This window comes from Lepisma saccharinum, chromosome 3, assembly GCF_977018435.1.
Source record: "Lepisma saccharinum chromosome 3, izLepSacc3.1, whole genome shotgun sequence".
In the NCBI taxonomy this organism is placed as follows: Eukaryota; Metazoa; Arthropoda; class Insecta; order Zygentoma; family Lepismatidae; genus Lepisma; species Lepisma saccharinum.
The window spans coordinates 43,221,109-43,293,197 of NC_139231.1; the positions used below are offsets into that span (position 1 = coordinate 43,221,109).

The following is a 72,089-nucleotide window of genomic DNA, read 5'->3' on the forward strand; positions in this document are numbered from 1 at the left end:
GCGTGTTTGCCCTGGGAACCATGGGAATATATGCTGAACGTAGTGCGGTTAGCAAAAGCATACTGGACCTCATGCTGCTTGTTGTGTTCGCTGTTCGGTGACGAGCATCCTTAATTTGATGCTACAGGAGAGTAATGAAATCTTGACGAGCAAGGGCCACCGTGTGGCCCTTTGTCAAATTCTAGGCCCATGCAACCCTTTCGCTTTGAGCCTACGTACGCAAGGCACAGCGTCATCGTTCAGTCTCGTCTCGATTTTAAAGGGCAGGTCTTGGTGTCGAAGTGTAAAGTGTACACACGGACAAATTAGCAAACGTCACATACCTATTATTCCTTCTACCCTGCTTTTCTGACTCTTGGGTTAACCGCGACGATGAGGACGAATTATGAACTGATGAAATAGATGTTGAGATAAATACAAGGATGCTCTAATGCCTTATCCAGGATCCCTGGCTTCGTATCGTGTCACACTAAACACTCCGCCACGAACGGCGGTGGCTTATTATCAAGGAATACAGTGTTATATTTTGAGCACTTGTTACTGTTGGATAGAAAAAATGGTAATAGGACGGGACAACACTGCAAGGCGTCCCTTTTCCCTACTCTCAAGCTAAATCCTTGCACAAGATGGCGCAGTTAATACTAGCACCTGCACAGTTGTATGCACACGTGTTGCTTTACAATTTGTCCATAATTATTTTAATTAATTTTCCTCTTGTGGTTTTAAGAAATAGATTTTTAAAGTATGCTGGTGCAGAGACTGTCTGCATCCTGTTTGGTGTTTTGTTTCAATTGATGGACAGTTTGCTTGATAATACGTATGGATCCCACTGTACGTGCTACATACTTCACTTCTCCAAGTTTTATCTGTGTATCTGTAGCAGTTTGCGAGCAGTCAACAGATATAGAATATTTCTGGAAGACCACACGTACATATCATACTAACGTTAATCTATTTTAGATGTGGGTTCTACAAAAGAGACAGTTTGTATTTTCTGGAGAACGAGAAAGTCACTAATATAAGTGTTGCAAAATGCGATAACAATTCGCGAAAATAAAAATTCATTGCAGCAGGGACCAAAACAGTAAATATTCTGGATAAATACTTGTGTGAGAAAATGAACGGGTGGTTTATAATATTATTTTTCAGGAAGAATACATGTGTGTGCAACGTTTTAAACACAGTGACACAGCAACGTAGTATGTTAACTTGCCACAACCTCATTAACCTTATTGAAAAGTTTTCCCGTGGTGCGAGCTCCTCTGTCGGAAGCATTGAAACTTCAGAAAAATCTCAAAGCTTGATGGGTATAAACTTTATTCGGCCAATAGCAATTTTTTATGTGCTCTTTAAAATAAGCACACCTGGTACCTATTAGTTCATTGTTTCTCGACACCGCAGACGAGTTGGCTGTTCATAGCCTGGTTTCGGAAGAGGTTCCTGGGAAAGTAAGCGACTTAAGGGCATCAATTTTTTGCAGGAGTCCACACAAGTGAGAAAATAGGAAGTTTGAGGTGCACTCAAGCTGAGAACGAATATCGGACAGGTGTCCGAAGGAACCAACCCCCGGAGGTGGTCTGTACGGGCAGGTTGAAGGAAAGGTATCTGCCTGCTCCCCCCATGGACTGGAACTTTTTCTTTCTTCTTTCTTCTAGCCTTGTCTACAGAGGTTTTTGCCCGTTACTGGACGCCGGCCGAAAACTGAGGCAGAATGGATAATAAACTTTTCCGGCTCCCACAAAAATAGGCAATAGTTAGGTTGGAGAGTTCGATGAACAAACCGATCTCTAACTACGCACTGGTAATGATCAGTTCTGAGAACTGAGGCAGAATACCTGCCTGCACTCGCGTTTATATAGACTCGGTGTGGCGCTAGCGAACGGCGCTAAGCGGAACTACTTGTAGTTGTTCAAGAAAGATGCGCATGGGCTTGGAGCTTAACAGCGCGCCCACAGTTGGGCCACAATAGCTAGTATTTGACATCACATTATGCACATTAAACGTGTACCAGCATAATCTTGCGCTAACCGGACACGACAAAAAAAAATTACAATAACAAACCCAGCAGGAATTGAATAAAAGCACAATTTTTTACGTGTTTGAAAGTTAACAATGAAGCAAAAATAAGAAGATAAAGCGTTATGTTTGTCATCAACAGTGGATTGTGTGCAAGGCTTGTAAGGCTTGCTAGTGCGTTACATGAGTAACGTTATGAACATGTAGCATTCTTTTTTACTGTTTAAAGTTTTTCATGATTATTATTAATAACGGCTGCCCTCTGACATCCCCAAAGCAAAAGTTTAATTCACACATTCCTTGGGGGTAACATTCTTCCATGCCAAGGAATACATTTTGAAATGTAGACCGCGAGTTAGCACTTCCTGTGACGGAAGAGAAGCGAATATTGCCCTTTAAACAGCCAGTTCAACCCTTTTAAAACTAAATAATAACAAGATCCTCTGTCAAATGGGCAACAGTTTCCGGTAATAGGGTCATCGGACTGTTCCCAGCGTTTGAATGATGGTCATTGCGGACTTAAGAGGGGAGTTTATAATTGAGGTTTATGCCTTCCGGAGCCCTGTTAACTCTACCGTTACACTTACGCTTGATGGCAATTGTTACGGCCGTGAAGATGGCTTCAGTGCACACATCTTCGTTCGACGAAGTGTCCATTGTGTTGAGTCGGTAAGTGCCGCGTAATAAGCAATAACGAAGCTTCGGCTTCCGGTTCTCATCCAATCTCCTCAACCCCTATCATTGTAACTTAGCTATAATGGTATGATCCCTTGACTAGGGTGCTTTGTGGTCAACAATATATGGGAGTATCGTTCCTGGCTGTTGGTCAATTTAATCGCCTGTGTTAGTTTTATTTGTTTTGTGGAAGTCGTCAGAAATTTTTGTAGGGGACAGACTGTTTATATAAAATTAAATAGCAACTATCCCATAATTGGTATTATAAAACTCTAATAACAGGGTTGCCAGGTAAGATTTTCTCTATAAAAGCATTTGTTTTAAAAATATGGAAAACCTTGAAAATTCTGGGAATTTTTATAATACATTCAAAAACCTGGGAAAATCAGGGAATGTTTATAATACCTTCAAAAAGCTGAAGAAATATTGGATATTGAAGTGCTTTTGTTTTTGCTAAAATTTGGGAATGAAAGTATATTTCACTTTTATTGATTGCTGATATTTGCAATTATACATTATACGCGAACGATGAGCAGACTTATGTACATTTTAAAAGTTGAATTTGAAGTCCATAACGCTCAAGTGGGGTTCTCTAAGTGCAAGTTTCGTTGCAAGAATTAGAACATAGCTTATACTTCGCAAGACATTATTTCTCTTTAAATAATCTGTTACAAGTGAAATTCGCATTTAAACACAAGACGTTACATTAAATCCATCTCACTAGTCAACAAAAACAAATGGAAATCGACAACTTTTAAAAATTTGACATTTATACAACGGTCTTGAACTCATCAAGTTCCTGTTTGGGTACTTGCGGATTCAGTGGAATAGAAAAATATGCTTTTTATATCTGAGTGTAGAAAACAGTCACCTATTCTACATAAAACTATTTTGTATAGTTTACTTGTTTCACTTATTTGGAACATTGCTGAATAACATTGAATAGCAAGTGCAGTTTTATCACTTAAATTTTGGTTAATAACATGTTGGACAACCAATGAATGGTCTGGAAGTTTATTTTAAAAATTGCCTGGAAAAGTCAGGGAATTCGTTTTGGTAAAATAAGTGGTAGTCTTGAATAATAATGAATCATTACTTTATTACCAAATTATTATTATTGTTATTCATCAATGGTGAGAGACTTCCACTCGATACTCGAGACGAGAGAAAATCCAAAATATTCCACACAGTTAAAATACTGGAATATATAGTTATTATACTTTGTTATGTATTTCTACACACTTTCTTCAAGAAGAATCTTTGGAAATCATGGGGAGATTTTTGTCATGAAGTTTATATCGTGTGGCCTTTCACATAAAATATAATTTTTAGATTTTTGAAAACTCACGGAACTATTTTTTCAATGGAATATAAAAACACAAAGTTCTGACTTGTTTCCTGCATTTTACACTAAATTTTTCGAGCTATTTTTCCTTTAGTTGTTCCACTGAAATTTTAATTAACTGAACTTAGTTTCTGTTATGGATTGTCTAGGTAATAGGCTTTTGCTTTGACCTTATTTGACGTGAACGATGAAAGATTTCAAAAACTGGAGAATACAAGTAGTCAAACTTTTATAGGATGGATAGTGTGTATGATAATATTTTATATATATATATATATATATATAGACTGTAATTTTTCATTAGCCAAAACACAAACGTGTAATTGAATCGAATCTGAACATCAATATTCTCTTCACAAGGATTATTCTCCGAAGATTGTAAACTATATCCATAATACTTACTTTTTTCATACTTTTTTTTTTAACATAAACTTTCTTCGCGCTGACCACGCGTCACCCAATGAGAAGGCGCTTGACAGGCCCTGGACCTCATGGGACTGCTGTGCTATAGTTTTTAGTTTTTTATATTATAATGTACTATTTAGCGTATTATTGAACCTATGTACTTTGTGTATAATATATTCATGACTCTGTATGGAGAGTATATATATATATTCTCTGTTGAATCCAAATCAATAAATAAATGTTAATCTTCATAAGGTCAACTGAAACCATGTTAATTCACAGCTTGCATATCTTACACATAAGTAACAATATTTAACCAAAACTCCTGAAAACAAATTTTTAGAAGTTTCTTCTTTTAACTTGGGAATTGTGTGAATTTCCTTAAATTTCATTTGTCGTCCCAAGATTTTTTGTTTCATTGATGTTATTATTGTTGCCATACCGATGCCTCATCTACAATGGTGAAAAAAATGGGGGGGGGAGCATTTTGTAACGCAAATGATTTATTGTCGTCAGGCTGACTATGACCTTATACCACTCTTGCTTTTGTTTCTCTGAAGTAGAACCGAAACAACAGCTGCGATCAATCTGCCAAGAGCTGAGATGTGACCCGTCGTTCGCGGAAAAAAACCAGATGAAAAGCATAGCGACAGTTGAATAGGCTGACTGAACATTTTTTTTAGGAGTAATTAATTTCGTACCGATTCGCGTTATACCGCTACATCCTTTATCTCCCGGTGTTCGTTGCACTAATGGAATTTTTTTCGCCAATGATATATGCATCTGAGTTCCCCGATAAGGGGTTCATTTGCAAGTTAAAAAAGAAAAACAGCCCTTATGGACCAATCAGTATTCGTGACACTTTTTTTTAATGTTGCTACCCTATCTTCGTTTGGTGTGTCTCCACTCGTTCGTCTGTCATTTTCATTCCCTTTGGAGCTTCATAGGGGATGCGGCCCCTTCCTCTAACCCCTTGGCACTCTACTCCTGGCCAATGTCCACCATCTCTTCATTTTTGGTTATTAATTTTCTTGGTGCGATTGTCATTCACTGTTACGGGTTATTTCATTATCAGAAGTGGAAGTGCTGTTGGGAGGGAAAAAGTTCCTCCACACGATAATGCAATATTGGTCGACAGGCGAATGTGGTGGCTCTCCATCGTGCAGTAGACAGGCGGCGCAGGAACTGCAAACTGGATGAAATTTAATTACGCTTATTTTTTTGCATTTGTGCAGTGAACAGTCAAACTGGGAGCACTGTCATAGATACCAATTTCGTAATTTTGTATATTTTTCTTAATTAGTGCATTCTCTTGCGTCGGTGGAATGATTGCAACAATTAAGGTGAATGAAGATTAGATGAAATTAATGGAGCGATATTCACAAAAGAACACCCAGACCGGGACTTGAACCTGAAATATTTGCTTACAAGACGACGAGTCGACCTTTGAACACCCTCGAGGCAACTCCACTATAAATGCGTATCAATCTCTTCTAAATTGAGATTTATAGCTAGCCTGAATTCATAACCCCTGTCGCCAGCCGATGCTCTCTCAGGCATTCAAAGAATGTCACATCAGTAATTTACAAATCCTTCCTGGTCTATTGGAGTTAAGGTGCTGATCAGCTGGTATTTCAGGGCAACGACCAGGGAAGGAGGAAAGAGAACAAAACAGAGAGCAACGTGTGGGGTGGGGTCTTTTGCCTGGAATCGCCGAACAAGAAGGAACTGAGGAGATTGAGCGATCGAACACGTTTCGATATGAACAGCTATCAGCGGGGAATTGTATCATCAGAGACAGACAGGTATTGTTACTTCCAACCATGTTGATCTAGACTTGAAGGTATAAATCCGAAAGCTTGTGTTTTGCCATTTCCAAGTGTGTAGTTAGTACCTCTCGCCCATTACCATTAGGCTTACCTTGAAGGGCGAGTGTTCAAATGAGGAGGATGAATGATTAAGCGAGCTACATCACCCCCCTCAATGGTGAAGGTTCTTGGTTCGATCCCACGTACTCAGAGTACGTTACGTGGTGGAGGTGCGGGGCACGGCTCCCTTGACCCTTAATATATCTAACGTTCCTGTGCATTTTGCTCAGATTGTGATTAGGCTTATCCTTAACATTTTAATTAATTAACAACGTGGATTAAAAGTGGATTTTTAAAGTTATTTATGAATGAGGAAAATAAATTAGTGCCACCGAGTCAGAGACAATTGGCACTATGTGCATTTTAACGAGTCATAGCAGAGAGTATGCTTTTCTGAGTCAATTTTTTTTGTTTTTGTTATTATTATTAATTGAAATTCCTTAAAAGTTTAATTTAAATTTGGTTTAAAACTGGCCGTAACTTGTAAATGATTTAGAATGCTTGAACTATAACTGCTAAGATTATTGCAAAGAGGATATTACATTTTTATATATATATAGTTTTGGGAACGTATAATGCCCCGAGGACCACTCATTTATATTCTTAATGACTGAAGTCTCCTAGCACCTCATGAAGGGAGCTTAGATTAAGGAGATAGTCAAGTTTATACGAGATAGTCACTTGCCTTACGTTACCTTAACTTACTAATACATTGCCTGAAAATTTTAATCCATGTTAATATGTAAAGAAATGAAACGCCAATTATATTCCTCGACACGCTGTACAATGTTCGTACCGTGATTTAGGATATAAACCGCCCGATTAATTAAAAGTTCTAGTTGAGAAGTAATAGATGTATAATTAGGCTGCAGTGACGAGAGATGTCCGTTCACAGGTAAGCAGTAGTGACGAGAATGAATCCGTACACAGATATACATATACTTATATGCTTTAAGCAAAGTTAGGCACAGCCAACTTATTTTGAATAACTAGAAGAGAATTAGGAGAGCATCACACGGCGTGGACGTTTCTCACATATTAACGAGATTTTTTTTGTTAGTATATATTTATATTTTTTTTTCCTGTCCGAAACATTTTGTTTGACAGTTGAATATTTATCCTTAGCACGTTGTAGCTTCGAATGTTAAAAATTGTAAAAGGTAGATTGTTTTAAAATCTTAAATATAAATATTGCAAGTTTGCTCCAAGTTACGGCATTTATTAAAGTGAAACAGGTTTAATATATTAAATCCACTCGCGTGACATAATAATAAGTTATAATAAAATAGCACTAATAATATTAAAGATTAAAAGCAGACTTATTATTTAATAATGTGCGTTAGGCACAAAAGTTTTTTTTGCAGTATGTAATAATACTAGCTCAGCGAATACATCACTAGAATTTTATAGTTACTCTTCAGAAGAAGGTATATGATTATATTAGCAAAGTTTATTTTAAGCGCCAGTTATGAGAATATTTATATTATATGAATATGTAGACGTCGACGTCAAGATTTTTTTTGCGCTCCAATAACAAGTATTTTCCTGCGGATATTGGATTGCAACCGATAATCCTGGAAATCCATTCTGCCATCGCAGAATGATTATGATTAAACCACAACGGTTTTAGTTTTAACTTTGCCACAATAATATGCTAAGCATATTTTAGAATGAGTAGAGGGAATTATAGATTCTTCATTTTTAGTGATGTTAGCATAATATAAAGTTAATTATCGCATGTTTAGAGAGTACTTTATCTTATTTTTTATGGTCGATTTCAAAATAAACGATTGTTAGCAGACGAAAAGTAAACTAACGAGACTAAAATAATAATTATCTTTTAAATAGTAAAGTTTGAACAAATTTAAACCAGAAAAGCCCCCATCAAGAAAAGTAAAACTTCAGGTAGGAAATAACGTTAGTTGTAAGAAAGAGTAACTGCGGTTGAGACTAAATATGCACAGGAACTTGTACAGTCAAGAGCAGAAGCATTACATAAATCCTGTCATCTTAACAAGAAACCAAAGTAATTTATTAATCATGTTCTTCAGAATAAGAATTTTCTTATTAAAACACCCTCGATTGTACTAAACTGCTTGCCTGGTAATTTGAAATAATATTGGGACATGGTTCGAGTCGCGTCAGCGCGATCGCCAGCAGCAACGTCGCTGGAATCAAAGTTTAAACCTCACAAGCTGAAAAACGGGAGCAGCGTCAAAAGTGTTAACAACGCTGCGGGCGAATCCTCCGCGATAATCAAGCAACCAATCACCGCGAGTCCAGCCCGACGTTATAAACATTAGAGAGAGTAAACAGTACAGTTTTAAACACGTTCATTTTTGTATGGGAGCGACCAAAGTCCAGCTCGGCAGCGGAGAAGCAAACCCCTCTCACTCCTCAAACCCCTTGCCATCCCGCAATCCTCCGTCGGTCATCTTTGGACCCAGTCGGCTTGTCACGACACATTTTTTTTTTCTCCAAACGTTGAATTTAGTCTCCAGTCTTGAAGCCGTCGGAATGAAGAATTTGCAACGTAAGAAAATCCCCCCCCCCTTTCCCTCTTGTATCGAGTTACGCAGCAAGAAGCAGCCACTTCGGCCGCGAAAGACATGTATTCCTTTAACAGGACAACCACGGGAAGGAAAACTTCAATGATAGCAAATTCTTTGTTTGATACAATGTTGCCACATCTCAAATATGTTGCCCCTCCGGCGTTATAATTCCCAGAAACGCTTTTACGAACAGAATTTGCTTCAAGCGAAGCAAACTATTAGAATAAATTTAAGCGATTATATATCTTAACGTTTTATTTCCCAGTAAAAGTATGTATATTTTAAACCTCTCTCACCACAATGAGCCAGTACACGTTCAATTTTTAACGATAACAGGACTTGGTCGACTGTCTAGAATGTTCGTTAACAATAGTATAATAATAGGCAAAGTAGAGTTTTCAATGTTTATAGCAAGCAATTTTCCATTCAAAAGAGTAGTAGTAATTTAAGTTGAATCAAACGGAAACAGGACATTTCTCATAGCACAAGGGAAATTAAAGAAATAATTTCGATAATTTTAACAAATATTTCATTGGTTTCGTTATGAATTCTCACATAAATATAACTAACCTTATTTAGTACCAATCTAATTACATACCTTATTATTTTATGGTTATTAGCTTTCTTTATATTGTATTATCGTGGTAACTTATAAATGTTCATACGAGGAATGGCAAAGCAGTTGAATTTCTGTATTTGTGTTAATAAGTCTAGATCAACACCCCTTTCCTCATTTCCCGTTTACGAAATTATACTTTATCCTTTACCTAAGTCTGTCTATTCATCACACCAGTCAAGAGCTATCAACAGGAGAAGGATTTTCCCAGCGTATCTATTGGGAATCAACATGCAGCAGTTTGGCCAATCACCAGCGAGGAGAACGGGATTCGAACCCGAATCTGCACGCATCCCGACGGTTTAGCTTCCCAGGACAACAGCATGCAACAGCCATGTGAGCCAGCCAGCCTGCCAGTATTTTAGTACATGGAACAAACACTTTCCACCCTTATAAGAAGAAACTCCCAAACCGGACAAAATTCTTCAGTCCCTTTCCCCATCAATGCTCCCACAAAAGAAGAACAGAAGAGATGCAGAAAAGAAGAACAGAAGACATGAAGAGGGAGCAGGGAAGAGAGCAGAATACCAGAGAGAAGAATGAACACCGTAGTTTTGTCCCCACAAACTACACACAATATGCTCCTGTTCCGAAAGTGCATCGCTTTCCACAAATATCACGGTACTTCAATCAAAAGTGCAGCTTACATAATCCAAGTCATCACTGTGTGTAAACGTTCCCCAAAATCTGCCAGTTTTTATAAATTTCACCCAATGAAGAAGCAGAAATTCATCAAGGACATATCCTAGTGTTTACAATTCTCACCTCTGTACACTTGCATTACAGAATGTACATGACCCCTCCTAAAAAGTCATTCCGCAGTGTTTACGAAAGTGCATTTTTATGTGACATGTAATGCGTCACATTCAACTCTACAACTTTCATGTAAAGCAGTTTTACACCCACAAAGAAGAACCTTCCAGTGTGTGCAACCTGTCTTTTAACGTCATGCACAGGAGTGTAATCAGTGAGTTTCAACGTCCCATGTCTCATTCACTTTTCCATAAATGCACAAACTATGCTTATCAACGGTGCAATTTTACATGGTTTAAGTGAATATGCTGCATGACAAAATCGTGTTTCGCCAGTGTCTACAATTTTGTCGACCGTTTCTCACTTAGTTCCTTGAAAGAAACGTTGAAATGAAAATCTGTGTGCAACCAGTTGTGCAACTTTTGCACGGGAGTGTACCATGTGAAAATATTTAAAAGTCGTTTATTCATCATTAAGTACACCGAACAATACTAATCAACAGTGCTGCTTTTAACACATGCCCTTGCCGATCGTTTTCTTACCAGCTTTAAAGAAAACATCGAAGCAAAATTGCTAAGTGCATCAACCTACAAAGGGAAGTCTCACAGTAACTCGACGGCATGTTTACCCACAAGTGTACATGTGTGCTTCATGGATTCCAAATATTAATTCATACTTACATCCGTAATTCCAGTAGTGCCGAGAGTCATAACAATCCACTGAACTATCGTGACAACTCCAAACACTTCCAGTGAATGCGTGTGCATCGCAATATAAAACAAGAAGAACCCAAGTGGAAATATATTTATTATACACACATACAAACATTACGTAGTGTATCCGCGAATTTACGGTACTTTTTAACTCAAGTGAAAATATGTGTCGTGTGAGTCCACTTGTGTTGACTACTAACGCACACGTGTGTTCACGCCCCCTTTTGGCGACCTCAGGTCATAAGCAGTCATCATTGTTGCTTGGCCACACCTTTAACATGTTACGTCAGTTATGTCAGTGATCATCACATGTCAATCTTCCGCAGCTATTACAAAATTGACGGTACGCTCATTCCATGCATGATTATGTGAGCGAGTATCAAAGTGCAAGTTAAGCACTGTGCTATTTTTTTTTTACTAAGCAAAGATGCGAGCTTGTTATTTGTTTTTCTTACGGCCAGTTACACCAGACAGTACATTTATGCCTATGGCCAGTTCTCGCGTCTGAAGTATCGCCAAGTATTTACTCAATTACTATTCTGTTATCATTATTTTTTTTCTTTTCGGTTTTGGCGGAAACTATGGTTTTATTTTATTTTTATTTTTTCTATGTTTTTAATAAAAACTTCGATTTATAAGGATAGATCAACATGGATACCTTAAATATAAATTTCAATTCTGGAAATTTTTTCCAGAGGGGGTAATCGTATCAATCTCTTCTAAATTGAGATTTATAGCTAGCCTGAATTCATAACCCCTGTCGCCAGCCGATGCTCTCTCAGGCATTCAAAGAATGTCACATCAGTAATTTACAAATCCTTCCTGGTCTATTGGAGTTAAGGTGCTGATCAGCTGGTATTTCAGGGCAACGACCAGGGAAGGAGGAAAGAGAACAAAACAGAGAGCAACGTGTGGGGTGGGGTCTTTTGCCTGGAATCGCCGAACAAGAAGGAACTGAGGAGATTGAGCGATCGAACACGTTTCGATATGAACAGCTATCAGCGGGGAATTGTATCATCAGAGACAGACAGGTATTGTTACTTCCAACCATGTTGATCTAGACTTGAAGGTATAAATCCGAAAGCTTGTGTTTTGCCATTTCCAAGTGTGTAGTTAGTACCTCTCGCCCATTACCATTAGGCTTACCTTGAAGGGCGAGTGCTCAAATGAGGAGGATGAATGATTAAGCGAGCTACATCACCCCCCTCAATGGTGAAGGTTCTTGGTTCGATCCCACGTACTCAGAGTACGTTACGAATGATGGAAAGTAGTGATTGTTAATAAAGTGAGCATACGCGTAACTGTTGAGTTATTGGTGGGGGCCAGAGTGTGTAACACATTAATATCATACACATAGTCTATACAATGCAATTATTGGGAAAGATTTAGCTCTTTGTCAACCTCCTTGTGACATCAGTGAAAAACTGTATTTCGTTAGCAGCGTGGCATTTGACAAATTCCCAGTGGGGTGGCGGGCCTCCGCGATGTCGCAGTGGTAGCGTCGTCGCCTTGTAATAAAGTGGCCACGGGTTCGATACCCAGTGGAGACACATAGTGGTTCGGATCCCACTTTAAACTGTAGGTCCAGTCCCGATTAGCCTCACTGCGCATAAAGTGGACTTAAAACATCAAATCAATCAATCAACCAGTAGGCTGGAAATTGCAGTAGCAACTCTTGAAGCATCGGGATATTATGTAAATTGCATATGGATGTAGTATTGGCTTCGTCAAAAATCTTGCATAATTGTGTACTTATAATTGTGACTAGGCCCATAATAAAGACACGTGGTCGTGCCGGTTGAGCTTGAATGGTCACTGTCAAGGACTCCGGGTTCGAGTCACTTCGTTCTGGAGTTGCAGAAGGGGGTGTTTTCTGAACAGTAGGCAGTTACAGTCTCAAACACCGTAAAAATGAACATTTGTGCTCAGAATTTTCAGTTTTTCTTGTGCGCTAGGCTGTTGTATGGACAAGGAATAGTCGAACGGGGGGGGGGCTTCATCACTGGCTACTCTGGCTTTTCAGTCCACTACGCTTTGTCTTTGTATCTCTAGTCCGTTCTGACTGAAGAAATAACACGACCACCGCTACTTCTTACCCAAAATTTCAACGATGTTATGACGAGTCACTCCACTGCCTAGCGCGAGGCAGAGAAAAGACCAATATTGTCTATTTGCCCGGGACAATGGAATTCGCAGAGGGGAGTACGGATATTGGAGTTCTCTTGTCTTTTTTAAGTGCACTCGGAGCGAACGGATAGAGTCCTGGGGGCCTCTTGAAAGCCCTTAATGAAAACGCCACTGCGAGCGCAATAAATCGACATTGTCACGCGAGATTCATCACTTTCCGTGTTTCTGCATGTCCCCACCTCCTCCCCCCTCCGTGCAGGATATGTTAGCCCATGCTGCATTAACAATAGCGTGCATTACGCTGAGATCTCCATTAATTACCGTCGCTTGTCATCGCTTGGAGTCCTGTCATGCGGCAACCTTGGTCGTCGCCCACGGTCAGTGCGAAGCTGGCGCTAGATATGCATTGGACGTTTGGGAACGTTTTATGAAGCGAAGGACGATGGGGCGGCTGTAATCCAGTCGTGTGTAGGGATGGCAGTGTCTCGGTCTCGTCTCGAATAGTAAATGCCTGTCTCGTTCAGTCTCGTTTGAATTTATAATCATCAGCCTCTGTCCCGCATAGGTCTGAAAGGAAAAGTCCGGGTCCCGTCTAGAATCTCGAAATATAAAGTGCATTACAGCATAGCTTTGACGACTCGTTTTGGAGCTAAAACCCGTAGAAATAATACAAAGAAACGTGATGTGATATATATATATATATATATATATATATATATATATATATATATATATATATATATATATATATATATATATATACCGGGTGGTCCAAAGGTCCCGGAACGGTTAAATGTCGTGACAAATACACATCGAATAGGAAAACGAAAAGATACGTGTTTAATAAGTGAAAGAAAGCTATTCAATGATATCACACTTGATTCCCCACTCCCGCCCCCCTGGGTGTGGGGCGGGGGGCAACTGCGAAATTTTAAATGGAAACCCCATTTTGTATTGTACAATCGGAAAGAGGACTTCATATACTCTATTGAAAGGTCTTGACGTGCAGATTCCGAATCTGCAATCGCTTTCACTCTAGCTCAATTAGGGGCAGAGCGTCCCTTTGAATTTTTTTGGGGTTTCATGAAATTTTCACTTTTTTTTAAAATTTAAATTTAATGCGAAAATTTAAAATCGCCATATCTCCGTTCCTAATTGAGATAGGAGGGTGGTTGATAGCTCGTTGGACTCGGAATGAAGTCCTCTTTCCGATTCTACAATACAAAATGGGGTTTGCATTTAAAATTTCGCAGTTGCCCCCCGCCCCAGCCCCAAGGGGCGGGGTGGGGAATCTAGAGTGTTATCATTCAATAGCTTTGTTTCACTTATTAAACACGTATTTTTTCGTTTTCCGATTCGATGTGTATTTCTCACGATATGTGACCGTTCCGGGACTTTTGGACCAACCGGTATATATATATATATTACGTTTCTCTCTATTCTTATATATAACCCCTTTTCGGTACCCTCCCTAGGCGTTTGTGTGTGGTGCTATGAAAAGATACACAGAGAAATGTTGACCGTCTAACGTGAGACCCAGAGACAGACATAATACACAGAGAGAAAAGAGAGAGATAGAAGAGAGAAAGAAAAATGCAGGAAAGAAGGGAGGGAGACGGAACTCTAGAGAGAGAGAGACAGATTGAAGGAAGAAAGAAAGAAGGTAAAGAGCTCTTTCCCTCTATTACTCTTTCTTCCTCCTCTCTCTCCCTATCTCTCAGTTAGAAAAGATAGAGGAAAAAGTAAGAGAAGGAAAGAAACAGGAAGAAAGAGAACGAATGGGAAGAGAGAGAAAGAGGAAGGAAGAGCGTGAGCCTCCATTGTACGCTGCAGGAGAAGGCGTTATACGTCATCAATTATTCTTATTTGCTTTCTTGTTTTCAAAACTCAAAAGTGCATTAATTTTCCAGTGAAATGAAAACAAAATTGCGGAATTTTTAGCTGAACATTTTAGATTGCGGGCCTTTTTAGCTGAATGATAAGAGGATCGCGGGTGTACTCAGGGGCGGGGGGGAGTTGATGGGGCTACAGCCCGTTCCGAAATTTTGAGAAAATCAAAATTTTCAAATGAATGCAGTATAGAACTCTGGAAAAACAAAAGTGGTGAATGTAACCCCCCTTAAAATGACTTGAATAACTTTGAAAGCCAAAATGAAAAATGGTTATGGTGAAATATTTTATTGTGTATCCTACCCTCCTCTCTACAACGCAGATACGTCATATCCACCTGTACAAATCCTGTCCTCTCCGAAAAATCTTGTGTACGTTAGTGTTGCGGATATTGCAATGGTATTGTGGAGATCTCTAGCAGGGTCGTTAAAGGCCCAGGAACCCATAAATTCTAATGGGTTCTATTGGGTTCCGCTACAGGACCGGAACTTTTTTCTAGCACAATTTAAATTCGGTCCAAGTTGCGTATTGTTTAATTGAAAAAGGCTCCTGTACCGTATTTAAATTCATCCTGGAAAAAGGTTCCTGGACCGTATTTAAATTCTTCCGGGGAAAAAAAGTTCCTGGACCGTATTTAAATTTATCCGGAAAAGGGTTACTGGACCGTTTTTAAATTCATCCTGAAAAAAGATTCCTGGACCGAATTCAAATACTTTACAGATAAAAAGGTTCTTTACGGTCCAAAACTCATTTAGGGTTGCTGATTTTATCTCCTGGACCGGAATTGAATTTATTTAAAATTCCTGGACGTTTAACAACCCTGGTCTCTAGGGACTTAGGGTACATGATAGCTTTAGTGATTATGATATTCTAATTAATATTTGTCATAGCCTACCACTAATGATTCTTCTGTTATTTCTTTACAGGTATGTGTTTCTTCTCCTTTCAACCTTCGTCACAGTGAGCAGTAAGTTCCTTGGATTATAGTACTTCATGGATGGCCTATTTATTAATTTATTACATCGTGTAAGTAGTTGGAGAATGAATGCGTTCTACAATGCTATAGAGAAAGAGAGTAAAAAAACATCGATTTGTTCGCAATGTCATATTCACAATTCAAGAAAACAGTTATGAATTCATTGGTTATAAAAACAGATGGAAATGCGTTATGAAACTCTACAGTATTGTTATTCTATGTATTGTATAAGAAATTATTACTATAATATGAACTCTGTAAATTGGTGTAAATCTGTTGAGTTCAATAATAATAAATAAATAAATAAATAAATAAATAAAACATAATGCATACTTTAACCCTCTTACAATGATGTGAACTGTAGTTCACTTTATATTCAGATAAGCTAATTGAGACTGGACCTACAGTCTAATGTACAATCCGAACCACTGTTAAGTGTGTGCCTCCACCGCAGATCGAACCCGTGGCCCCAGCAGTAACGCAACCTGAAGGCCTGTAACACGATTTCTCCAAGCGTTCTTGTACAGGAGCATAATGTTCTGTGTTCATCACGAGGGACAACACACTGAATACATGAAACAGCTGTAAATCGCATGGTCCTTTGGAGATTGTTGTTTGAAATTTTTGTGTAAGTAACTTTTGTACCACACCACACATATCAAATCTGATTGCAGAAATGAATTTCCGAGAAAAAATTAACCTGATCTGCTATATCAGGAGATTATCTTCCAATTTGAGAAACTTCACTTCAATTCAAGATGTCTGATTTCAATATTGAGGTCATGTTGCGGTTATATCCTAAAAGGCAGAGATCCCCTCACCCATTGTTTTCTCAGGTACTTACATCTTGTATTCCATCCCTTTTCTGAAAAGAAAAGGGTGCCTTGTAACTTTTGACTCATCCTGTACATGAACAATGGTAAATATAGCACTGACCCCTATGAAATTCTAACTATGCTTCCTTTGTGAAATTCTGGACTCGAATCTCGTCCTATTTGCAAGTAATGGTGTACAGAAGAAAAGGTCCCTAGACATTTCTTGAAGTGCGTGGTATTAAGTTACTCTTCCACGATCATATATTCAAAGTGAAGTTAAACGAATGTAATAACCAACAATGATAATACTTGAAATTTTATTCCCTTGCAGCCAATCTTATGCTTATTAGAAGTAACTGAAAATCCTTGTCTCTCAGTCCTTTCAGATCGAGGACTTCCAACCTGTTTTTTTTTTTTTCCACATGGTGACGCGTGGTCAGTGCATCGAGTCTCATCGCCGATTTTTTTTGCTGGCTTTCACGAGACCGAGCGCCCTTTTCGTCACCGAAATTCCCAGGTTCAAATCCCGGCTTGGGCAGGAGTGTTCTTTGTATCTCTTCATCAATTTCGTCTAATCATCACTCATCTCCATCGTGGCGATTAGTCAAATGTAGCAGACAAGTCACCATAAATAACAAAAATATAAATTACAGTACTCAAATAGTTGCCCAATTGTCCTCACGATGAAATTTTGGATGCTACCACCGGGTATCGATCCGCGACCTCTCGCACGAGAACCGAGAGCGTTGACCATTTGGCAACGCGGGATGACTCTATTATGCTCGTACATGTGGGAGATAGGGTATATTAATCTTCAGGTTCAGCTCCTCTCAAAGTAATATTCTGAGTACGCCACTGAGATGAATGATTGGATGAAATTAATGAAGAGACACTCACAAAAGTACATCTATCCCCAACTCAAACCAAGTTGGCTCAAATGATTACTCATCTTAATTGCTAAGCCAGTGAGATAGGAGAGCAGCGTTACACATTTCAGATACATTCTAACAAAAACAAAAGAAACAATAATTTCATGCGAAAGAAATCAAGCGGAGAGGCAGGAGAAGGCTTCTATTTTGCACATCAGCACGTGTGGCCGGTAGGATAAATCACCCGAGCCCAAGACAGACTCTCTCGGCGGCACGCTTACTTTGTTCCATCTAATGCTGCTCCCTGACACAATACCCTCACGACCGATGCAACCGGTGATTAAAAAGGAAACTGCAGAGTACATTCCGAGGAGGCAACAAACCTCTCCGAAAGCGCATGCATCAATTTGCATACAATGCACGATGCCCTCCGTATCAGTCGTGGCCGTCTCTCTTAAGTGTTTTGTGAGTCAGATGAGAAGACCTTTTGCGAGCGTCGGTTTGCCGATTTTCCGTCTCCAGCCGTTGCAATGCCGTACATGGTGCAGCGCAGGAGCGGTGATTTGTGACGGGGGTTTTGTGGATTATCCAGCGAACGTGATCCGATTGTTGATCGGGGTCCATGCACTCCTTTTTTTTTTGGTCCCCCAATGCTCCTCGTCCTCCAGCAGTGGTTTTCCCCAACCAATATTTACACCTGTCAAAACGCTAATCGATTTCATTTTCCTATCTTTGGCAGGCTCGTTGTTGGTTTTTCCTTCCCCTTTGACCGTTCTTCGGCAATGTTCCTCTCGAGGTAGAGAGATCTACGCGACCTCGAACTGACGGTAGAATTTTACACGGACGTTAGAAACATTACTTTTTTTTTACTTTAAGAATAACATAACACAACTACAGATGCAGGCAGTGGAGATGGAATTTTTAAGGAGTATATTGGGGAAGACTAGAAGGGATAGAATAAGGAATGAGGAGATCCGACAGACAGTGGCGGTGGTGAAGCTTCAGGACAGGATAGATCAGGCACATGTGAGATGGTTCGGACACATGAAGAGGATGGATGCAGAAAGACTACCAGTAAGAGCTTACCATGCGCAAGGAGTGGGGATAAGGCCAAGGGGGAGACCAAGATGTCGGTGGAAAGAGCAGATAGCGGAGAGTGTTAGGAGAAGAGGACAGGATTGGAATACCGTGGAAAGAGAGGAGTGGTGGAAGACCAAAGAAAAAATGTAGAGGCTTGCCGAGCCAGCCAGAGGCAGGAAACGGCGAAGGAAGATGATAAACTACAGAACTGAACAAAGCATATGAAGCGAAAGGTAGAAGAAAATAACGACAAAACAGAAATGCGAACATATGGCTTTAAATAGTTAGCTAAGCAACGTTTATATTCTCCAGTAGGAATACACGTTAAGCCAAATCCATTTGATGGCTTTATTTTTAATAGCACTCACTATTCACCTTAATAAATGAAATGCACCTGCCATGTGAGGAGAATTGTATTTACCCCACCACCTCTACTTATTCTATTTTTAAATAGTGAAATTTTTTTTATAAAAAATTGAAAGTAAATTATATTTTTCACTAGGGTGTTCCCAAAATTTCTGCATTACTACTTTTGTTCATAAAAACGTAAATGTAATGTAAATATGAGGCAAAATGTACTTGATGGGCCTATCAGGTGCCATCTTTGAATGCGTGTAATTCCAGACACTCATCCTGTCAGTGACATTGTATAATTGGCTGGTAATGATAGGAATTATTGTAATTATAATTAATAAACAAATGCACCTCCATAAACAAGAAGGTACTGATCAAAAATTAGTTCTAGTGAATGGTAAAATATATGTGTGACACTCTCACAAATAATTGGTTAGTATTTTTTTATTAATGATGGTAATTTTTGTAATTATTATAATTAATAAAAACACGGAACATATATAAACAACAAAGAAAGCAGTGATTCAATAACAAAAGGATTTATTGAATTTTAGTGATAAAGTATGGGCCAGTGAGGCCTCCTCAGGTATGTAAGTTTCTTGTACGGCACGGTTAACCTAGGATTAGAAACAGTGCCAGCGACCATAAATAGTATACTTAAATAATATGGCGCTTTTTTTATATAAAGAAACGCCTGTTTAACGACTAACCTGCATATTGTAACCTAAAAAATGAAAGAAAAATGCTTTCGCAGAATTATTTTTTTAATTCGGGTAGAATGATACCTTATGGTCATCACTCTCGTGTGCTTATATCGCCGGCCCCCGTGGCGGAGTAGTTATCATATCGCACTAAGACGCTAGGGTCCCGGGTTCGAATCCCGGCCTGGGCATGGATGTTGGTGAGTGTCAATTCATCAATTTCATCATATCATCACTCATCCCTATCTTCGCAAAATAGCCAAAAGTGGCACAAAAGCTAAGTAAAACAAAGGAAATCTATCAATCAATCAATCATATGCTTATATCATATTGAAATAATTCGTGAAGCTTTACAAGAAGACTTCTTGAAAATCTAGCGAAACTTATATTCGTAACTCTTAAAGAAGATTTCAATATAAAGCCCCTCCCCGATGGCGCAGTGGCAGAGTCGTCACCTGGCAATCAAGGGGTTCGATGCCCGGTGAAGGCACATGGCACAGTGGTTCGGATCCCACTTTAAACCGTAGGTCCAGTCCCGATTAGCCTTACTGTGCATAAAGTGGACTTAGAACAACAAATCAAACCAAACCAAATATTTCAATATAACTGCCATGTGTTTAATTTCCATATTTGACAAAATTGATCGGTTAATTGAATTTCCCCAACCAGGGGTGCCCATCCCCCTCAAGGCCAATGGCGCATCCCCCTCAAAATCATGTCATGCGCCCCCCCCCCCAAATCATATTATTCGCTCCCTCAAACCCTACGAAAGTATTTAATTACGACAGTGTGTATACCGAAAGTAACTAAAAATTAAGCAGTGTACCCACCATGCAGTATACCAACACTAAGCATTATATTTTAAGTAGCTATGTTATTAATTAATATCGAGAATATCGCTTATGTCTTGTAATGAAGCTATTAGTATTAACCTTCACAATCACCTCAGTAAAGCGCCAAACACGCACTCTTGTAACTAACGATTGCGATTGAAGCGAGCAAGAAAATTTTTACATCCATTTCTTTGCAGGCTTTCAAGAACATTACTTTAATGGGGTGTCAATACTTTCTTAGGATCCCGAGATGTGTAGGCTTTTAAAGCTTCTCTTTTGAAACGTTCAGGGTAGAAAACGTGTGGATACCATATCGCTAAATATAGCCTCCAAAATTTAATGTTCGAACTTTCTCTTCACTACAGAAATCCCTTGACAACCTAAGATTTAACACTTTATTAAGAACTTCATATTTCCCCCATTAAATTTAGTACTCAATCCTACCACCAAAATTCCCATGCCAATTTTAAACTTACTCTTGATATTGAAGAGTGGATATTGCCTTCTCCAAATAAATTAATTCTCAGTCTCCACACCAGAATTTCCGCAACAGTCTAAGACAATAGTAATACACAAGAGTTGAATACCTTCCTCAATTTAATGCTCAATCCCCCTCTAACTAAAATACCCGCTATAAGAATCCATCCCCCAGAACCCACGTGTCAATTAAATCCTAATATGTAAGAGATGGATACCCCCCCCCCCCTTTTCAACCCGTTCGATAATGACCTTAAACACTTTATTTTCTTCATCTAATGGATTAAATATGGTGCATTGAAGCTGTAAAATTTTTACGTATATTTTGGAGAAATATGCAAATGTTGAATTTTACCTTATTTGAATGAAACCCCCTCCAAAATCTCGATGGCGCAGCCTGCACCATAATCCCCCCCCCCCACTGTAGGCACCCCTGACCCAAACTGAAAAGTTTGTGAAGAAATATGCCACAATATTGATTGTGTAAAAATATCACCAAATTTAAAAAGAAAGTGCAGACGACAATTTAACTGAAAGTTAAAAAAAGTTTATTTGCACTACTTCATATTTACAATTTTTACACACAACTCTTCTCAGTAAATATACAATGCACCTGAGTATTCGTTTTAGGTAACTTCTTACTATGCTTCTTTAACCATCATCATTCTGTACAAGGCTGAGTTTTTGATTATACATACATACACTATTTTGTAAATTTCATAATTTCATAGTTCGTTTCAGGCTTACATCTAATGCAATCTTTACCTGTAACATCAATCTGTGTCAAAAACAGACAATCACGTATGTAATGTGTATTTCAGTCATCTGTATTTTGTGCTTTTTGAACCTGTGTGTGGACCACAGAAAATAGTACTTTAAAATTGAAAAATTGATTAACATTTGTGTTCAGGTTTGGTAGTCAAAAATGCCTGTAGCACATGTTTCGATCTTGTGTATGCGTGTGAGTGTGTTTCACTGTTTTTCTTAGATATACGTATATTCTATCATGTAATTCAAATACTTTTTAATATGAGGCTACTCAGTACAAGCCAAAGCAACTCTGCACCCAACCATATTGTTTACTCTCTTTTTTCGAGTCACTCCCGGCAATAGTTTTAAACCGTGTGAGATTCACTCGTTTACATTACAATTACTTTGCGTATTTGTTCACGACATAGCCACAGTTGAACCTTATAGAAACTTGTAGATGAAATAATCCAATTCTGGAGATACCTTCGTTGTAGCTTCAATGGAATTTACCTTGAGAAATCATATTTTGCCATTTCTGAAAGAGTAACGAACAATTATTCAGTGTATGTTGGTCGACAGCATTTGCTTCAGACCAAGATAGTTTTGAAATAAAATTTGCCATTGAAAGAAATTTATTTAATCGAGAATTAAATAAGCCATGAAGGGTATTTCATTTTGCTTCAGAAGATGTCTCGAAACTTAACATTTCGTCAGTAAGATTGTACAATGAAATCGCTAAAATAGTTAAGAAGAAAGGATTAATTAGCATACAAGGGAGTTTGTAATTGTTTTGATAATCCCCGTGGTATATATTAACTTGGGATGTTGATAAAAAGACGAGAAGATCGTGAATGGCTGTCAGTCATGTTAATAAAACATGAAGCAGCATAATGATATTTCATCAAGCAACGCATGAGACCTTACTCACGGTCAACCTTTTCGCCTGGTACAGTGGACTTTTTTAATTCGAAGTATTGAATAATTCGAACGGAAGTATATTTCCCTTGAAATTCCTACTAAAACCAATGTATTCATACCGGGTGGCTAGAATTAAAGTTACCCAACTCAGAGCCCTCTGTAGCCTGTTTGAGGCATCGGAGAACTCAGGAATTTGATGAATCCACTATGCAGACCATGGGCAAGAGGATGGCGATATATAAAAAGAATAGTTCAATTTTCCACTACTAGGTTGAAATGTGACGCTGTACTTCCATGATGGGTTGCAATAATGACGTAAACTGCTCCAATTGGTTATGGATTTGCATTTACCTTTCAATCTTGCAATAAACGAGAGATTATTTTGTCGCAACTTCCAGCCACTAACAAATTTCTTTCTAATTAATAACTCGACTAAATCACTTAACGTGAGTGCTGAACAAAAGTTTGGAAGTGATCACCATGCCATTAAATAAGAAAGAACGTGCGTTGCTGGTGAAGTTGTTTTATCAGAACGGTAGTAATAGTGCAGCTGCACTGGGAGGTTATCGTCATGCGAGACTTCGAAAGGGGCCCATGATGACTCATGGGTTAAGAAAGATGATGAAGAAATTTGAAGAGACTGGAGATCTGGGTGTTACAGGAGGAAGGGGCCGCCGGCCGGTTGCAGAAGTTGTCACCGAAGTGGCTGTTGCAGTGGCGGATAGAGCCTCTTGTTCCCGATATTGGAGCAGTTTACATCATTATTACAACCCATCATGGAAGTACAGCGCCACATTTCAACCTGGTGGCGGAAAATTGAACTTTTTTTCTTTTCCGCCATCCTCTTGCCCAGTGGTTTCCAACTTCAAAAGGTCCGAGGGCCAAAATTATATCCAGCAGTTGATTGGCGGGCCGCATTTTTGTTTTGGGGGGGTGGGGAATTAAAAATTACAAAAATTGTAAGTACTGAACTGAGAATGTAGTACTTATTTCGCATGACCCAAATTTCTAAAATGAGCCATTAAAATCAATGGAATCACAAATCAAAATTGTATAATTACAATTTATTTCACAGAAACCCAATCCTTATGGATGAATTGAAAGAAATGAAAAACACACCATACAAATAAGAATCCTTCATAGTAAGTGTTCAATGTGAAAATTGAGGCCGATCTGCTTCTTTTATTAAAGTTGGAATGTCCACTTCAATTTCTGTATTTGAAAGTCTCAGAAGGTGAAGCAGTGAAGAATCTGCCAGTCGGCTTCTGTAGCGGTTCTTGATGAACTTCATTGAAGAAAAAACACTTTCACACGTGTATGTGCTGCCGAATATCGATGTCATTCTTTGCCTAAAACTACGGAGGTTTGGAAAGCGTTCCTTTGAAAGGTATTTGAAAAACTCTGGCCCCTTTTCTTGCCTAGTTTGAAGGAACACATCGCCTTGCAAATCACACAATTCAAGTTGGAGAGAAGCTTCTTATTCTTCGATGTTAACGCCAAGAGGATTGCTAAATAGCTGGATGCTGCTTTTAAGTTCTTCAAAATCTTTAAATCTGGAGTAAAACTCATCCATTATTTCTTGAATGTTTTCACTGAATTCAGAAAAGTCCATTGTTTCTTCATCATCTGGTAGCCGCCGACAGCTTGGAAAATGGACCAGGTTATTCCTCTCCAAAGTAACGTTGAAAATCTTCAGTTTATTACGAAACCCATTTATGTTTCCCCTTAAATGTGACACCAGCTGGTTTCTTCCCTGCAGTTTCAAGTTCAGTTCGTTCAGATCACCTGTGATATCTGTTATATACGCCAGTTGTTTAAGGAAGTCCATACTCTGAAACTGTTCCTTCAGTAAAAATAGAACGTATTTGAATAAAAATACATAAAATTAATGTATTTTGCAAACTGGCTTCGCGTGCCGCAAAAAAAGGCATCGCGGCCCTCATGCGAACCGCGGGCCGCCAGTTGGAAACCCCTGCTCTTGCCCATGGTCTGCAAAGTACATTCACCAAATTTCAGAGTTCTACGATGCCTCAAACAGGCTACAGAGTGCTCTGAGTTGGGTAACTTTAATTCTGGCCACCCGGTATGTAATTCGAATTTGTGAACCCATTATTTGGATAATTCGTAGGGAACTATCCAGAGACAGTAGCAGGTAGAGAAAGTTCCCCAGCCCTTTGGCGTGGGGATGTTCGTCCTTGAGCCATATCGCCCCCACCAGTAATGATTTGTGAAAGTCTACTTATGCGTAATGTGATGTGATTTACTTTATTTTACTTCGCTTTTCTGCTATTTTTTTCCTAATTGTGAAGATGAGATTGAAAGGTGATAAGGTGAAATGGATGAAAGGATAATCAGAAACACATAAAGACAGCACGCAACAATATTCCCAGGGAAGATTATACTGGCCGTGAGTTCAAACGCCAGAGCCTCGCTAGACTGGGGAATGCAGGATGTACTATGTGGAAGGGAGGTTATTAGTTGGGTATCTTTGCAAAGGGTCAGCCCTTACACCCCGTGAAAATCTGTTTATCTGCCCTCAGTTAGTGATGACTTCTTTCACGCTGAAGATTTTGTTACCTACGTAAAAATAGACTAACAAAAACAAACAAAAATCACGACCTTCTTTAAGTGAGAACAGCTAGCTAATGTTGTTACACCTGCATGTGATTTTGTGTGTTATTGCAGTGTACTTAACGTGTTTTTACGGTGTTCATTATTTATGTTTACACTGTAGTAGAGTAGTTTCATCTTTTTTCCTCAATAATGCATGTTTTGGTTAATTCGAATTTTGGGTAATCGAACATTCTCCGTGTTCTCTTGTAGTTGGAATTTAAAAGAGTGCACTGTACTTAGTTTATCCAAAATGGTAGCCTTTCAATCAGTTGTGTAACATTTCTTAGTGATTCCATGTGTTTATGGGAGTGGAATTATGATGAACAAAAATAAGAAACTAGATAACAATAACAACAACAAAAAAGAGTATTAATTCACTTGTAAACTTAAGCTCACCTCTAAGCGTACTTTCTAAATGGCCCAGTTCTATCAACCACCAACTGTTGTCGAAGTCAGCTGTCCCACCATATTCTTTTGGAAGAATTTCCGGTTTAATGTTCTTGTCGAAGATACTTGCTTTAGGCCCATGCACCGTTAACTGGGAAGGAAAGAACACCTTGTAAGGCTCTCAGCAACCCTGTCTTACATAGTGGCGTCAGTTGAAAATTTTGATTATCTTATTGTGTTAAGATTGTAACAGAAATCAATTTGTTAGGTCGTACTGAACCATCTTATTGTTGGTCACGTAGCGACATCTGATAACTACAGTGCGTTCATTTTGGCTCTGGGCCGAGATAGCGCGTGCCTACAGGCATGGCGCGGATGCCGGCATTTTCGACACGCGACTTCCCGCTTATTTTTACGCACATATTTTTAGCATGCACACAATTTGCATTTATATTGCATAACGAGTACTAACCTCCGTTATAAAGATTTGTTCAAAGAGGTGGCCAACAGCATTCACACATTCCCGGCATCTTTTGATGAAATTTTGATTGACACAATTGTTCTGTTTGTAAGTTGTTTTCTTGCCATTGTTAACCCGAGAGTGTTAAAAAATACCCACAAGAAGATGGCTTCTTAAGTCCGAATTTTAATTGTTTCAAAGCATGTAAATAATACGAATCTTCAATGAATAACCTAATTTTATTAAGTTTGATTTTTTTAATTTCATTACGCAAAGATCAAGTTGAGAAACAATGACTGTAAGAATGTGCCATAACGTAAGGACACACTCTGGGTAAAAAATGCCCAGAAGAAAAATGACTTAAGTAAGAATGTTAGTTTTTAAAGCATGTAATTTGTAATATCTTTAATTGATTATGACATAATTGATAAAAACTAGAAAACATAACATTTTGGAATCCTAAACTGAAAGGTATGACCGCGCGTTGGGTGAAATGTATCCAAGCAGTGTTTCTACGGCCCTACTAACTGACAGGCGATTCAAGGTCCCGCCACTCTGAAGGGTTCACACTGTCTGAAACTCACGTTGAAGGCGTAAATGTTCTTGCTTATCAGTACAGTTGTGTTCGTTTTAGCGTGCAGTGTAATTTCTCTCTAATTTCAGTGCGTGTGTTCAGTGCGTTTGTGTGTTGGTTTTTTTTCCTGTGAAATTCCAGTGTGTGTTTAATAACCCTACAAAATAGAGTATATAGAAACAATAGGCCTCCCCGATGGCGCAGTGGTAGCGTCGTCGCATTGTAATCAAAGGGTTCCGGGTGCGATACCTGGTGGAGGCACATAGTGGTTCGGATCTCACTTTAAACTGTAGATCCAGTCCCGATTAGCCTTACTGTGAATAAAGTAGACTTAAATCACCGAATCAATCAAATCAAATCTATAGAAACATCTCCACACTTTAGATGTACTGAAAGACAATATACGAACTGAACTTACAAGAATTACGGAAGAGGAACTTTTGCGTGTCGATCAAAATTTCATCAAAGGATGTGTGAATGCAGTTCGGCCACTTTGAGCAACACATATAACACAGGTTAGTACTCGTTATACACGTACGATACAAATATAATTGTCTACATGCTAAAGACATGTGCGTAAAAATAAGCAGGACGTCACGGATCGAAAATGCCGGCATTTTTTTGATCCAGACATTCCTACATAATACTAATAGTAACGATACAATAATAATTATAATAATAACTACTAATATAAATAATGACAGCTACAATGAACGAACCTTTAATATTAAAACCACGCATTCATTTCTTTTCAAGAGCCGGCCTCGTGCCTGCCCCGTAGGACATAATGCTACAACGCCAGGGGTCCCGGGTTCGAATCCCGGCCTGGATATGGATGTTTGTGAGTGTTCGTTCATCAGTTTCATCATATCATCACTCATTTCCATCTTCGCAAAATTAGCCGAAAGTGGCACAAAAGGCGAAGAAAATAAAGGAAATGAAAACAAAAATTTATATTTCCCTCGAATATTCACTGTTCGCTCTTTGCTGAACCGAGTATTAATTTTTCTGGAATTGTTATAGCATTTTGCAGCATATGCGTATTTTTGTTCAGGAAATTTACTGTTGATTGATTGATTAATTAATTATTAACAATATACCTTTTTGTTTTAAGATATTGAATTATGGGCATTTCTGCACACAGACACATTTGCCCGTCGCACAATACGGGTATAAACCCCTAACTAAAACAAAATTTAGGACACGCCCAAAATAAGAAAATAAAATGTTAAAAACTTCTAACTCAAATTTTAAAAATATTGATTCATTACTTACTTAAAAAGAAGTAAAACACTACTGTCTCTGAGAGGTAATATATCATTACCTATTAAGAGTTGAGGCTGTAAAGGGGCATTCAGCACACACGAGGTCAAACACAACCCCACAGAGGGTTACTCTGGCATTGGATCCAGCCTCGTTGGCCTGCAAGAAGCAGTTGCTATACGGGGTAGTACAGGGTGTACTTACTATACGGGCAAGTGAGGTTGACTGTTGGATGCTTCACAAGAAGGGTCACCACTTACACCCCAGAAAATTTACTGTTACTGATCTAAGTATTATAACAATTTATATACCTGGTCTACGGGTAATGAAACAGAAATTTTCACTTACCCTTCCTTGCATTTTCTTCGAGAGAAAGGCCTTGAAGATTGGAAAAACTAAATCGAAGTAATACGGAGTGTTCAAGAAATGCATCGCCTTGAATCTTACGGGATATGTATCCTGGAAAGCGAAATTATTTTCTTATTAGCAGTACGCATATACACGTATTTATTGCACTCAAACATACACGTACTTACATACAGACTGTGGCGCCTTACAACACCGACAAACGTAGAGGGCATCGAGTCCACCTGTTATAATAACACCTTCCTTGTTAAGGTCTCGTTTCGACGCTACAAGCCCTCGAAAAGTTTGATTTCATATGCATGATACCACGCGACACATATTCAAGATAAGGTCCTGGGTTCGATTCCCGGTGGAGTCACATAGTTCGGATCCCACTTTAAACTGTAGGTCCAGTCCTGATTAGCCTTACTGTGCACAAAGTGGACTTAAAAAAAAACACCAACTCAACGCAACCCAACTCATATTCAAGATAAGTATTTTTGCTATCGGAAAACGTACATGCGTATTATATCAAAGTATATAGTAACATGACTAAAGTAGTTTACAATTATATATACTATTAACAAAAAAAACCTTGTGATTTTAAGAGATTGAAATCACAATGCAGCATTTAAACAAATAAAGATGCATAATAATAAAATAATAATAAATAAAACTAAAATACTCCATACTTTAAATCCAGCGTCCAGAAGTCTTGGCTGAAGTTTTCCCAAGTTTCCTCGTCGATCAGTTCAAGCGAACATTATGATGCCACATTTCGACCTTTTCTCCGAGATTAGTAGACTACTTTACGTGTGGTGCTTAGTTGAGATCACCCCGCACAAAATATTCTTGTTTTTACTCCATTGTCGAATTATTGCCGATTCATCATGAAAGCGGGTGTGTTATAATAATAATTGAAAAAAAAAAAAACCTTCCTACTCAATTACTTCAAATACCCGATATCAAGATTTAAAACAAAGATACCAATTATGACACTCTTAATGTTATTGCAGTTTAGCTTGGTGCTGCTATTCTGGAAAGATTAGGCTGAGGTCTGTAGATGCTCAGAGTCGAGAGATTGTGAGCTTCACTTTCATACCAGAATGAGAAATTTAGGTTCCACCTATACATACCAGCATCACTTGGCAGAACATCCTAAGGAACTTTATGGTGACCAGCTTTACATGGCACATGCCCATCCCTGCAAAGTCCAGAACAAGTACATATCCTCCCACTTGGAACGTCTGGTCCAGCAATTGAGCATCCAGACTTGTGAAAACCCCTCTCCAAATCTGATCCGCCGTTATAACATTAAGGTCGATATCACCTGAAATATGTAGAATTTTAAACATTAAATCAAATACTCATTGTACAAGACAGTTTTTTGGTATAATATAGGGATGTTTGATTTTGTTTACTCTTTTTTAAAATTAAAGCTCCAATAATATTTTTTTTAATATATTTCAATATAAGGGGCCATGTTTGAGTAACATTATGGCGACAAAGTAATAAAGACCGATAATTCAGTGACTTAAAATTCCTTTAAAAAAAGCGGACATTTACTTTATGTACATGTAAACTGATTGAAATCGGAATTAAAATATTTTTATAAAAAAAGGTCATCAAATCGAATAAAGCAGAGCCGAGAACAGCAATATATGTGAATGAAGTCATTCAATTTCGGCACCATTTTCAAAGCTACCCTACTGAAGTGTCCATCACAAATTTTCTTGTTTCCTAGAGTCCACTGATTAAGCGTTGTTTTATCTGGTCCTCCAATTCTTACCAAGACGTAATTTTTTGACTTCTGGCTGAAGGACTAAAAGAGAGGCATCTATCATAATTAGACCTCGGATTTTTAGGTTCTAAAAAGTGTCCTTTTACGTAGGCTCTAAAAATCTTAAATTAGGTTCGTAAAATTGCGAAGTAGGTTGTAAAAATACTTAAATTGGTACAAAATTCCTGAAAAATACTTATTAGATACAATTGTTAAAAACAAGAACCGTAATAACGAAATATTGATTTTCTAAACAAATTTTCATTTCTTCATATCATTTTCAACATTATCTACAAATTATTATAATACTACATTTTTGTTAGCAAAAGTTACTTGTTATGAAAAATTAATTACGTATGTACGTATAATATGCTGCACAATATCAGGGTGGCTACTTCCTTGAATTATTGGCTCCGGGAATTATGCGTGAATTATTGGCTCTGGAAATTATTCATGAATTTTGGTAAAACATGAAAAGAGGTACAAGCGGATGTTTTCTCTTATTCCCGTTTTTTTCTCCTCCTTAGACCTGAGAAATTGAAACTTTTATTAATCCAAATTCCATTAAATGTATAAATGTTTATAAATGCCATATGCCAAGTTTCTCTCAGTGTAGCTTTTATTATTTTTTTAGGAAGAAAAAGAGAGCTGCTTGGAAAATAAATCAAAATTTTCTTAATCCGTTTACTTTGTTACTGTCTTTTTTAGAACTATCTGTCAGACGGAAGATTATTACAAAATAAGATATCTTGAAGTTGATTAGGTAAATTTTGGGTTTATTGAATCACACAAACCCATTATGTTATTGACAGTCGGTAATACGTAAGGTTGGAATAGAGAAAACATCTGCTTGTATCCTTGAATTTTTTGAAAGTTCCCTTTGAAAAACAGGAATTATACTTGAATTTTATCATGGTCCTACTGACCACCATGAATCTTTTTGCTTAATTTTATAATTTTTGATAAATTGAATAGAAGCCACAGACTAAACAACAGTTTCTTAGTATAGATTACCTATGTTGATTATGACGGTGGTCCTGCCCAAGTGATCCTTTTCTCTCAGTACCAGGAACATATTTTTTTCGTAATATATTTCTCTGTGTTCTGAAGGCAGCAAGAGTTCGAAGCATTCTGAATAAGTCTTCCGCAACTCGCAAAATTTTTTGAGCTGAAACAGCAATGTATTTACTGGAGTAGTGGTAAAATATTTCAAAATCTCTGATTAAAAGACATTTCTTGAATTTATCTTATAGCTAAACAGTAAACTCTCTCTTTCTATCTCTTTCTCTCTCTTTCTCTCTCACACACACACAATCATATAGGTTGAGGAGGGCGAGGTCTTCAGAATTTTCTATTTTGACGGTTCCAGATTTTGAAAAAGATAATGCTGATGAAGATGATGTCCATAGAGGTGAACCTGTCGGACTGTTTTGTGTTCTGAAATTTTTGTGAAACGTACATTGGAGGTCTTCACAAATATGCACAAAAGGACAGTTCTGGAGTTTCCTTTCCCAATTAAGGCTTTTCATTGAAAACTTATTTCAACGCATATATACGAAATTATTGCATAAAAAACTTAAAAAATTAAAATGCACTCCTGCATCAGAATCTCAATTGCTTCCCCTGATGCTTAGTATCTCACCTGTATAAATTCCACTTTTATATAATACTTGACAACAAAGTAATAGCAGTAATAGTGTTTCCCGGTGTAGCATTAGTTGGACGTGGATAATACAAATTTCAGAATTCCTTTTAAAATGTCGCGGTGTAATAGTAAATATATTTATTATGAAATTTTATCAACAAATTTTCAATCTTAAGTGTTCGAACTTTGTAATAAAGGTTAGCTCGATCATTTTGGAGAGAAATATTTTTTGTGTATGTTTTGCGAACATTGTATCTCTACACTATTATCTCTGGAATAGTAAAGGCTTGAATCATTACCTTCTCAATCTGAAAGCCTCATGGCTTGCTCCGGTCACGTGACTAAGCGTCATCAACTGGAGGCGAGATAGCCTCCATGTTTGATTTGCTTCTTCGGAATCAATGTTGGACCTTTTTAGTGAATATGGAATTGTAATGCAAATTTAAGAACTGTAATCGAGTTTACATGACGTGTAAATATGCTTAAATGTGGAAGAGGTATGGTGTATAAGTCTTGTGTACTCAATTGCAGAGGCAATTACAATGAAAAAGGTAAGAGTAACATTCACATTTCTTCAAGATGTTGTTAAAAATGGGAAATTTTTAGGGCAATTCCATGTGATTCAGTCACTACGAATAGATACAAGTTAAGTAACAAATGTTTTATACTAAAAAATAAATAAGAGTAATAGTTCATGATGTAAACATTTCATGTGTCCGGAATAGGCATCAAATATACTCGTGGACAACATGTCAACATTTTTTTTTAGAAATATCAAATAATTTACCCTGAATTACAAACGTTGGTTAATATTACGTCTACCAAAGCAATTTGTTAGTGTAAATGTTATGCAAGCATTCGATAAATTATTCATATTATTTACACAAATTTTCAGTTTCAAAATGTGCTTAATGAAAGAAAGCTATACAACGGGCCAAAGTTGATACATGTGTACATTTATTCTTATTTTGTCCCACTTTATGCTTCTTTATGCTAATCGGAGGCTAATGGAAGATATGTTGTACATTCAAATACAAAGGTGCGATGTGCAACAAGAACTTCGATGAAATATTCGTGTGTAAAACTATCCAAGAATACGTATATTACTTATGTTTCAAATACAAATGTTTCACACAGAAAGCATTTTGTTACCTAGCTATGTTAAAGTTATTGTCACAGATCTTACTAACGACAATGAAAAGATTCAATTTGTTTATTATCTTTCGTTCAATAAAGTCAATAGGATCGAAATTACAATGTGACAAATGATTTAGGTTTAGTCTTTATCACAGAAATGTAACATTGCCCTTGTACCAATTTCTTTCGCTTTTGCTGCAAGAATATAGAAATTAAGGTTTTGTATTGAGATTGTATAGCTACACAGAATATCTGCATTATCTGGTTGATTAATTTTGGGTAAACTTAAAGACAATTTAATTGATTAGGTAACTTGGAAAGTTTACGGTCAACCTAACATGTTTTTTGTTTTATTTAATCAATTGATTTTACATACAAAAGTTCATACAAAAGCGGTTACGAGTTTTACTGTAGCTGACCAATATTCCCGATAATATTTTTCAAAGATATACAATGTTTAAATTTTTCCGCCAGGAAGTTTCTAACGGTTTTCAACTCTTTCTTTGTGCTATGGTAGGAATTTTTGTGGTGGCCATAGTGACTTCCTGAATGAAAATTTTGGTGTAAATATTCAATGTTATAGTCCTCCTCCGTAGTCGAGCGGGTTAAGGCGTTCACTCGTCTTGAGATCGTTCGCTGCGGGACGGCGTAGGTTCGAATCCGGCTCTGGTCGGAATTTATTCGGCCTACGTATAGGGCCGGTGGCAACCCACCATCGTGAGGAAATTGGGAAGCTCCGAGTGAGTGAGCGTAACCCGGTCGAGAAGACCTACAGTAAAACGGCTGGGGGTTCGTCGGGCTGATCACCCGTCCCCCTTTACTGGTCTAAGAACTCCACGCTCCAACAAGGTGACGGCGGAACAGTGTGGGAGGGAGACCAGCAGTCGGTAGGTAAGCCAAGGCCCTTCAAGGTGCTGTAGAGCTGTGGGTTATGTTATTCAATGTTATAAATTTTTCTTCTAACTATATTCGTCGGGAGAGTAAATGTCAAAATTTAACTTCATAAGAAAAATAAATGTACCTTAATTATCTACGGTAAAATTACGACAAGGAGTTTACAGCGTTGAGACGATCGCCTCCAGATGATGACGTCTTGACTGAGCGCTGTGGCCTGAACCTCAAGATGGTCTTGCTTGAATACTGTGACAAGAATCATTCTGTTCAACACACTTCGGATTACATTCACACAAAACAATATGGTTGAAATTACACGTCGTATATGTTAAAGAAGCGCTTTTCCGACCATCATCGAAGGAAGTTAATTTTTAGGGCTTCGTTTGTTTTATCAGAGTCAGATATATTGATAGTATTGTTTTATTTTGAACAATAAATCAAAACATTTAAAAAAATGGTCGAGTAACTATTCATTGGGCCCTTGAGATTTGAATTGACCCCATTGCATGAATTTGGAGTCCATTGTAATGTTAATATGAAAGAACGATTGAACATGTATTCAAAAGGAAGTTTATTTTAGAGACTTGAAACATTTCTTTTAAACATATAAAACTTAGAGGAAAGAAAATATGGAAGCATCAAATTACTTCGGCCATAACACAGCATATTAACTGCATGTAATCTTGGCATGTAATAATGAAAATATAGAAAATATGCAATCAAAACTCACATCTATACTAATACGTCGATACATATTACTCGTATATATTGAATGTAAGTGATACCACAGATACATCAATTATTTAGCTCATTTTAATATCCATCCAATGAGCTGATAATAAAATTCTGAACCTTACCGTTTTATATGCCTTGTCCTGATTGAACTTCTTCGACCTTAAGAATGATAGGAGAAAGCAGTCATCCAGTCGACAGTGTAGGTTTTTTGATGCTGGAAGGAAATGAAATATATGAAATATTAAAACGTTTCTATTATACTGTAAATAAATGACTGCCTTTTGGATACTGTATTTGCAGTTGGTTCAGATGCTTGTAAGTTGCTTTGCTACATTTCTTGCACGATGCATAAACTTGAAAAATTTCCACGAAAGTGTACTTTTTTTGAACACTTTATTTATAGTGGCATGTTTAAGAAGGTAGCTGTCGTGCTCCAACCATTCCCAAAAATCTTCCAAGGTAAAAAGGTAAAGTGCTCCCCTGTGCATAGCACCACGCCATGAAGGCGTATAGGGGGTGTGGGGGTAACGCCCCACACTTTCTTGATCCGGTCATGAGTGGGGGTGATGTGATCAGCATCACGCCCCTGACCGCCTTTACCCCCCAGGGTTTCCCCCAGGTACCCATGTTATTCGACGCTGGGTGGGCGCCGGGGCCGCTTCCAACCTTAGAAAAGTTCCCGGATTTGAACCGGCCGGGGATCGAACCCGGGACCTTGAGCATGGTAGTCAGACGCGTTACCGACTGAGCCACCGGCATTATCACAGGTTGATTCGACAAGTACTATATTGTAAAGTAGGGCTACTACTACTAGAGTCTTAAGACACACATAACAATACAGTCGTGAAGTTTTCCTCATTGAGGAATGTATCAAATCACGGATTCGGTATGTCATATTTTCTTAATATAAATATATAATTTTTTCAATATATTTTTACTGTTAGCCAGTGGGAAATGTAATAGTAGTAAATTGTCCAGGGCTTTGTTCATTCTCTTATAATATTATTATTTGCAGTAGAATTACTCTTAAGGGCCGGACCCTGTGGCCGAGGGGAAAATTATTCCACATGTATTGCTGGTCTGAAAAGTGTGCTTAAACAAAACAAACTTCGTGCCCTTAGCTTGGTTGCCAGGGTAGCCTTTGTAAATATTTATGCGAGTTCAAAGCTCTGGTTTGTGGCACGAGTGCTTCCAATGAGGAAATTGAATTTTGTATAGATAAGGAGTGCGATAAACTGGTTTGTTTGGGCACACCAAATGCTGCGGGTGAGTCACGAGAATGTGTGTCTACGGAGGACTTGGACTGACTCGCGTGGAGTTAAAAAGCCAAGCTCTCCGCGTACGAGCAGATATGTCAATGTTAGTAAACTTCCCAGACAGTTAAACGGGTGTGATACTTAAGCAGATTTTGGACACCATACCATTGCAGTCTCCGATCGCGATAGCAACTGTGCCACCGCATTATAAATATTTACAAGAATCAGTGCTAGAAATTTGTTATATACTACTTTCAGCGAAACCTCTTGAAATACCAAAAGTATCTCAATTATACAAGTCACGTTGTTTGGTAACACTGCCTAGCTGCAAGATAATGTTTAAACAACCAACCCATCCCTGGCACAAAATATGGAACAATGTTCAAGCACCACATTTATCGCCCTTGGTAAAATCTGCGTGGTACTGTGTGGTACAGGATATAGTGGTGACGGAAGAGAAATTACATAAATCAAAACTGTTACAAGACCCACTATGTGGTAGGTGTAAACAAAATGGTTCGATTTCACACTGGCTAAGTGAATGCATACGGACACGTGAAACATGGAAATATCTATGTGTGTTATTAGGAAAAAATTGTCGCAACCATCCCAATGCGTTTACTGTGCATAACATAATGTTACCTACGTTTTCGCATTTTCCATGTACTAAATTCCGTAGTGTACAATGGTTGGTTGGACATTATGTATTGTTTGTCTGCATATATAAATGTATAGATTTTCATGATCAATTTTTAATATATGTTAAACAGGAATATCATAAAGTGTCTCAAGATAAAAGAAAAATATTATTCGCACATTTTTTAAAGGTGCTGATGGAATGTTAAAAGAACTATTGTTATCCAAAACCTGTAATATTACTGTATGAAAGAAAAATTGTAAATAAATAATAATAAAAAAAGTGGTTAGCATATCACGTTGCGACGCCAAGCGTTCCGGGTTCGAATCCCGCTCGGGCTTGGTTGTTTATGAATGTCCATTCATCAATTTCATCACTCATCCCATTTTTGCAAATTAGCATTAGCCTTAATAAAATAATAAGAAAACAGGGCGGGGGTTGGTGATAAACGATTTGTCAATTCCATTGTTTGTCTGCTTGTGTTTAATAGAGTAATGTGAAAACGCCAATACTTAAATATATAACGTTGGTTTTTTACATGAATTAATTTTATTTTCTTGTCAATGCAGTATATGTGTGTCTCACGTCCCTTTTTTTATTGCACACGGAATATTTTGCTACGTTAACCAAACTCTACATCTTGTGGTGTGTTGAGTAAACATCATCAGAAGTTTGAACTGACTTGACTTAACCTCAACTGGAGCTCATCAGTGTTTTCAAATGTCTTAACTTAACCTCAATCTGACGAGTCTTGTGTTGTGTTAAGTAAACCTAATCAGGGTTTTGAACTGTCCTAACTGAACCTCAATCTGTGGAGGAGACTCGTGTGAGTTCACTTGATATGGTCACTGATCTCGTTAGCTTCACCTGGCTTTAGGTTATGTGGTGACCTTTTTTTCAAACGTCACAAAGTTCAACAGCTTGCCCTAAAGTATTTCGAGATTACATGGCAGATATATTGTAGATGCTCTTCGTTCGGCATCTAACCTTATTTCGTATTGTCACCAACTTCATCAAGGTGCAGTTGCGAACTTCACCAAAGCCAGTGGCATAACTTAACCTCGTTCGAGAGAGCATAAAAAGACCACAACGTATTTCGTCTTTCAGAAATTTGACTGTGAAATAACTATGAGTACTTCGATTTCGAAAACTTGCTTGAGTTATCTTTTTTTTTTTTTAAAAAAACAACTTCATTTCATCCTTTCACGAGACATTTTCATTTTCCTTTGAATGTTGGACAACACTCGGAACTTATTCTCTTCATTATCTATCTTTCGTTGTGCAAAGAAAAATATATATTTTCCATTTTGAATAAAAAATGTTTTGTTTCAAAGCTCATCTTCAGAAACAACTTTTAGGTTACAAAGCTTTTCGCTTCAAATAAACATTCACGGTAAGCTAGGTAATCACATACATTTAGATTGGACATTTTTTATACTTGAAAAATTATCTAGAAAGCATTTTAAAATCAATCTTTGAAACATACTTCGAAAAAATATACCTTTCGAACTTACAAATATTTTCAATTCAAAACTTTGACTTCGAAAGTAACAACGACAGATCGTACTCATTGATGTCTATCTTTTGTTTTGCGAGACAACACAACAGATATTACTCCAACTTCGGAAAACATTATACTCTGAACATATTAAAATTTCAATTTGAGAAACTGTTTTAAACAATATAAATTAATTCATTGTAACAAGACTCTCAATTCGGCTCTGTATTTAATTTTATCAAATCACAGCCAACGTCAGCAACATATAATATTGTCGACATGCACGCAATAAGAACAAACTTTTTCCCTAATCGCTAAAAACAAAGAAGTTGTTTCTTCGTTCGAAATTTTTTAACTAAGATAAAACATAAGCTAGAACTTTCTTTCACCATTTTTCCAATGTATTTCAGAATTTTTTAAAACTTTTTAAAAATAACTTCTTTTATTGGTAACTCTTCTTGCGAACAACAAGAACACATCACAGAAAAACTTTTGTTGTGCGGGAGAAAAACAACAGATATTTCTTCGCTTTGACAAGAGTTTTATTTTTGGAAACAATTTGCATGTTTTTGAAAGAAACTTGTTTTAAATAATATTAATTTTTGACTTTAGATTCATAAAAGTAACATGAAAAAATTTTGAGTCTACAAATATTTTCCTTTCCGTAAATATTGATTTTAAAAATGCATAACACATAACTTGTTTTATTTGGACTTTAGCCATTTCAAAACATATTTCCTCGAATTTCCCCTCTCATACACCACTGAACATGTTGGTCGTCATCTTGCTTCTTTCAACTTCATTTTATGTTCATAACCAAATCTACAGTTAAAATTGGGACTCAGTCTAATCTGCATTTTGCCTCCACCGGGAATCGAAGAGCCGGCCTCTTTAACCCATTAAATTTCGATGCACATACACCTTCACACATCTCTCAGGTTATCTATTTTCATTTCTTTGCGTCAATTTTATTATGCTCAGATAGTCTCATCGGGTTCAGACCTACAAGTTAAATTTGAATTCGAACCACTATGAAATTTTTCATACATCGGAAATCGAATTTTTTCAATCTCTTGATTATAAGATTACTTAATTAATCAACTAGCTATCGGGAAACCCAAAACCACCTTAAAGCAATGAATAGAATCGAACCCATTTTCGCCATTACTATTTTAATTAACTTATTTCGATGCACATATCCTCTAATTTCCCTCTATGAGTATGCTACTGGACACATTAGCCACCATTTTGATTGATCTAACTCCTTTGTATGCTCATATAGGGTAATCGGGACAGTTTAGATTGCAATCAGAGGTATTGTGCAATTTGCTAAAACGGTGATTGAAGCTTTGGTGATAAATTAACCATTATTGTCAACTAAAATTGAATACACTTTTATTTATTTATTTTTTGAACTACGACCATTTCGAAATACATATCCCCTAAATTCTCCTCAGGGTAACCCACTGAATATGCTGGTTGTCATATTAATTGTCTCAGTATCATTTTATGCTGATATTGGCCAATCATAACTAAATCTACAGCTAAAATTGGCACCCAGTCTATTCTACAATTTCCCCTCGTGAAATAAAACGCGGGACTTCTTTATTACAAGACGCAACCATAAAAAAATTAGCTTTCTGTGAAACCAACACTATCTTTCCTCGAGTAAAGGAATGGGATATATTTCTATTGGTATCTTTTGGTTTAGCCCTTTCAAAAGCTATTTAGACCATTAATTCTCCTCTGGGGTACCGGTAGACATTATGGACGCCATTTTGTTTATTTCAACTCAATTGTATGGTCAGATAGGCTAATCGGTATTGGACCTAAAGTTTAAATTGCTATCATAAGCATTGTGGACTTTATCGAAAGCAGAAATCGAACCCGGAACCTCTTAATTACCATCACTAGCGTTAGCCACAAATTTATCGCAAGATCATAAATTAACATGAATTGACAACTAGAATTGGATCCATTATTATTTTTTTTATTTTGGACTTCAGCAATTTCGAGAAACATTTCCCCCCCGAACTCCCACTCAGGGGTACGCCACTGAATATACTGATCGCCATCTTGCTTATTGCAACTTCATTTTATGGTTATATTGCTAATCATAACAATATTTACAGTTAAAATTAGGACTAAGTCTAATCTACAGTTTGCCTCCACCTGGGAATCGAACATCCGACTTCTTTATTTCAAATCAACAACATTAATCAGTTAGCTTTCTGAGAAACCAAATTTATCTTTCCGCAAAAAATAGAGTAGAAGGCTTTTTCGTTAGTACTTTTTTAAAAATTTAGTTACTTCGAAGCCTATTTACACCCATATTTCCCCCTCCAGAGTACGCCACTGGATTTTTTTTGCCACCGTCTTGTGGGTTTCAATTCAATTTTTTGCTCAGATAGGCTAATCGCGACTGGATCTTCAATTTAAATTGCGATCGGAAGCATTGTGCAATTTGTCAAAAACAGAAATTGAACCCGGAACCTCTTAACTGCCCCTCACCAACATTAACCACTAAGCTATGGATGTTTTTTAAAATACAATCTATGCATCTCATCGGGATTCAAACTACACCTACAATTTTTGAACAATAACAATTATTTTCCCCTATGAAGTACGCCACTGCACATTCTGGCCGCCATCTTCTTTGTTTCAACTTCATTTATGTTCAGATAGGCTAATCGGGGCTGGATGTATAGTTTACATTATGATCGAAAGCATTGTGCAATTTGTCTTAAAGACAAATCGAACCCGAGACCTTTTAAATTCCAATCACCAGCTTAACCACTAAGCTATCGTTGCTCATTACAATACAATTTATGCAAGAATGGGACTCATCGGGACTCGGACTACACCTACAATTGGAACAATAACAATAACCCCATATGATTGCGTAGGGAATGGAACTCGAGACCTCTTCATTACAAGGCAACAAAAACGTGCATAAATACTAATCGGGACTGATAACACACTTCTTTTTTTAATTTAAAGAGAAAATCATTATTAGGCATTTTTACAACATTGGGAATCGAACCCCGGTATCTCTTGTAATTTAAAGTTTACCTTTACCCAAGTTATTTTTTAAACATTAAATATTTCGCGGGTAATGAAATTATCCGCGTCCGCGCGGAAGCCGCACACGAAATCCTGCCTTTGCATTTTACATGCAATATGCGCGCACATATCCTCCACACACACACACACACACACAACACGCGCACCCCCCCCCCCCCTCACACACACACTCACAGAGATAAAAGCATACCCACGTGTTAGATTAGCATACAACAAAAACAACTTCACATTTCGTCCCCCTCCCCCTTCCACTTCGCCTTGGCACTCTTCGACAGATGTCTTCAAGGTCAACAGTTAAGTCAAAATTTTCCATTGATACTTCCTCATCACCGGATGTCGTCAAGGTCAAAAAGTTCAATTACACCGGATGTCGTCAAGGTCACCGGATGTAACATAACACCGGATGTGTCAGATTTCTACTGAGTCATTTAAAACAATAGATTAGGCCTCGTCCACACTAGAGGCGCCAGAGCTATGCCTTAACTACTCACGGTGTCATATGTTAACATCCCAACTTTTCCCTTAAATTTAGCCATTTTTTTTTTTGCTTGATTGACATTAATTCATTGCATTTTTGAACCTCGGATTGCATAATGCACATAAATATGGTAAAGGACAATTTGTATGGTAATGAACATACGGTTGTACACTGGGATGCATAAATATTACCAAGCAAATTGCCCATCACCATGTTTACTGTGTTTTACGTAACGAGAGCTTCAAGAATTGAAGCAAACTGCCAAACAGGCTGTTGACAACTTCTGTGCCACGAAGAAACCCACCCCTTAAAAACAGGCAGGAAACAAGAGATAAATTTATGAAAATAATCATTGACAGTTTGCTAGGAAATCGTTATGCATCCCACTCTATACAACAGCGGAATTCATGTGCAACATCACGTCCCACATTCATAGTCTTAATATAAAAATTTACAGGTATTTGAATATGTGTAGACTATCATATTAATATTTCATCCGCAAGCTAGACTGATTTACTTGTTACTTGTTAGTTCGAATCATTAAGTTCAACTTTACTGAATTTATATGGACTTTCACCTACCTTGCACTCTGTTCCGAAATTTCTGGATTTCTTGTCTAACTGTTGCTGGATTCTCGTTCAGTTCGTCTTGAGCCTTCTTTATCCATTCTCCCTCTAAGTGATATTCGTATTTTACGTCATCAAAAACACTCGGATTGTTTACGTCCATTCTTGATTGTCCTGGGAGGAAGATAAACAAACTATCGATAAGGAGGCCGGATATTTTTTGTTCTCTTGTCCCTTATCCATAACCTCAATTCAACTGAAACCGTCTCGAGGGCAAAATGCATTCATTCCATACTTACAATATCATCTTCAAGTTTCGATTTCTTTTCTACCATATGTATGTTTCATTGTCGTTTTACCCTGGAGGAGCAGAAGAGTAATGTAAAACTATGTAAAATACAATACACATGACGTTCCAATTGGAACAGACCCCGATGACGAAGTGGTAGCGTGTTCGCCTTGTAATCAAGGCGGTTCCAGGTTCGATACCGGTGTAGGTACACAGTGGTTCGGATCCCTCTTTAAACTGTAGATCCAGTCCCGATTAGCCTTACTGTGCATAAAGTGGACTTAAACACCAAATCAATCCAATCCAATCCAATTGGAACAGAACCAACATTCCACTTTCCTAAGTTGGCGCACGTAATATCTAAAGCCCCGAATTATTTCTGTGTTCCCCCCCCCCCAATATGCACTATTTATAACTACTATAGAGACAATATGAGATCGTATTCCTCAGTTAAGAACATATTATATGGTTTAATAACATTTATGAAATCAGACGCGTCTTTTTAATCGAGTTTAACTTATTTAAACCTTAGTTGACGCCGTTTCCAATTAAGACCGTTAATAGCTGTAACTACAATAGACCGAAAAGTTTGTAATCTTGTTATTTAGCGCCGCTTCTCTGCCACTTTTCGCTAATCAAGATGTTCATGAACAAGGAACAAACAAACATCCATAGCATCTCTAGGACTCAAAGCAGAACCGAAGTCTTTATCAAATTCATCTAATCAGCATTCCACTTTATCGTCGCAATTAGCCAAAAGAAGCAGAAAAGGGACCTTAAATAAGAAAAATACAACGTTGAGGTGTGGTGAAATTCACAAAAAAGCTAAAATCGTGTGTTGTTAAAGAATCACGGTTTAATGTGTTCCTGTGTAATCGTGGTTGCGAGAAATCAAGCTCTTTATCAATGCTATACTAAGTGTTAAGCTTAGAGCAGAAACAGTTTAATAAAATAAAAGCACAAATCTCCGAAGCAGAACTTAAGGAACCTGAAAACCGCAGTTGCTGAAAATTGCTGGCAATAGATGGAGTTAATATCAAGCCACTTGTATGCGTAACCGTTGCGGAGAGGTTTAAGCGGGATTTTAAAGTGAGGTGTTTACGTTTTTAATTATCACCGCAGTATATGTTAACGCCTCTCTTGCTGGTGTTAACGAGGTGTAACTACATGGGAAATTGGTTGAAATTACTGTTACTAGAATGACGTGAGGTGCTTCTCAGATATGAGATGACTTTTTACAGCGTGAGTTTGGGTTCCTTTGTCTCTTTACGCAAATTACCTGCTGCACACGGATTTCATTAAAGAAAGAAACTAACATTTCCTTTTTATATCGATGAACAGAAATGCAGGCTTTGGCATTGTAAATAATGGAAATATTTTGAATTGGCTTTCTGGTTAAGGAAATATACCGCTTGAAGATGATGAAAGTATGATAACACTTTGACGGTTAATTTACTTAGCTTTTCTACCTCTTGGGTAAATCGCGACGATGGGGATGAAGGATGAAGTGATGAAGTTGATGATGTGACGAATGCAATGATGTATCCATGCCTTAACAAGAGTTCTAGCTACGGAGGTACTGTTGAAGTGCATTATGGGATGCAGAAGTGGTTGGTCAAGCACCATCTGCGAGAGAGAGATTTAACAATGCTTTTCCCACACTTTCCTTTTTCCTTATGCACATGCCCGCAATTCATTTATAAAATATTATTTTTTTTTTTTAAATGCGTATGTCCATGTCTAATTCCGACTCTAATGAAAGACTTTAATCCAGAAATAAAGTGTTGATCTCGAAACATCCGTAATTTTTTGGTACTTCTTGTTATTTTATGTCGCTTTCCTTCCACTTTCGGTTAATGGCAACAATAAGGATGAGTGATTTTTTGACGAAATTCATGCAAAGAACGCCCCTGCCCAGGCCAGGACTTTAACCCGGGTACTTCGGTTGCAGGATCGATAGCCGACCGTCCTTGTTTATGGAACATACTGCATAATATTTACAAATTAATCACAATAAATTAACGTGTGTGACTCTCGCCGGACCTGACGCTTGTGAAAAGTTACGAGGCAATTTCAGTGTTGAAATTTTACTTCGGAGGTGATTAGTTGCGACGAGTTTTTGAAGCTCTAAAAGGTACTGAATTAATAATAAGATCTAAATGCACACAAATTAAATACAAGGCAAGTCAGTTAAGGATCCTAAAACTATTTATAATTAATGAAAAATTGCACCGTCAATCAGATGTATTCCTTAGTATGAGTCAACGTCCAACAAGGCGCTCATACCCACCAGAAACTTACTGCTGTAATTTCCACTCTAATTGTGCTCATATATAGATTTTCTGCAAATATCATAGATGCTGTAAAAAGTATTTTCATGTGACCTCTGTGTTAATCTGCATTATCATATACTAGGAACGAACTGTCCTAGGAAGGTAACATTTTGAAATCTAGACGGCCACAATAAAACACAACACCTCCCCTCGTTGATAGTCTTGGATATTTTTCTGTACTCTGTTGCAGCAAGCGATTTCACGATGTATTCGAAAAATACCATGAATGTCGATTCAGCAGGTAAATTCCTGCACACCTGGCAACCATAGCCTTAAGCAGGAATCTTCACCCTTTGTAGTATTGCCAGGAGTAACTATATTTTCACTCAAATCCTAACATTCTACTGATATATGATTTCAGAATTTTACTTAGACTATAAATTCATAAAATTCAAGCCCTTACCTAGAATTCGACCTTGTGTGGTGCTAGAACTGATATGAAGGAAAACATGTGCCTAGATTGGCAAAGATATAACTTGACGAACGTAACTAAATACCGTCCTTATATAATCAGCCGGACCACCAATGTGACTTCATGTGCTGTAGTGTTTTGCAAAAATAAAAGTCAACATATATAAATTGCAAGTGCTTGTGGTGTAGGCTTGATTAAAGTCTGTAGTTGACTGGTTGCATGACTGCGCGTGCGAGGTTGCTCAGCCTATCGCAGCTTCTGATGCAAAATCCACCGTTGAACTCCATGAAGGGGAAGAACCCCATGCGAGGTAGTAGCCACATGATTGTGTTGTTTTTTTAATTTATCATTTTGGCATAATGTTGAGCAATATGTTATTTTTTTCTGCTACGATTTCTTCGTAAACACTGACCTTCGGATTACATTAGACAAGGAAGGATGAAAGGTCGATAGATTATTTTTACCTTGATTTTAGCACCATTAAGCCTTGTTTCCATGATTATGAAAAACTAAGTATGCTGACCAAGGCAGTAATTTAGTTTATTAAAAACATAAACTAAACGTAACGTTTCAACCTTCTAGCAAGGTCTTCATCAGACTCTGTATCAAGTACAAAAGTAACAAGTTACACAAAAAGGGCATTATATATACACACAAACATTACTCCCTCCAGACTATTAGAAAGTTGTTAGGAACTTTCTAGCAGGTGGCTTTCACTTGCTAAGGAGAAGGGAGAAAAATTAAGGAAAAAGAGCGTGAGATAAAAAGTCCAACCACATTCTATATGAAAGTAATTATGTTTAGTCTTTTAGGTGAAAGTACAGTTGGCAAGTGAAAATCACGTGCTATAAAGTTCCTAACAACTTTCTAATAGTCTGGAGGGAGTAACGTTTGTGTATATATAAGGCCCTTTTTGTGTATCTTGTTACTTTTGTACTTGATACAGAGTCTGATGAAGACCTTTCTAGAAGGTTGAAACGTTACGTTTAGTTTATGTTTTTAATAAAATAAATTACTGCCTTGGTCAGCATACTTAATTTTTTTTATTTTAGTTCGTGTACATTGCACATTGAATTGTTAGTACACATTGAATTATGTCTGTCCTTCGAAAAGTTAAGGGTAAAGTATTACACGTCCAATTGTGCATGCTCTCAGTTCAAGGAATGTGCCCCATGGTTTATATTTGTTTCCGGATGAGTATCCATGTGTTTTTGCGATTATCAAACTACAGTAAAACCTCGTTAATCCGGACTAATGGGCTGGATAAGTTGATCGGTTTAACGAAAGTCCGAATTAACTGAAATAACCCAAAGGAACAGTAGAAAGTGCATTAAAACTCCGTTTATAGCAACAAAACAGTTTATTATGGTATATTAAAAGGGCATAGGCCTAAATACACTATTCAGTACAGTACTGTATATTTTTTCTTCTTTCCTGGCACTACAGTATATCACAGACCCTGGTCTCCTTCAGAATCTTCCGCCATCCATCTCTATTCACAACCTTCCAACTCCTAATTCCCAGCACACTCAGGTCCTTTTCCACCGAATCAACCCACCTTGAAGGTGGTTTTCCTACTTTTCTTCTCCCATCCATATTCGTAAATGTGATCTTGTTACACACCATGTTATCTGGCATTCGGTATATGCCCCAATCACCTTACCCGTGTTAGTTTAATTTCCTTCACCATTTCTATAACCTGATAAAGCTGATATATTTCCATATTATATCTTCTTCTCCAAAATCCATTTTCATATATCGGTCCATAGATTCTCCTCAGAATCTTCCTTTCAAAGCTTCCGATCATTCGTCTTCTTTATTATCCATGATTCGCATCCATACATTAAAATAGGTCTTATTAACGTTTTGTATAGTTTAACTTTTGTTTTCCTTCTGATGCAAAATCCACCGTTGAACTCCATGAAGGGGAGACTTCATATGTTTTCCGAGTCCAAAATAACTTCTACTGTATTTGGCATACTTATCCCGTGTTTAATCTCTGTCAGAATATCTCTCTTCTCTGTTATACCGGGTGGGGCACCTAAAAGTACCACCTGAAATATTTCGTGAAGTACAATACATATTGAAAAACCGCTTTCGCAGATGAGAGGGGCTCATGAAATTAGTGGACACAATACGTTCAACTAAGTAAGCAAATGTGGTTTTCAACACAAACTTTTTTTTTTTTTTTTTTTTTTCAAATGAAAACCCCATTTTATTTTCAGCTCACTTGAAAGTACGGAAAAATCATTAAGAATGGCGTTTGTTACATTGTAACACGTCAAGTAGTTCTCAAGTAATTGTAATGTGAATTTGACGCTTGAAACAAACATTCTCGCAAGTTGATTCGTATATCGTAACATACATATCCCCCTTTTGACGCCATTCGAGTATCGTAACAAACATGTTACTCTTCTGCAAAGTATGTGTTGTGCTTTGGAAAGTTGTTACGTTCCAACAACTGCGGGTTACAATAAAATGTGTAGTAAGTTTTGACATTATCTAAAATGTCTGATACATCTTTCCGAGTTAACAAATATTTGTTAATTAAAAAGTATAAATCTTAAACTTTCCGCCATCAGTATATTCATACATATTAGTACATTAACGTCTTTCTAATTTTTAATTGACGTTCATTCATTTAAGTCATAATTTTTAGTACATCGGAACAATAAACTTTTCTCGTTTGGTCATGACAAATCTTTAAGTTTTCAACTACGTATTAAACTTTGCACCTTATATATTTTTTCTTTCTCTTTTTCTTTCAAATTGAATTATCAAATTTATGAAATAAAGCAAGGACGTAACAAAGTACACTGATTAACAAGACGTTTGTGATAGTGTATTTGCGTCAGAACTGTTGCTGAGAAAATAGTATTTTCAAACTGAAAAGGCCGAGATGATACTGTATTTATCTATGGCGAGTGTAGGGAAAATGCAGCACAAGCCTGTTGGCTGTATGCACGACGGTATTCGCTTGGCTCTGCCGACAGGCATAGCGGGGATGTGCATTCACGCTCAACTTCACCTTACAATTACTTGAGAACGACTTGACGTATTACAATGTAACAAACTCCATTCTTAATGAATTTTTCCGTATTTTGAAATGAGCTAAAAATAAAATGGGGCTTCCATTTAAGAAAACTAAGTTTGTGTTGAAAACCATATTTGGTTACGTAGTTGAACGTATTGTGTCCACTAATTTCATGAGCCCCTCTCATACCCATATATCTGCGAAAGCAGTTTTTCTATATTTATTGCTGTTTACGAAATATTTGCGGCGATACTTTTAGGTGCCCCACCTATGCGCAAAGATATTTTAAATTCCCGAACTGTCCCAAAAGAGAGCCCGTTAACTTCAAAAGTTGCAGTATTGGTAGGCACTTTAGTTATTATTTAGATATATGTTTTAATGAAAACATGGAATTAAATATTTACTTAATAAAGAAAGTATTAAATTCGTTGCGCAACAACCATTTAGGTCCAGGACCTGCCTACCAACTGCAGTCCTTACTCCCGCATTCCTCAGCAGAGGTGGGCGATCATCCAACCAGTTACGAGGCGACGTGTGGTCAGCACGGCGAACCCTCAGTCGTTTTAATAAGTTTCCTTGACGGGTTACGCTACTTATACGGGCTATCCAGTTTTCTCACGATGGTGGGTGGCCACATGTCCCATGCACTGGTCGAAATCTCAGAAGAAAAGCTGCTGGGCTTCGAGATGGTCTCTGCTGCTTTCAATTGAAAATTTTGATTTTCCAAAAATTTCGAGAGGGGTTGTGGCCCCATCCTTATTGGGGACGATGCGTACATGGAATATGTGTACAAGGAAAATTCGTGAGATTAGAGTACAGGAAGAAGACGAGAGGGGTGGGGGTAACACCTGCCTTGGTAGAAATGGCATGTGAATAATTTGCGTACACGTCGGAGGGCAATGAGGCCATTTCTACTTATCATTTTACACACCGTAACACGTTATATCCAGGCTTGGAACTGCCGGTTGTGTAGTTCTGCATTCTACAGTGCAAAGGGTACGTTAGGATTATCCATCCACCCACTGATCGACGAAGCCACCGGAAAACTCGGTTGTGGATTCACGTCGGTGATTCTAAAGTTTGAAATTGGAGCCAGCGCTTCTTATCTAACATGTTATCTCTTACAGCTTCAGACGATCTTTTGAACATCATTTTCGGCTACACATACTGTACAAGAAATAGTCCTAACATATAACACAATATTTTCTTAACTTCCTACCCTGTCCCGACAGTTTTCCTTCTCCTTGATGCACATCCACGACATCAAATTACTTCTTCATTGAATCCTACAGTCATGAACGCTTCTGGTTTGTAACTATGGAATCGTTACAACTCGGAGGTGTTCATGACTCTACAAGAGTAACCTTCGTGTTTTAAAGGAGGCTGTTTCGACAATTTCGAATCCGATTTTATCTTGGCTTAGCGTGTGAACAACTAAAGCTTGACGTCTACTGAGACGCGGCGAAACAGAGAAATATCCGGCAACAGAACTTCTGTTGTCTGCTTCTATTCAAATCAAATGGTGTAACGCCCAACTACAGGGAAAAGTGCGGAACGGAAGCAGGAATTTCCGTGCCAGACGTCTGCAGATTATCTTAAGGGTTATCGCCCACCAAGGCGCGGCAAATGTGTCTGTTGCGTTCTGTTGCCGCGTTTGCGTCGTCTCGGTGGACGTCAAGCTAAAGGAAGCACAAAAGATACACAGGGATCCACGGACAGGGTTGACTCACGCTGACTGCCTGGCAGTTATCGGGATTTGCTGTTTATTAGCCAGTGATCAAGCGGGCTGACGTCAACTACACAGAGCTGGCCGTACTCGGTTAACCAGATCGGGATTTGCCATTTTTGGCCCTGACTTCAGGTAAAATTTGCTATGTACGCAAATTCCACGACATGTACCACTTTCAGCGTCCCATCCATCTTCACTTTCCCCTGTACAAAAAGTCCACGATTTTTGCATGTACTTACGTACAATCCACATAACCACCCCATCAGTTCAGTGGCACAACCACGATTTTTTGTCTGGGGAGGGGGGCAAGTATCAGGATAAACGTACCAATAATGATAATAATAATTATTATTATTTATTGTTGTTGTTATTATTATTATGAGTAGTAGTTGTATTAAAGACGTTATTATCCTTGTAAGTTATGCAAAAAGTGGGTAGACGTCTGTGCGAAAGAATTTTTGTTTGAACAATATTTTTTCAAAACTGTCAATTTTACATTAACTAATATTGGAAAACAAGAACACAAACTGTATTTTTGAATGGCAGAAAATGCATGATAAATGCATTCCGAATATAATTATTTTGGTACACATAACATGTGTAACTTTTACGTACACCATATGTTTTACACATATGCAACATGGAGCGACGTAAAATAAGGAAATTTGTATGCTAGCACTAAAATGTGTACTTATTCAAAGTTACTTTAATACGTAGCTACTATATAGCCTATACAACATATAGTATTTAGATACATTATATAATCAATATATCCACCTCATAACAAATCAACAGCAAAAATTATATACTTTCTCTCTCAAATGCGCACGCTCCTTTTCTTGAAAATTATTCATGTATTTAAGACAAATAAATTAGGAGAAGTCTTACTTTCTCTCTCTGGTAATTTAGTACAATGCATTACAGAAAACAAAAATTAATGAAATTGTGAGCGAAGCGAGCAAGAATACTTTTGGATCCATTTTTTTGCAAATTGATTTAGTTGGGCGCAAATAATTTCACCGAGCGCCATGGCACTCTTTTTTACAACTATTTTACTTTAGATCGTTCGGCGTCCTAGGTCCACTCCCGCCTCCACCTAGCTACAGCTCTGAACTTGATGAGACTAAGGGAGAATTCACACCGAAGAAACACGCAACATGCAACATGCGACATGCAACACGCGACACGAGTGTTTCACACCGAAGAGACAAGATGCACGCGGCAAGCGACACTTGGTTTCTTTGCTCAGTTTGCATGATGGTACCGATATAATTGCATTAATCAGTTTATTAGTCACCCGAAAATAACGTAACAAGAGACATTGTTACATGTAAACTGCGTTGTAAAGTTTGTGCAAGTTATTGAAACTTGGGAGAGGCATGTTGTGCACGAGAAAACTGAGAAATAATATGCACTGACCTCAAACTGTATACGCTAGTAGACTTTTCAGCCTGAATAAAGCGAATACCTAAACACTAGAGAAGTGGTTCTCAACCTTCTTGAAACCATGTCACAGTATCTTTTTAAGTCAATGCCCTTAGCCGAAGAATTTTTCTCGTAAATCTTTATAGTATTGAAGATTTTATGCATGAATTAACATGTACCTACGAAATTAACTATAGATAAATAAATTCTAGCATAATCAAAAGAGTAATAATAGTTTCATTACGTGTGTATATTTGTTGACAAATATAAAAATATGGAAGACAAAGTGGTAACGTCGTCTCCTTGTAATTAAGTGATCCCGGGTTCGATAACCGGGGAGGCACCGGGCAGATCCAGTTGTGATTAGTCTATTTGTGCATAAAATGGACTTAAAAACGAAAACTCGCAACTCAAATATGATATTGGGATTATGATAGCTGTCAACCAGTTTCAGCAGAACATTTCACAGCTCAGTATAGTTGATACGAGGGCACGGTATCGGGTCGCGGCCCGGCGGTTGAAAAACAATGCACTAGAGTACTTTACCATGTTAACTAATATAGTTTGGACTAAAGTGCCTCCATAAGCTGACTTTTTCAAATAAAAACAGTCAGGTAAATGGCCAAAACACGGCCTTTTTTCACGATGTTGAAGGCAAATTACAGCCGATAACTGCATCAAAAAACTTGATAAAGCGAAATGAACGTTGTGTTTAAATCTTAAAACATTGTTAAAACATTGTACATGTCGATACTTTATTATATCAACAAATTAGAGGATCAAACATAATGCCGGTTGGGCTCTCTTCTAGAGTCTAAATACAGCTCGTTGGAATGAAGCATTCGCTGCGCATGCGCGAACAACAAACTGAAGCAACACGATGCACGGTATTGAGAAAACGGCACAGTCCGAGAGGCACGTAAGCGACACGCGACACGTGCATTTTGCAGTGTCTCTTCGGTTCGAAAGGTTGCATTGATTACTGAGTGTTGGCTTCCAAGCGACACGTGTTTCGTGTTGCATGTTGCGTGTTTCTTCGGTGTGAATTCTCCCTAAGAAAAGCAGTTATTGTGTGCGAAGCGAGGAAGAAAAATATATATAAATATACGAAATGTACTTTTATTCGGGCTGAGCCGATACCGATGTTCGAATCCTGGCTTGGGCATGGATGTTTGTGAGTGTCCATTCATTAATTTCATATCATCACTCATCCTCATCTTCGCAAATTAGCCAATAGTGGCACAAGAAGCAAAGTAAAATAAAGCAATTACAAGAAAAGGGAGGAAGAATGAGAGGTAGGGTTGGGGGAAAATGTGAGAAGTACAGATAAAAGAGTGAAAGTGACTCACACGGATTACATAAGTGAGGGGGAGAGAAGAGAGGGACGGAGGTTGAAGCAGATAAACAGGCGGGGATGCTGTTTTAACACTTTGAACTTCAATCCTCAGAACAATAACAAATTTGCTGCGTAAAGTCACAAGTGCAATCTGCAGCTGATATCATCAGCGTTTAGAGACGTCTGCTCGGATGCAGTGGCCACAGTTCGAGGTAACATGATGCAATTGCATCAAACGACATTCAGGAATTCGATTCATAACCTTGCATATGCATGTTCCCGACACTGGTCCTGAGCAACAAGTAGAAGAGCATGTTGAGCGCCCTCATGAATACTTACCCATCCGGCGACAAAGCTGGATCTGCGTTTGCGGAAAGTATTTAGTAACAGTTTGGGGAGGGGAGCTTCGATCTTCTTAATAATACTTTAAAGAGTCAATCAAAATTGTTTCTTTATGATAAAAATGTAATGCTGTAGGCATATTTGTAAAAAAATATTGATTTGGATCTGTAATACAAAGCTAGATTCACTTTCACTGTTAATATTTAAAATCATTCTTGAATAAGAAGCAGTTTCAAATTGGCTGCAAATATGTACACCTTGCCCACAAATTAGCGGTCTACAAAGCATTTATTAGGCCGTTACTAGAATTCTGTTCCTCGGTACTTTATGGGATTAGCAGAAATAACACCACGAAACTAGAGAAAATACAAAATTGGGCCATGCGTAGCATAAGAAATACGGCGCACACGTGACACGACTTCACGTGCAAGCAGAGAAGAGCTGCAACTACCCAAGCTGTATAAATTTACACAATATTCCACATTATGTATACTTATAAGCAAATAGCACAACTGTATATTAATTCATGTAGGGCAAAATGCTGATTTTATAGTTACAGATCAAAGTAAAGTAAACTGTTAGCTTAAGTGTAACCTTACTACAAATAATAATAATAATAATAATAATAATAATAATAATAATAATAATAGATACAGATAACTATGACGCACTTAAAGTGGTTCAGGAGGAACCACTTCAGGCTCCCTCGTGGAATATAGAAAAATATAACTCTGTTCTCTTTCTCTTCTGCCAATCTCCGTGACGGAGTGGTTAGAACAGCACGTTTCGATGGTCCCGTGTTCGAATCCTGGCCTGGGCATGTGGATATTTCTTCATCAATTTCATCACGTTATCACTCATCCTCAACTTCGTGATTACCCAAAAGCGGCAAGAAGCGAAGTAAAATAAACCAAATGAATCAACCAATCTTCTCATTTCTTCTATCTTTTTTCTATCTTTCAATCTTTTATTCTCAGCCTTAGTATCTCTTATTTTTATCCTTACTCCATGTCTTTTGGACGTATTCTCTCTCTCCTCCTCGTGTAATCTCTCTCTTGCTTCTTTATTTATCTTCCTCTCCCATCTTCTGTCTTGTTTCTTCCTTCTCTCTTTCTCTCTCCCTCTGGGATTGAAGTAAAATTGTTTTTATGCGATATTGCGACATTTTTCGCGACCTTTCTCAAAGTGACTTGCCGGTGCCTAGGCATCGCGTTTAGAAATACAAGATTTGGCAAGATCGCTGAAAGACCTTTTTTCCCTTATTATACATGTTTGCAGAAAAACACTTTTGATTAAAGAGAAAATATGATAAACTTAATATCGTCATTTATAGGTCATGAGTATCATTTCCGGCTGGATACGCGAACTACGTAAGCAACTATTTTAAAGCCAAAGTTATGATTAGTTCTGTCTGCTTCGTTTATTTTAGGTCGTCTTTCTACCTCATGGGTTAATCGCGACGCTGAGGATGAATGATTAACTTGAAACATAGACATAAATGGCAGGTGGCCTTCCCGATGGTGCAGTGCACAGTTCGCGTCCTTGTAATCAAGGGGTCCCGGGTTCGATACTCGGTGGAGACACATAGTCGTTCGGATCCCACTTTAAACTGTAGGTCCAGTCATGATTAGCCTTACTGTGCATAAAGTGGACTTAAAACACCAACTCAATCAATCAATCATTTAACGGCAGGTCGGCTATAGTTATGATTTTATACGTACGTTTCTTCTGGTGACTTTAATGAGTTTGCTCTGAATTCTTCTCTTGTACAAATAGTTCTTTCTCTTATTGTAGTTATATTTTGCGTGTACTCAATTTTTTTTTAGTTTCGTAAAAGTTACAAGTGTTGTACTAAGGTTTTTACTGGTAATATAGTAATAACTGGACCTCGGATTTTTAGGTTCTAAAAAGTGTGCTTTTAGGTTCTTAAAATAGGTTCTAAAAATCCAAAAATAGGTTCTAAAAATCCTAAAATAGACTCTAAAAATCCTAAAATAGACTAAAAATCCTAAAATAGATTCTAAAAATCCTAAAATAGGTTCTAAAAATCCTAAAATAGGCTCTAAAAATCCTAAAATAGGTTCTAAAAATCCTAAAATAGGCTCTAAAAATCCTAAAATAGGTTATAAAAATCCTAAAATAGGTTATAAAAATCCTAAAATAGGCTCTAAAAATCCTAAAATAGACTCTAAAAATCCTAAAATAGGTTCTAAAAATATTAAATTAGGCTCGAGAAATCCTGGTATGCTTTCAAAAACTTAAATGGTACAAAATTCCTGATAAGTCCTGATACAATGGTTTTAAAAAAATCACAAGAACCTTAAGAAATTTTAGTAGGCATGTGTAAGAACCAAATATTAATATTCTAACCAAATTTTCAAAATTATCCACATATTACTGCTATACTATACTTGTTCTATTAGCAAAAGTTTGACATGAAAAATGAATTAGTATGTAAAATTTGCTGTACAATATCCGGGAATTATGCAAGAATTACTGGCTCTGGAAATCATGCATCAATTTTGGTAAAACATGAATAAAAAGGCACAAGCAGATGCTTTATTTTATCTTTATCTTTTAATTATATTTCAGTGGTGCAAATTTGAATGTTGAAACGTTACTTCGCAAGGCGTGAATGCCACAAAAGGACCGGACTGACGTGAGCAAGACCACGTGGATCAGAAGTTTGTACTTTGAACTGTGCAGGCATTAGGGGCGATTGGCTGTCAGAACTGGGAGGGGCCTTAGGACAGTTTACTTTCTCTTAGTACATAAGGCTTAGCATTAAGAGTGCATATTGCGGGGACAAAAAGTAGGAGGCAACTGCCCCCTCTAATCGCCACCTGTGTGTGCAGGTAACAGTTGTGTCAAACATTTTGTTTTGTTTAGAGCTTTGAAAAACATCATAGACTTGGAGGGGGGAGGGAAATAGACAGTAAACATGTTTCAACCACGCAAGTCGTTGAATTGTTACGTCAGCAAACCGAGTAAATACCTCTGTGAGATATAAAAGTCCTGTAAAACCTAAAAATATATATATAAATCTAAAAAAAAAGGTTTAATTTAGGCACATATACCTAAAATAGGTTAATACAAGCAAAATAGGTTATTTTAGACACTATAAAACTTCGTCTGTTGTTGCGTTTTGTAATGATATGTTGACATAACTTGTTATTTCATATTTACCTGCAAAGGAAAAATAGGTTAAAAACGTAAAATCGGAGTTCCAGTATTAACACACGCACTACGTCAGTCAATAATTTCGTAGATTATGGTTTAGTCACACCATATTACAAGGTAGTATGTCAAATTCTTTCTTCTTATGTGATATCAGGGCTCCGCGACACTCCGTGAAGAATCCCTGGAAGCACCTTCATACTTGCAAAGTTGCTCCAGCGGCTACTGTCGAGCATTTTTTTTATAGAACATCATAAACACAAACGGTGTACTTATGGTGTTAGCATCTAATTCCCGAATTCCGAGTAGCTATAAAAATATAGTTTGATGTGTGGGCATAGAAAAAATGTTGGGGCTCCGCGGTGTAAAAGTTTGGGAACCCCTGAGATATTAGTCTATATGGGCGGTTCCACAATTTTGAATCCCCTTGTGTATGCATATATATGGTCATTTCATGTCATATAAAACCTGACAATTCCTTCCCGATTTTCGATTTTGACTGGAATTTAAAGCGTTTGTTGTTCCAGGTCTCCTGAGCATGCACACTATATAGTTTAGTTTTAGAGCCCAAATGTAAGTAACGGGTGGATCTAAACTTACAAGTGATTATAAAAAAATACACTTAGTTTACTAGGCAAGATATTATTAACAAAAATGTTATGACACGAAGCGTACAACTTACTTAAATTACTTCCTTGTGTCATCTGCTATCCAACAAGGTTCAAATGTTGCTAACATTCACATTTGTGTACAAGAAATAATACTTCATTCATCTTCATGTGAATGGAATCAATGAACAATACAATTAAGGAATATTACACGTCTTGCTCAAAGTGGGCACCTCCGTTACGAATGCAGGCACTCAGGTTTTTACGGACATTTGGTCTGGTAACTCGTGATGTGATGATGACCTTGTGTGTTGTCCAGCTGTTAAGATCCTCTCCCTGAGCTCTTGTTGCGAGTTTACCGGTGTTTTGTAAACTAAGTCTTTCATGTGGCTCCAAATGTAGAAGTCGCAAAGCGTCAAATCGGGGGATCGAACCGACCAGGGAATCGGGCCGCCTCGGCCAATCCACTTCTTTGGGTAATTTTCATCCAGCCACTGTCGCACGCTCAGGCAGAAGTATGGATGGGCGTCATCAACAATAATTTGATCGAGCCATTTTTCCTGCCCCAAATCTTAAATGGCAACACTTATGAACATTTTCTGAGGAACGGGATGGCAATGTTGTTGCAGAATGTGCCTCTAGCTACAAGACGTGACATGATTTACCAGCATGATGGCTGCCCAGCTCGATCCCCCGATCTATTTGACGCCTTGCGACTTTACATTTGGAGCCACATGAAAGACTTAGTTTACAAGACACCGGTAAATTCGCAAGAAGAGCTCAGCGATAGGATCTTAACAGCTGGACAACACACAAGGACATCATCACATCACGAGTTAAGAGAACAAATGTCCGTAAAAACCTGAGTGTCTGCATTCGTAACGGAGGTGCCCACTTTGAGCAAGACGTGTAATGTTCTTTAATTGTATTGTTCATTGATTCCATTCACATGAAGATGAATGAAGTATTATTTCTTGTACACAAATGTGAATGTTAGCAACATTTTTACCTTGTTGGATAGCTGATGACACAAATAAGTAATTTAAGTAATTTGTACGCTTCGTATCGTACCATTTTTGTTATTGATACGTTGCCTAGTAAACTAAGAGTGCATTTTCTTATGATCACTTGTAAGTTTAGACCCACCCGTTACTTACATGTGATTGTTATTTGAGACATTTTTTTCCAACCAACCACTTATTTGTTAGTTATCAGAATACGCTGAAATATGTGCCATACAATGAGCTGTTTTTTCTCAATTCACATTTTTATGTTGAAACTTATCATTAAAAAAACCCACTAGAAATTCGATTATCTCGAAAACTACTAATTTTCGGACGGGGTATCTTATGGTCAAATTTATTGCAAATTGCGTTTACATTAACCCCTTTCAGGGAATACATCTAATTACAGGTCACCATGTATATCGCCATATATACCCATTCCGTGGTACATTATTCCCCCTAATTTGTACCCAATATACCCCTCTACAGCTAAACACAAACTTTGCACCTATTCTGCCTGTAAAAATGTACGATTTTATGTGATGTTCTGTAAATCGGTGGAATTTTTGGAAGAATTAGGAAATTTTTGCATTGTGGGAGGGTAATTCTACGAAAAGGGGTTACCAACATTGATTCCCCCCGCCCCCGCTTTCTCATTTACAGCCCTATATTTGCAGTGGTTAGCGTTGTTGGTGGTGTTTTGTGCGAAAACGAATGGGTAAAGTAAAAAGTCAAAAACTTAAAGAAATCGATCAACAGTTCAAGGAAGAAGGCATACTATTGGATGGCTGTGTCATTATATGCTATGTGTGTGACTGGGAGATAGTCGTGGACAGTGACTGGGATTGGGTTCCAAAACTGGGGGGCGGAGGGCACGGATATTTTAGTTTCCCTTGGTATATAAGGATTAGAATAGTGCAGGAGCAAATAACAGGCCTTACGATGATGAAATGATTGGAATGGTAGATGAGGAGTTCCGATTAATAAATGAAGATCAAGAAATACCGCCACTAATTACACCCAAGGAAGTCGCGAAAATTGTGCAGAAGTTGCCAAGAGAAAGAGCACCAGGTATAGATAAAATAAACACACAACATTTGGAAAATGGAACAAGGAATATGATCGTGTACATAATAACAATTTTTAATGCAATGCTTATTACTAGATACTTGTGGAGCCATGACACAAAGGCGGAGTAAATCAATGCAAATCAATCAATGCATCAACAATACACAAGAATTGGATACCCCCTCAATTTAATGCTCAATTCTCCCCTAACTAAAATACCCGCCATAATCTAAGACTTTAAAACTCATCCAATAGTTGGATATTGTCCCCCCCAACGTTTATTTCTCAATCCCCCAAAAAATTCACGTGTCAAAGGCGTAATGTGTAAGTGTTGGATATTCCCCCACGATAATACAAATTAGCAGCTACAATTCCCTTGGAAGTCTACAAATTGCTATTTATATAGCCAGTACGAATGATTAATTCATTACGTAATTCAATTTGTGCCCAGTGCTATATTGTTCACGTCAAGTTTTCATCATAAACATAACCCCCTCCCAACGTTGGGTGGACGCCTCATGCGTCCACAATCCCACCTGTGGTTACCTCTACCCCCAAATACCTTCTTTTCTTCATTTAATGGATGAAATATGGTGCATTTAAGGCGTATTTTTTACCTTATATTTTAGAAAAAATGTTGAATTGTATATTCTTTGAAGGGAAAAAAACAACCAAAATCTCGATGGCGCAGTCTGCGCCATATCTTCCCTGTGGGCACCCCTGCTTCGTATCACTTCTGGCACCACCCCTGCTTTATCCTATTCGTTGGAGGTAGATTGTATATTTCGCCGCACGCCGTCACTGAGAAGAAAGGGCAATAGAAATTTGGTCAAGTTTTCTCAGTGTTACTAGTTCAACAACTCTTTTTTGAAAATGCGTTTTCTTATAATTAAAATTACTAAGTGTGTCTAAATTACGGGTAAATGTTATCAGAATATATAATGTCCTAGGTAAGAGCCACTATTCTAAGTATTTAGAATTGTAAGGCAATAATTTAGTTTACTAACTAGTAGCATATACAAATTTGCATACCTAATACCCGAAATGCTATCACAGATACGCCCCCCTGAGTGGTCATTCCTTCCCGCCCAAAGCAAAAAGTTTAATTCGCATAGTGGGAAAAGGCATGTCTTGAACATTCTGGTTACCCATTTTAACAGGCAATTGTGTTAAGCCCATGCTACTGAAAATGTACAAACTAGAAAAATAAAATTCCAGTACTGTAATGCAGTGTTTTAATGATGCCTGCACGAAGATATGGCCAGGTGGAATTTCCTACGATAAAGTGATGCTTCTTGTTACAGACCAGGCACCATATATGACACTGGCTGGTGCAAATCTGAAAGTGATGTTTCCCAAATGAAATCATGTCTAGCTCAGACCTTGCACAAAGTATCGGAAGCAGTACGTGCAGATTACAACATTGCAAACAATTTCATCTCGTTGATGATAAATGTACTTAGAAAAGTGTCGTGATAACATTCTTGTCTACAAAGGAAGCACCGATGATCTTTCACTACCACCTCATCCTGTTGTCACCCGTTGGGGGAAGTGGATAGAATGCAGTGATTTTTATGATGAGAACTTTTGAAAAAAAAAATCACTAATTTTGTCAATAATCTTGACGAGGAAAGTTCAGCAGCGGCAACGAAACTGAAAGAATTGGCGCTCGATCCTTCTTTACAGCAATAGTTGTAAACTCTAATTTGTGCATCCATAAGGTAACTGGAGGAAGAAAAACTACATACCAGCCTTTGTAGACTGGCGGATCTTCACAGAAGCCAAGAACAGTCTTCAAGGATTAGCTCTTCACAAACTGGAACAGTGTTTGGCCAAATATCCGGACATATTACGGTGACTCATTGTCATTAGAGGACAGGATTTTTCTGAAGTTTGCCCCCTTTGTGTCTGTTGACGTGAAAAGGTCATTCTCTTCATACAAACACTTCTTGACCCATAAACGATTAAACTTCGAGTCCACCAACATAGAAAGACACAACACATAATTTAGCGTAACTCATCCCTTTTGTATTCAGAAACCAGTGCCAGGGTTGAGTGAAGGTAAAGACCTAAGGATTCTCTACTGGTGTATATGTAATCAAAGTGTATCTTAATTTCTCACAGTACTTTCTTTGTAATGTTAAAAAGAAAAATTATGTGATACACATGAATGTACTTTAGGTTTTCTTGATTTTTTGCACCTAAACATGCACCTATTTTTTTTCCACCTTAAGATCTGGGCTCAAGTGGTAATAATATAATTTGACATTTTCACTTTTTAATACAATTCGTCAGTCAAATCTTAAACTTATTTTCTTTGATATTTCGATGTTCATTGGGAAAATAAGCAATTGTGATGACTAGGGCCCGGAAGTTGAGGAAAAATCCTTTTTTCCCTAGTGTCCGAAGACGAGGCCCAACGTAATATATGTTCATTTTGGGTCATTGTAGGCCAGAAAAAGGTGGGTTTTATTTGTCCTTTGTTTCCTTTTTCGGAGTTTTTTTGGCTTATTGGTCTTTTTTTAGCCTTTTTTAGGTCTTAACGGCTTTTTTTGCAAGTTCACCTTCTTTCGACTACGTTTTTACTGCCCATTCTTAATTCCAATCATCATCAGTTCATCACCTCTTAAACATCCTTTCTGTAGTAAAGAAATAAAAAAAGATAGAAATATATTTGGTTAGGCCAAATATGATTCTTCAAATATGATTTTTTTAATTGTTAATCTAAAAAATATATAATGTCTGAAAGAAGATGCATTTCATTCATATAGTTTTCTCGCACTGTGTGTTCCATACCACCAGAATTTTGTATTTTTTTTATTGATTAAATGTGTAGCCTAATTAAAACTGAAGCTATTAATTAATTTGGATCACATTTATACGTCCTTTTTTCCGTTTTAAGGTCCTTTTTTTGATATTTTTAGGTCTTTTTATAGGTCTTTTTTGGCAATTTATAGGTCTTCAACTTCCGAGTCTTAGTGATGACATTAGAGATTGTCCACTCAGCAAGAAGTGTTAGATGTTTGTTGGAGAGTAAGTGAATGTTCTTAACGTGGGATATCGTCTTGTTTGTCGCAGATCCTCGATTCACGGCACATGACAAGCTTTGTATTTCGCCACTGTTGATATCAAGTTTGAAGAGACGTAAGATTATGTCCTCCAAAGTCATAACTTGACCTTTTCATTCACGTTTCATCTACGCCTTGGCCCTGGAGACACGAAAGATCGAAGGTTAGTCTGTCCTAAGAGTTGTCGTGGCTTTGACTTGCTCGCACGTTGTTGTTAAAGTTGACCCTGTAGTACAGGCACCGACAATAAAAATGGAACACCCAGATCCTGAATTCTCGCTTTGTGCGTTACCTAACTGTATAGCGATATATCAATATCACCTTCAACTTTCGCCGTATAGTTAGGCAACACACACAACACATTGCAGGTTCGCGAGTATTTCAGGGTCTAGGTGTCCCAATTTTATTGCAGGTGACCGAACGTGCATGCAAATTATAAACTAAAGTCAGGATTCGAATCGGAGACGGTCGCATCCCACGGTTCCAGAAGTAATTTAATAAAAGGAAAATATTTTCACATAAACACTCAAACATACACACATTGTGAGAAAAGTGCCATTCAAGGGGGCTGGGATAATTTCGAGTAAACGTCTTCCTAAATGGAGAAAAACCTACATCACCAAAACATGGTAAAACATAGGATATCTAAACGAACGAATCACACTCATTTATAAAATTTCTGAGCATCTTACTGTTTGTTCACTGTACAGCCAACGGCAAAGATGATAGTAAGCAAATTGTCCATCTCATTTTTCATTCTCTTTTTAAATTTCATTTTGTGTTATTTTCAGGAATGAAATTCTGTTGATATTTAGCAGAAGTTGTCCTCTGCTTATTCAAGTTGTTTTTTTATATTTCAATACATGATCATCCCATTGTGGAAAACAGACGAGATGAAAATGATGAACAATTCGTCCAGTATTACTTTTGATGTTGGGTGCACAGCCAACGACAAATATTGTAATTCATACTGCGGTTACCTGATTGTTTATTACTAAAATAAATTTAGGACCTGGTTAATGTTCATTTTCAGATGGTAACTGTTCTACTGTCGGCTCTATTGAATTTTTCATTAGTCACTCGTTATTATTACATTTTTCCTCACTCTACAACAATTCACATTTGACAATTGTTGCATCCTTATGTTTAGATTTCTAAACCCAGATATTTTAGTGCTGTGATTTTATTGTATTAAATTCGTTAATATTTTAAAGTTTTGTGCCAAATGTAACTAACATTTAAAGAAATGTTAGGTATATCTCGATAGTAAGGGGGGTACACAATTTTCACACCAATATGAGTTGTCAGCGATTGCAGTAAATGACATTTGAAAGGATGAAACATCACTTGACAAGTTTACGCTTGAGACGCTAATAGTAGTGATGGATTGAATTTTAATTAATGGGTGTGTGAGCAACTGCAACATTATGCTGGAAAATCATCTTTTGTAAAATATATAGCTAAGTGTAAAAAGGCGGTGTAAATGGCTCTGTCTGGAGATAGAAGTGCAGGGTGTAAATGGTCCTGCACGGGGCAAACACATGATACATTAAAGAAAGTAAGGAGATACTGAAACATTTTCTCAGAGGCTCTTTAAAAGCCCAAATCTTCTAAGGAACCTAAATACATTATGAAAGCATTGTCGTTGATGAAGGTATGGATGAAAGTGAATTAGGAAGAATTCAGTGGCTTCTGAGGATATAGAGTTCCGCACACTCAACAAGAATGTGCCTGACACGACTGACATAACGGAGGGCTCAACCCTTGTGGCAGCTGGTAATACGGCTGTGTCCGATACGAAGTCGAGTTAAGAGGACTTCTTCTAGGCGAGACGGGTGGCACGATGAACTCCAGGCACCAATATTGACTTACTGCACGAAAATTGTTGCTCGTTGTTCCTTCCCAGTCCTCTTGCCAGGTGGGAAAAGGATAGGAACGAAATATTTTCTAAAGTCTCCCGACTGGTGAATAATCTGATAATAGTACTTTTCTTTCAAGTGTATGAGTACAGTATAATATACTGTAATTGTTAGTACTTGTCCGGGTATAATATGTGGATCTTCTACTGGTCGAGCTAGAAGGACACTACATTAAAGATATCTGGGTGGTCTCCTAGCTCCTAACAGTGAATGAACACACTTTACATGACAGAAAGCCATTAAACTTGCTGATGTAGTCACCGGTAATAAAAAATTGGACACCTAAATCCTGAAATTCTCGTTTCCTCCAAGGCGTAACGTGTATTGCCAGGGCGGATAAGGGCATCTCCGATGGCGTAGTGATGGCGTCGTCGCCTTGTAATCAAGGGGTCCCGGGTTCGATACTCGGTGGAGGCACATAGTGGTTCAGATTCCACTTTAAACTGTAGGTCCAGTCCCGATTAGCCTTACTGTGCACAAAGTGGACTTAAAACCTCAAACCAAACCAGTGTGGATAAAAATAATCATTCTTAACATGTAATCTGATTTTTTAATTTAAATCGATTAAGCGTGTTTTTTTAAAAAAAATTGCTTGTATGGATTTTGGCACCATACATATAGAAATGTTTTTTTATAGAAAGGCTGACTTTTCTCGTAAACGACCCTGCAAAATATTTGAACAGTTTGACTGAAGCAAATAAAAAATATTTGTAACTATACATTTTTATCTTTCTGATGCTGTTTGTTGTTGAATGAGCTAATGAAACTAATGATTTCAGTAACTTTTCTTTCAGTGAAAATAAAACATTCTGTATCTACTCTATCACTGAAACTTAAAATATTCTTATAGTATTTGTAGCTGAAGTTTGGGAATATTCTTAATGATAGTTTGCAAAATATCAGCTGCCATCTTTATTTACAGTTCAATGATAATGACACTATTTACGTTTTAATATGATTAGTATTCTGTATATTTTTCTACAAGAAATGTTTACTATTTTTGCCTATAAGAATTATTGAATTTTAAGTTAAGATAAATGTAAGTGTGTTTAGTTTACATGTTATATTTTCTTTCGAGTGAGCTTCACACCATCAGTACATATGTATTTTGCTTCTTTTCTTTTCCTATCTTAGAGTGTAATAAACACCATTATTTATGTACTCTCGGGAAAAGTGATTCTGATATCTACAAAATACTTTTGTACAACATTCTATATAATAATAATAATAATAATAATCCTTAGCTCGACAGCCCTAGGAAGGCCTTGGCCTATCTCCCGACTGCCAGCCTCTCTCCCACGATCCTTCCTAGAGGTGTGGAGTTCTTCAGCCGGCAATGGGGTGCTGTGGGGTCAGCACGTCGAACCCTCAGCCGTTGTAGGAGATTTCCGAGACCGGATTACGCTACTCACTCGTAGCTCCCCAATTTCCTCACTGGTCCTATACACAGGCCGAAAACCCAGAGACTGAGAGGGAGAGTCTGAGCTTTCACACCAAAGCGATAAAGCGGCACGTGCCGTTTGAGAAACAACCTTTAGAAGAAAATGCAACCTTTCGTAGGGAAGTGAGACGACCAGTTTCACATGTTGCTAGAAACTGGAGAGGGAGGACGGGGGGGGGGGGGGTACCGAAGAAGAAGAAGACAGAGCAGATGTTACAAACATACACACACAACGATAATATCAAGTGAGAAGTGATATAATGACGAACGAGAGACAAACAAACGGACATAGATAAATGAGTGAGATAATAAGGGAGTGAGAGGAATAGAAATAGAGAGATAGAAAGAGAGGAGAATTATACAGAGGTAAAGGGGAGAGAGAGAAAGAGAGAGAGAGAGAGAGAGAGAGAGAGAATTGAGAAAAAGAACGCTCTCACTTATTGCACGTAAGTTAAACACCTTCTTGGTCAAGCGCCGTATTTCGTTTTCTGACGTCAAAATTCTTTCGTCATTAGCCTAAATGTAGCGTGTTCATGCTAAGAGATTTAAACCAACCTAACAAGCCTGACCTAACCATGAAAGCATTCCATGTTTGCGCCAGAAAATGAAATGCGGCTCTTGGTCGGGAAGGTGTTTGGCTTGCGTGCGATGAGTCATGCCCGATGAAGTGGGACCGATCCAACCCAATGCTTACAAAAACAGCCATTGTGACTCAGCGCCAACATTGAGATGAAGAAATCAGCGGAGCCATTGACAGTCCTAATGCCAAACACAAGAGCTAATTTATGTAAAATCACTGTCATACGGTGCCAAAAATTCATGAACTATGTAGTTGTGTTGTTGGATGTCTGTCAGCTGAGAAATAGGACCATTGGCCTTGACTTTGTGGCATCGTAGCCTAAAGTTGGCTAATGTCAAGAGGTCACTTGACCTAGCGATAAAGTCTAACACGATTGCACATTATCAAAATCTTGTCTTTTGTAGTCTCTGGAGACGGTTTGCGCACAAGGAGGAGTCCAAGAACCGTTTCGAACCAGTTATTTGTCGAAATCGTACTGTTCAGGTCGTTCCAAACATGAACTGTCACGGATTTTGAGGGAGGAAACGTGTTGCTAATAGAACATTGCAACAGAAAATGTGAAAATCCTGTCTTTCAATTCACACGTAAATCTTGGCTGAAGCCCATTTCAAATTCCAATCCGGGAGGGGAGCAATTTCACGCAAATTGATTTTTATATTGTACACTTTTGAGGAGTTCTTTGCATTAATACGAAATAGGAAGATAATTTTGATTTGTTGTGATATTGTTTCATTCCTGATTACCACAGGAATCAAGCATGTTTTGCGAATTGGTCTTCGTCAAATTTGAATTGAATTGAATTGTTGTTTTAAGTCCACTTTATGCACAGAAAGGCTAATCTGGACTGGACCTACAGTTTAAAGTGGGATCCGAACCACTGTGTCATGTGCCTCCACCGGGTATCAAACCCGGGATCCCTTGATTACAAGGCAACAACGCTACCACTGCGCTATCGAGGAGGCCCCATTCGTCAAATTTGGTACACGATTATCGAAGTGTTAGTATACTATGTGAATTAGCTACGCCAAATGTTTTCTTGACAATTGCACAAACCCAGTTGAGATATTTCTAGCAGTGGCGGTGATTAGGGGGGCCGACCCCCCCAAACTTTTCGCCACTTTTGCACCCGCGCTATGCTAACCCTTATCTACAAAGGGAAATATACTGTCTTTGCCCACCCCCCTCAGTTTTGGCACCTTGCCCCTACAGTTTTGGAACCCAATCGCCGCCACTGATTTCTAGTATATCGTATAATGCCGAAGGCTTGACTCGAACCCGGGACCCCGGGCGTCATAACCCGATAGTCTAATCACTCCACCAAAGGGGTTGAAGAGCTGGGGGTAGCTTTTAAAAGCCAATTACAACAGCGACCTTCAGTGAATCTGAAATCTCCGCTGACACGTGGTTCTAACAGAAATCCACAGAAAGCGTTGAAGGAATCTAATTAGGGGACTATGTAATGTGTACGAAACTTCAGATGCTGTCATGCCGTGTGCGTGTCTCAGAGAGAGAGAGAGAGAGAGAGAGAGAGAGAGAGAGAGAGAGAGAGAGAGAGAGAGAGAGAGAGAGAGAGTGAGAGTGAGGTAAGAGTGAGCACTTAGTTTTTGATTCTATGTATCTACGTTGCAAAAGCGGTCAGATTCTTAAAACGTATACTACACACACCTCAAATATTCGTCTTGCAGTTTCACTAGGATCAATATTAGCATTTCTACTATGCTTGTTGTAATATAGCGAGAACGTATTTTGCCTCATCGGTGGGGTAACAGTTTGCATGCGGTTGCTCAAAAGATGTCATGCAAGAAAGGATTTAAGAAGAATTTAGGCTGAAAAACCTGTTGAAAATTTGCGTTGACCGTATTTGTAATAACAACTAATTAAATAATAAGTAGAAATTGATATGTAGGGTTATTCTATGTGGAAGTGCCACAGAACCTCAATTTTTAAAATTGAAAGCAATGCCGTTACATTATTCTATCTTGTGCGTAAGCAATCCAAAATTGTAATTTGCATAAACATTCAAGTATTATGTATTATTAAGTTATAAGGTAGTAGGTATTTTACATGTTGTTCCTTTATTTTAACTTTTTGACTTACCTCTGATGTTTATTGTGTTCCATCCGTGACACCAGAAAACAATTAATTTCTCCTTGAACTGTTACATTTCTACTCAATTCCACTAGAATATTCAAAGGTCAAATACCTTCTCTCTTTATCTTGAACAATTTATTTTTCATCATTGGGCAGAAATTAAAATAAATTTGTTATCAAGTGAAGAGGCAGTGTTTCGTCTGTCCCACCCATGACACAAAATTGTTCACTTATAGCTACAAATCTGGGAAAGTATTTTAATGGAGAACAATTAATGGGTAGTTTACCGGAATCTAGGATCAATCCTTCTCGTCCATTTATAAACTGTGGTATGGATTATGCAGGACCCATACTGTTGAAGGAAATGCTTGGACGCTCTCGTAAGCAGTATAAGGGTTATGTTGCCTTATTTGTTTGTTTCGCAACGAAGGCAATTCATTTAGAAATAGTAAGCAGTGGAACTACAGAGACGGTTTTGGCTGCACTTAGGAGATTTGTATCATGTCGCGGAAAACCCAGTAATATTTACAGTGAGTGTGGAACAACGTTTGTTGGCGCTAATAGAGAGTTAAAGGAATTCATGAGATTGGCAAAACAACCAAAGCACAATGAAACTATTTCAAGTGCTCTAAGCAGCTTAGGCATCCAGTGGCATTTTAATGTTCCTCGTAATCCTCATGCAGGAGGCTTGTGGGAGAGTGGTGTTAAATCACTGAAATACCACCTCAAAAGAGTTGTGGGGAATGCCATACTTATCTTTGAAGAGTTGTATACAATATTAACACAAATAGAAGCATGTTTGAATTCCAGACAGTTAACTTCTCTATCCAGTGATCCCAACGACATTCAGGCACTTACTCCATGCCATTTCTTAGTAGGAGATGCATTGATAGCTACTCCAGATAGGGACTTTGCTACAACAAAAAAGAACAGACTGTCGAAGTGGCAGCTCGTGCAACGGCTGACGCAGCATTTCTGGCGTAGATGGTGTAGGGACTAGCTTTCTCAGTTACAACAGCGTCCTAAGTGGAGGAGGGAGCAACGGAATCTACAGGCTGATGACTTGGTTGTGGTCAGAGAAGATCAACTTGCACCTCAACAGTGGAAACTTGGCCGAGTAATCAACGTTCATCCAGGTGAAGATGGATTGGCTAGAGCAGCAACAGTGAAAACTAGTGAAGGAACCTACAAGAAGCCAGCAGTGAATCTGTCCATTTTACCAGTGAGTGAAGTTGAACACCAGTGAGAAAAAAACATATTAAGACTTTCAAATTTATGCATAAAAAGCAACCATTAGTTTGTTCAAATTCTTGGTCATTTTTGTGTTGTCATTTTTAGTAAGAAATTTTGGAAAATTGCATTCAATTTACAATTGTTAATCAGAAATGTATTCTATAATGTGTACTTATTAAAGTGTTGAAAAGAATCATTTCAAGGTGGGCGGTATGTTTCGTATTTTGGACATTTGGAGCCAAGATGGCCGCCAGAATATTCTCTGGACACTAGTGCCTACTAAAAAAGAAAGTGAATAGTCTGTGAAGGGAGAGAAGCGACGCTATGAGAGATGTTTCAGGCTGTCTGTAATGAATGTATATTATGCAACGAATACATCAGCAATATGTCTTTATTATGTGTATTAGTCTACCTACAGCATCATTAACCTTCCTGGAAATGCTACAAACAGCGTCCGAAACAAGAAGAGTGCTTCTTGTTGGATCAGGGGCGCGAACAGGCAGGGAATGTGACGGAAGACTCGACAGTGAAAGACTCTGTATATGACTATGATGTGGCGGAGTTTGGACTCTGTCTTCCTATTGGTTCGCTCTGGATCCTGGTGTTCTCATTTGCTGGTGTCTTGTGTTTATACGTCATATATATAACACTACACTGGTCTTCATTTTTACGTTCCCTGAAGATGAGAGCACTGTATATCCTCGAAACGTTGGAAGCTAACTCCAATTTAACCTGGTTGGTAACCCGAGAACACCTGTTCGTATCAGTAGAATAGTTACTTTAGTATCAGAAATGTAGTCCGCGTGTTCCACCCGTGACAATGGACTGACCAAAATATAATATGGGAATGTACGTTTACATTTAATCAAGCTGAAAATTACTCCATGTCTTGTAACAATCAAATCGCATTTGTCTTCAATTGGAACGTGTCACCACTGGTCACAAACCTTGCACTTCATTCAGTCTCCGAATGTAGATTCTGCATAAACCTCACTCCATTGTGGACAGACTAGGATTATTCTCAACTTTAGGTTATTTTATGTTTTTGGGATGAGACTGGGTGTCGTCATCAGGTAAACATGATTTTTGCTTGACAGAACTGGTGTATGAATGTTGCGTATGGTAGTAACGCAGTCAAGATGTCTCGGGTTTGATATCCTGTGGTGGCACATAATCACACTTTAAATTGGAGTTCCAGTACATATTAGCCTATCTGTGCAGAAAGTGTACAACACTCAGACAGACTGGCCTTGTGCATGATTTTGGGGGAATCTTCTTGGGAGACTTTTTCATTTTCAGTAGCAGCGTTTGGGTGCCAGAACTAGTGGGGCAAGAACAGTTTACTTTCTCCTGCTAGACAAGGCTTACCATTAAGAAACCATAGTGTGGGGGCAAAAGTGACAATAAGTGGGGGTCACAATTGTCGCCCCAGGCCGCCATAATTGCTGCCAGTGTTCATTTTTGTAGCTTTGTAATTTTTTTTTTGTAACACATTCTTAAAAGTCGAACTTTTGACGATTTTAGACGTGTGACTTTTTCTCCTCTTCCGTTTTGAGGGTGTGATTTTCGCAGGGGAGAATAATTTCGATGCTTGATTTGATGAATCAGGCACAGAATGTGAATCTGAAAAAAAAATGCAGATGTGCTAACGTTTGCCCTACTGATATGCGAACCTTGAACTGACAACACTGCTTTTTCGTTACCGACATTTATGGAAAATAATTTTAAAACATCTAATGCACCATGACACACACAAACCACATGCGCCTTTCTCAAAATATGTGGTCAATAATTTACTGGAGTTAATTTGTTATGAGACGCAGCAGGGGCGGCGCCAGAAATTTTCGACCGGGTGGGCAGATGCTGTAAATTGATAGATTAGGGTGGGCAGGTATAAATGTAAGGCCATATATACAGTATATATTGATTGATTGATTTGGTGTTTTAAGTGCACTTTATGCACAGTAAGGCTAATTGGGACTGGACCTACAGCTATATATATATATATATATATATATGTGTGTGTGTGTGTGTGTGTGTGTGTGTGTGTGTGTGTGTGTGTGTACGACATACACTGCCGATTTCCCTTCATTTATTTTCCCTTTCCTTTTCATATTTTCTGTTTTACTCCCTAATGCCTTCTTATCTTTCTTTGTCAGCTTGTTTTACCTCTTTCTCCCTTTCACTTTCTCTCGTTCCATTCTTCAAATGTTTCTCTTAACTGCCATGCACACACACATCTCATGTGTGTGTATGTCTGTTTGGAGTATTTCCTCTTTTTTTTTTCTAATCTATTCTCGCATCTTGTTCCACTTCTCTGTCTCCGATGGACACAATTATTTCAAGGTAAGTGTTTGTGTGGGCGCAGCCATACATTCTAATCACATTCTTTCCTTCATGTCAATGTAGTGAAATAAATGTGAATTGGTTGCATCACATTTTGTCCTTCAAGTGCAAAAATACAAGGCACATACCTACTCCACTTTATATATTAGGCGACAGTGATAGAAATTGTGATGGATAGACAATAGTGAAGAATTAAATTACTTTTCGTAATTTAAATGCATGTTCCTGATCATATTATTTTTATCATATGAGTTTTTGACTGAAACTTGGAGGTTAATATGATCACTTTTCTTGGCTTACAAGGTTAATACAACTGACAAATGGATCTGAATGTTTTCAATAACAGATATCGGGTGCCAAAACGTGGCGGCAAGGACATTTTACTTTTTTTGGTAGAAAAGTCTTAGCATTAAGAGACCATAGTGCGGATGCAAGAAGTGGCAAAATGTGGCGGCGGGGGGGGGGGGGGACTCGCTCCTCCTAATCGCCGCCACTGGATATTTGGATTAAAATTAATGTCTTATTGGGAATGTAAATACACACACATACACACGGAAAAACCAATTCTT

General features: G+C 37.9%; 1 protein-coding gene across 1 annotated transcript; it reads right to left on the reverse strand.

Annotated features, from left to right (window-relative positions):
* Positions 1–21,596: 21,596 nt before the first annotated feature.
* LOC145985762 (clavesin-1-like) lies at positions 21,597–45,345 on the reverse strand. The gene is made up of 8 exons (XM_083119835.1): positions 45,111–45,345; positions 42,101–42,259; positions 34,689–34,780; positions 31,170–31,323; positions 29,512–29,705; positions 28,379–28,489; positions 25,743–25,884; positions 21,597–22,350 (listed from the first exon to the last, which is right to left on the reverse strand). The coding sequence occupies exons 2-8, from the start codon at positions 42,246–42,248 to the stop codon at positions 22,322–22,324; spliced, it is 870 nt and encodes a 289-aa protein (XP_082975961.1). The 5' UTR covers positions 42,249–42,259; positions 45,111–45,345; the 3' UTR covers positions 21,597–22,321.
* Between the last annotated feature and the right edge of the window lie 26,744 nt (positions 45,346–72,089).

Bases quoted from the DNA above. Each gene is read 5' to 3' on its own strand.
- LOC145985762 (XM_083119835.1), bottom strand. From the start codon at position 42,248: ATGGACGTAAACAATCCGAGTGTTTTTGATGACGTAAAATACGAATAT. The intron at 29,706-31,169 runs GTAATCTATACT...TACATATTTCAG, and splicing joins CACCGTCATAATCAACATAG to GTGATATCGACCTTAATGTT. The intron at 22,351-25,742 runs GTGAGCTTAAGT...TTACTCTTTCAG, and splicing joins TTTAGAAAGTACGCTTAGAG to AAATGGCAAAATATGATTTC.